This window comes from Capricornis sumatraensis, chromosome 2 (genome assembly GCF_032405125.1).
Source record: "Capricornis sumatraensis isolate serow.1 chromosome 2, serow.2, whole genome shotgun sequence".
NCBI classification, from domain to species: Eukaryota; Metazoa; Chordata; class Mammalia; order Artiodactyla; family Bovidae; genus Capricornis; species Capricornis sumatraensis.
Genome location: NC_091070.1, coordinates 89,689,628 through 89,761,289, shown reverse-complemented (window position 1 = coordinate 89,761,289; position 71,662 = coordinate 89,689,628). Strand labels below are relative to the sequence as shown.

The window sequence follows — 71,662 nt, the reverse complement described above, 5'->3', positions numbered from 1 at the left end:
CGGAATATTTATTAAAGAAAAATAAAGACATAAAGGAAAAGTCAACAAACATCTACTCAGCAATGAGCAAATCTCAGAATCTTAACATTCCACAATGTCCCACAGTCCCTGATTAAGACAGAAAAATAATTCCCCAGTGTCAATTACAAGTGTTGATGGAGGATATTTTTATCCAGGGCTTTCCTTAGACTTTACAGCCCCCCCAAACCCTCTGGTTTTCTGATTTCTATGTTGGCCAACCTATCTAGCTGTACCTGCACACACACAGAGTTACCCAGGAAACAAACAGAAGTTAGATTACAGCGTTTCATATATAACAATAGCACAGCCTCTCCCCTTGATTTTGATTTGTTTTTGCCCAAGGTAAGAAAGGCAGCAAAAGCATTACTTCCATTTGAAGTCAGAGTAATTATAATAAAATTTCCTGTAAGTCCTGCTGTCCTTCCCTTCTTTTTACAAGAGGGTTGGGTACTGTCTCTAAGAGAATATGCTCCACTTGCTTAAAGATTGTCAAGGCAACCTGCTGCTTTCCCATTTCCTCCCATTTAGGCTATTGTTAATAATAGATTAACAAACTCAATTCAAAATGGAAATACCTGAACTTTATCCCTGCAAAAATGAAAGTAATAGTGAAACAACTTTGTGCCAGGCACTAGGTTACGTGTGTTTATTTAGTCTCTCACCTAAAAGTGCTGCTGGCATCTACGCTCACGGTACCACGGGCGCCATTAACACCTCCTTCTTACGAATGACACTTCCATCTAAGGGCCTTCCTGAGGGCACACAGTATGGAGTCAGGATCAAAGCCAATATGGCCACGGATCCTGGTACATTCCCAACCAGGATACTATCCCCTGCTAATTTTCACCAGCCCTTCTCAGAAATGTTTCCAATTCACACATCCTGGGAGTCAGCTTCAGATCCCTGAAGTCAGAGCCTCAACCTTGGAATAAACCACCACTGCTTTTATAAAGTCACAACATGTTGGACACCTTCCTGGAGCTGGTTCTCATACAACTCACAAGGTAAGTGTCATGCCCACTTCCCAGCAAGGAAACAGAGATGCTACCCTCACCCACAGCAAAAGCTTATGGAACTTCCCCAAGGCCACACCTAGGAAGTGATGAGCAGGGTTTCAAACTCAGGCATGGGTCCATGTGCCACCGCTCCAGATCAGACATAGCTATCCTTCACAGCCAGTACGGTCTTAAAAAATGGTAGAGAAAGAAAAAGCAAATACTGGGAAACTGAGGTTTGGGTTTTACATAATACATTAGAAGGAAATAAATTAACAACAAGAAATTCATTAGCCTATCCAGGAAGCAGGGGTTTCTGCACAGATTCTCTGAGGAAATGTGGCAGAGCAGAAGGGCGCTGGGCCTGAGTCATAGACCGGAGTTTGAGTCCAAGCCCCGTCATTCCCTTGGGTAGGTTGTTCAACCTCCCTGACCTTAGGCCTAGTCTATATAGTGGGAATTATAACCATTTTATCTATTTCACTTCAGTATCGTGAAGATTGAAAGTCACTCAGTCACATCTGACTCTTTGCAGCCCCACAGACTGTAACCTGCCAGGCTTCTCTTTCCATAGGATTTGCCAGGCAAGAATACTGGAGTGGGTGGCCATTCCCTTCTCCAGGGAAGCCTCCCATCCCAGGGATCAAACCTGGGTCTCCTGTCTTGAAGGCAGATTCTTTCCCGCCTGAGCCACCAGTTGTGAAGCTTAAACGAGATCAAATATAAGACAGGGCTCTGTATCCAAATGAGATCAAGTTGATTACTATTATTATTATGTGGATTAGTAAGACTCTTCCACAGAAAAGAGAAAAAGATGGTGTGTGTGTACTTATGCATAATATAGGAATATATATATGCATGAATATGCATATAAGTACATACGTGCAAGTAAGATGTGTTGTGCAAATGAAGATGAAAAAATTAGTTGTAATGTCACAGAAAAAATCCCTGTTCAAGTGTGCTAGGGAAAGCCTGCAGGCCTTGATTTTGAGTTGCCTGTGCTGTGCTGTGCTCAGTCGCTCAGTCAATGTCTGACTCTTTAAAACCCCAGGGACTGTAGCCTGCCAGAAAATCCATGGGATTCTCCAGGCAAGAATACTGGAGCAGGTTGCCATTTCCTCCTTCAGGGGACCTTCCCCACCCAGGAATTGAACCTGTGTCTCCTACATTGGCAGGCATTTCTTTACCACTGAGCCACCAGGGAAGCCCCTATCAAATCTGCAGATAGTGTTGAAAGATTGCTGCTGTGACCAAGATAAGAGGGACAGTAGTCCTCAAAGGACTAACACCAAGGTCCTTGCTCCCACAGGTGACTTCAGGGGGCTGCACTGTAACAGCGAGTTCCACCCAGAGGGCACTGGAAAAGGAGCTCTTTCATTCTCAGGAGAGAGAGAGAGTGTGTGTGTGGGGGGGGGGCGTGTATAATAAGAAAAATGAAGATATCAAATGGAGCATGAGACTCTTTGACAGGTCCTTTAAAAGGAACCAGCACTCAACACCTCTAGACACAACGAGCTTGTTCCTGAGAGGCCCCAGGCTGCCCCCTCACCTTTCCTGCCCCCTTCACTCTCCTTCCTCCCCCAAGTTCTCTGCTACCTTTGTTCACTTCTGGGTTTTCTGCTGAAGCTTGTCCTTTATTGGATTTATCATGTCTACTTTCCTTCCCCCCGGTCGGTTTTTAAACACAGCAGCCAAAATCATCAACATCAATAGCAGTTACATCCATACTCAAGATTACTTTTGTGAAAGGCCTTGCCAGAACCCCAGAAAGCAATCTCTTTCTGAGGATTATGCAAGTCAGAATCTCATTTTTAACTGACATGTGTGATGAAATACATATCATCTACCCATGAAATTTAATGCTCAAGTGGCATAATAAAATGTGTTTGCAGTGCAGACTTCTCTGGATCCATAAAAGGAAGCAAATTTTCATTAGGTTTTTAAGTCAGTGACCAAGTCCCTTAGGAAATGTCAAAACTCCCCTTAGCTTGTCAACCCTACAGAAACAGGTGGTGAGTCAGATCGGCCTGTGGGTCACGGTTCGCCGATCCCTGGTCTAGAACTTTTTATACGTTGAGTATTCAGTTCAGTTCAGGTCAGTTCAGTCGCTCAGTCGTGTCCAACTCTTTGCGACCCCATGAATCGCAGCACGCCAGGCCTCCCTGTCCATCACCAACTCCCGGAGTTCACTCAGACTCGTGTCCATCAAGTTGGTGATGCCATCCAGCCATCTCATCCTGGGTCGTCCCCTTCTCCTCCTGCCCCCAATCCCCCCCAGCATCAGAGTCTTTTCCAATGAGTCAACTCTTTGCATGAGGTGGCCACAGTACTGGAGTTTCGGCTTTAGCATCATTCCTTCCAAAGAAATCCCAGGGTTGATCTCCTTCAGAATGGACTGGTTGGATCTCCTTGCAGTCCAAGGGGCTCTCAAGAGTCTTCTCCAACAGCACAGTTCAAACGCATCAATTCTTCGGCGCTCAGCCTTCTTCACAGTCCAACTCTCACATCCATACATGACCACTGAAATAACCATAGCCTGGACTAGACGGACCTTAGTCAGCAAAGTAATGTCTCTGCTTTTGATATGCTATCTAGGTTGGTCATAACTTTTCTTCTTCACACTAAACCCATTGAGACTGAAGTCCTTTGTCTCTTTCTGCCTATCCTCTTTTCCCTAAGCTCATTATTTTCCCCACCCCCTCCCTCCTATTCTGGTTTACCAGTTTATCATTTCTCTTCTAGCTTCACCAATGTGAACTATGACCCTCAAAAGAGAATAAGGGTCATTTGCCACTTGTAGGTGTACCCAGCCTTGCAGGGGGCACTGATAGAGTGGGGCCTGTGGTGCCCATGTTGGCCTGATCAGTAACCCACCACCCCGCGCTCTTCCTTCCTGGTCGAGCCCACTCCCACAGTGGAGGCTGAAGATACCTGTTGTCCCTTTCCTATCCTTCCTGGCATACAAGACACAGGTATGTCTGTGGCCCACTCCTGAACAATAAGACTTGAGGAGAAAGAGGCCTGTGTGGGTGCTTCGGGGAAGGGCTTTCCTCACTGGAAAGAGCAAGGGCAGAGACTGAGAGAGATACAAGAACAGAAGCCTTCCTCTCGCCTTGCTTCCTGCTTTTGGATGATGCCACGTAAAGACATGACATTGGGAGCTGCAGTAACCAGGAGGGAAGTTCAAGAGCTGATGCAGAGGCATGAGTGTTAATTCACAGAACCACCCCTACAGGTCCCCCTCTCTGGACTTCACGGTATAGGAGGTTATGAACCCCTGTGTTAACACAGACAACCTTCATTCTTGCGAAGCTGCTGTTGTAACACAGAAAATGAAAAACTGTTCTAAGAAAACAGGAAATGCCAAATTTAATAGACCACCACATGATACTAGTTATACTCTTAATGCCTCCTGATTAAGAAAAACCACATAACAAGCCCCTCCGTGGCAGCTCTGTCCCATCTACGTCAAAACGTGTTCCTATTTCTCCTAATAATCACTGCTTTATCTCCACCTTCCATGTCACAGGCAGGCTTCTTGGAAGTTATCTTACTTTTATCATTACCCTTATTCCCTACTTCCTTTTCAGTTATCCTCACTCCTCAAATGGTAGAACACTGTTTTTCTTTCACCCACACTATTCCATCAAATGCTTTCAACAAGAGTTGTCAATGACTTCCATGTTGATAAGCCCAAGCACAGTTTTCAGTTCTTATCTTGCTTGGCCTCTCCAAGGTATTTATACTATTCACCATGCCTCCCTGACACCACGTTTCCCCAATTCCTTCTACATCTTCCTGTCTTTTTCACTGCCTTCTCCTTCTCTACTGGTTCTGAATATTAATGTTCCTCAATGTTCTTTCCTCATCTTATACAAGCTTCTTCATCTTAGGTAATCATCTACAGCTTTGATTGCTGCCTAGAAATTGATGCCCATACCTGTCAACCTTTCCCCTAAGTTACAGACCCATGAAACTAAGTGTCTGATGGATACTGAATGTCTTAAAGGTGCCTTAACCTCAACATGGCCAAGCCAAACCATCATCACCCCTCCTGCCTCAGTGAATGGCACTACAGTCTGCCAAGTGGCCCAGGTCAGAGCCTCAAACATCATTTTGATATCTCTCTCCGTGGTCTCGCATATAACATGCATCCCCTCTGCTTGCAATATTCTTCCCTTATTTTGTGACATGGGAATGCCTCTTCATCCTTCAAAAAGGATGACTTTTCATCCCAATGAAAAGTCAGCCCCTCTAGGAAATCTTTTCTAGCTCTAACTGTAAGTTGCTTTCTGCTCAGCCTTTCCTTATTTCTTAGGTTACATGTCTGTTATAGCCTTCATTGTATTATTTATATCAACTGTATATCTGGGCAGACAATGAGCTGGAGAACAAAAACTGTATTTCATTTATATTTGTATAGCTGTTGTCTAACACATTGCTGGGCACATTCAAGAAGACGATCAAGAAATAGTTGTTGAGTGAGATAATGAATATGTATAATTATTTCTTGGGTAACTATATTAATGAGAAAAAACTCTAAGATTCCATGATTGATAGGCAAATATTCTAACATTGGATAGCAACACCCACATAATTTAAGAATTTAGAGTTGGAAAAGATATATACGTATATATATATGGTCCAGCTCCTTTCTGAACCTGTTAGGGTGCATTTGTAACTAGCAGTGCCAGTCTTCCTGTTGACAGTTTATCACTAAAATCCTTCAGGTGTTAGTTCCTTCAGTAAGGTTAAACACGCCCCCAGGAATTCGAGTAATACTATTCACTTGCTTACAAACCTTTTTGCCCACATTGATGAATTTCAATCCAAATCAAATCCTCCCTAATTCCAAACACATTCAAATGGACAGAATTCTAGCATATTTTGTGAGGTTGCTTAACGTCCTATTGTTTCATCGCATTTCGTGTCTTATTTTCTCAGCAAATACATTTAGTCTTCCGGCACTAAGTTGGGACCTCCCTGGCACAATAATCATTTTTATCACTAGATTTGGCCGGAACCACCATTTTGACGGATTAACGTATTGTTTAATGAAGCAGAGCAGTTACTTTAACAAATGCTAATTGTCAAAACTCTGGACTTCAAGTTGGGTAAACATAGTTATTAGTAATAAATGTCCTCAGAGTTGCATTTCTGGTTATTTTTCTAACGAAAATTTCCACAGTATTTAGTACAGGATGTTAAAGAAGCGTAATGATGATTTTAATAGTCTACTTAGACCTTTATAGAGATTGAAAATAAACTGTTTTCTTTCTTCACTAACAGACCCTAATTGCTAAGATAACATATCTTTTTTGAGTTCTACAAAGTTTTTTACTTGAAATTGTATACCAATCAAAAGGCCCTTGCTTCATTTACTGGCCCCTTACTCATGTTAACTAGTTTCTAGAGAAGCTATTTTCCTGTTACTTAATCAAGAACCTTCCTTTGTTATTAATATTAAACTAAATAAGAGCCCAAAGTCTACATTTTCCAGAACTGCAGCATAAATGTCATCACACGTTAGAGTATAAACCATACTCCCTTCAGACCATCTTTTTTTTTCAGATTTATTTATCTATTTTTGGCTGTGCTGGGTGTTCGATGCTGTGCGCAGGCTTCTCACTGCGGCGGCCTCTCTTTGGAGCCTGGGCTCTAGAGCACTGGCTAATTAGTGGTGCCACAAGGGCTTAGTTGCTCTGCAACATGCTGAATCTTCCTGGACCAGGGACTGAACTCCTATCCTCTGCATCGGCACGCAGATTCTTAACCACTGGACCACCAGTAAAGACCTCAAACCATCTTTAAAGGTTAAAAATTATCTTCCATTTCTATTCCCTTCAAGAATTCAAGTGGTAAACTTGACATTATTAGTCATAACTTTATTCAACTATCAGTGAACAAATATGTTATAAAGCTTCCATTTAGCTGTGTCAAATAACAATGTGTAATATGAGTAACTTCTCCTCCTGAAGAACAGGAGCAGAAGCAAGATGGGTATCCCCATGCCCAGCTGTGCGAAGCTTTGAAAAGGTTCATGACTCATGTATGGATGCTTTCTGGGGAGAGCAGGGTGGCCCCCCAAGCTGTCTGCAGATGGCTTGTGAGAGCGGGGAAAGGAGGCTGGCTTTGGATTTGCATTACGGTCAAGGGGTGGGCCAGGACGGGGTTTCCATGCATAATCTAGGGCTTGCACAGCACCCAGGCTTTCTCATCAATTTGCTCAGAGACGGAACCAAAAGGAAGGAGAATGCTGAAGTTTGAAATCTGTCAGCAAACATCAAAAATGGAGCAGTAGCTCTATGTTATTAGAGTCATAATATGTCATAGAGTTCTGTCTAACTCTATGATACAATAGTTAGAAATGCAAGGAAGCCTAGTCTATCAGTTGCTACAATAAGATTGTAATGTTATAATAATGTTACATAATAAACAACCTCCAAATCTTATTAGCTATTCTGTTTGAAATCCTAAAAGATGAGGCTGTTACAGTGCTGCACTTGGTATGTCAGCAAATTTGGAAAACTCAGGAGTGGCCACAGGACTGGAAAATGTCAGTTTTTATTCTAATCCCAAAGAAGGGTAATGCCAAAGAATGTTCAAACTACTGTACAATTGTGCTCATTTCACATGCTAGCAAGGTTATACTCAAAATCCTTCAGACTAGGCTTCAGCAGTATGTGAACTGAGTACTTCCAGATGTACAAGCTAGGTTTAGAAAAGGCAGAGGAACCAGCGACAAATTGCAAACATTTGTTGGGTCATAGAGAAAGCAAGGAAATTCCAGAAAAACATTACTTCTGATTCAATGACTATTCTAAAGCCTTGACGGTGTGGATCACAGCAAACTGGAAATTCTGAAAGAGATGAGTATATCAGAACTTCTTACCTGTCTCATGAGAAACCTGTATGCAGGTCAAGAAGCAACAGTTAGAATTGGACATGAAACAACAGACTGGTTCAAAACTGGGAAAGGAGTAAGACAAGGCTGTAAATTGTCATTCTGTTTATTTTACGTGTAAGTAGAATATATCATGTGAAATGCCAGGCTGGATGGATCACAGGCTGGAATCAAGATTGCCCAGAGAAAAATCAACAATCTCAGATATGCAGATGATTCCACCCTTATGGCAGAAAGTGAAGAGGAACTAAAGAGCCTCTTGATAAGGGTTAATGAGGAGAGTGAAAAAGCGGGCTTAAAACTCAACATTCATAAAAGTAAGATCATGGCATCCTGTCCCATCACTTAATGGCAAATAGAAGGGGAAAAAAATAAAAACAGTGACAGATTTTATTTTCTTGGGCTCCAAAATCATTGCAGACGATGACTGTGGTCATGAAATTAAAAGACGTTTGCTCCTTGGAAGGAAAGCTATGACAAACCTAGGTGGTGTATTAAGAAGCAGAGACATCACTCTGCCGACCAAGGTCTTTATAGTCAAAGCTATGGTTTTTCCAGTAGTCATGTGTGGATGTGAGAGTTGGACTATAAAGAAAACTGAGCACTGAAGAATTGATGCTTTTGAACTGTGGTGTTGGAGAAGACTCTTCAGAGTCCCTTGGACAGAAAGATCAAACCAGTCAGTCCTACTATGAATATTCATTAGAAGGACTAATGCTGAAGCTCCAATACTTTGGCCACCTGATTTGAAGAGCTAACTCATTGCAAAAGACCCTAATTCTGGGAAAGACTGAAGGCAAAAGGAGAAGGGGGCAATAGAGGATGAGATGGTTGGATAGCATTACCAACTCAATGAACATGAGTTTGAGAAAACTCCGGGAGATACCGAAGGACAGGGAAGCCTAGCAACAGTCCAAGGGGTTGCAGAGAGTCGGACACAACTTAGAAACTGAACAACAACAAAATCTTAATGGCATGCCAAAAAAAAAAAAAAAGTTGTTCTCAAGGCTGGAATCAACAAGACAGATCTGCTGATCTTGCCAGAACGTACTCATCTGGGTAAGTCAGCTGTAAGTGGAGCTCAGCTGGCTTTGTCTAGGATGACTTGTAACTCAGCTCTGCTCCATGTCTCAACCTCCAACAAGCTAGTGCGGCCACACTATCAAGGCAAAGGCAGAAGTAGAAATAGTCAGTCAGTCCAGTTACAAGCATGTTTTAAACTTCTGTTTGTAGGAGTTTTGCTACATTTGTATTGACCAAAAGAGCTACATATCTAAGCCCAGAGCTACAGCAAGAAAACAAAAGCTGTAGGGAGAAAAAGAGTGAAGCATTGGGGCCATTTTTGCAATCTACAGTACAAATAGATTACTAACATATCATAACCTTTTACCCTACTTTACAGTACTAAGAGAAAGAAAGTCAGTTCAATGAGCTACTCACTATCAAGTGCCAGAACTGTTCTTGAAATTGGGACTATAAAAAATTAAATGAGATACTACTAAAGAGTTTACAGCTTGTTACTTGGAGGTAATTCAATAAATTAGCACATTATCAAGATAAATCAAAATTCAGTGTGGTAAGTACAACAACAGATAGTTTAATAAAGTGGCACAGAAAAGACACCAATCAAGTCTTTTCCCTCCTCTACCATATATTTCACAGCCAATTTAATAGATTTTTATGGAAATTAAATTTCCTCCTGATTTCGACGACATAAAGAAAAAGCTGACTGTGATTCCCCAAAGAATAGCCTCATAAAATTGCAGTATCTTTAAAAACAAAACTAAATTGTAAGTTCTATCAGGCTAGCAGAAAGTCATTTGATTCTTTTGTTGCTCAATTACACTTAGTAGTCATCCAGTTTCAACCAAAATTTATTGTGTGCCTACCTGTGCAAGCTATTTTTTCTGGGAATCTGCTGGGATCTGGGGAGGCCTGGGAAAGAGGACTAAACAAAGATGATTTAAAAATATGGTGAAGTGAAGTGAAGTCGCTTAGTCGTGTCCGACTCTTTGCGACCCCATGGACTACATGTAGCCTACCAGGCTCCTCTGTCCATGGGATTTTCCAGGCAATAGTACTGGAGTGGATTGCCATTTCCTTCTCCAGGGGATCTTCCCGACCCAGGGATTGAACCCGGGTCTCCCGCATTGTAGACAGACGCTTAACCATCTAAGCCACCAGGGAAAAATATGGTATCTGCCTTCAAATAACTTCCAGCTTAGTCCTACTTACTCTGAAGTCAATTGTATAAAACATATACAAGCAAAGCTGTTGGGCTTAAAGTAAAAGTTGGGAGTCTGGAGCCCCCTCTGTCCCAGGCCACTGCTGAGGACACTGTCTGGAGACTTGAAGACTCTGCACGCATGCTCAGTCGTGTCTGATTCTTTGTGACCCCATGGACTGTAGCCCGCCAGGCTCCTCTGTCCATGAGATTTCCCAGGCAAGAATACTGGAGTGGGTTGCCACTTCCTTCTCCAGGGGATCTTCCTGACCCAGGGATCGATGCCATCCCCTGCATTGGCAGATGAATTCTTCACCACTAGGGCTACCTGGGAAGCCCAAGTCTAATCCATCTCACTAGTGTATAGTGAGAAGGCAATGGCAACCCACTCCAGTACTCTTGCCTGGAAAATCCCATGGCGGAGGAGCCTGGTAGGCTCTAGTCCATGGGGTGGCTAAGAGTAGGACACGACTGAGGATTTCACTTTCACTTTTCACTTTCATGCACTGGAGAAGGAAATGGCAACCCACTCCAGTATTCTTGCCTGGAGAATCTCAGGGACAGGAAGCCTGGTGGGCAGCTGTCTATGGGGCTGCACAGAGTCGGACATGACTGAAGTGACTTAGCAGTAACAGTGTATAGTCACACTGCTGGAAACATGTGCCTTTGTCTCTTCAGTGCTCTCTCATATGTAGACATATGGTGACCCACTCCATACAGAAACTTTAGTGTAACATGGCATTAAATGAAGCCCGAACCAGAATATGGCAGACCTCGAATATATATAATACAAAGGAACTCTGAATATGGCTCACAAACTTGCAGGTCATTGCCTGTAAGTGGAATCATAACGGGTTATTCTAGCACAGTTTGCGAATAAGATGAGTTAATCTTCCAGCTTGTGGCAGTTTGTGGCTTATTCTTAAACTTTGAAATGGAATTCTTTCAGACTTAAAGGGATATAAATACATTGCTGGATTTTCTCCATTTGTCAAGATTGTTTATGAGGGGAAAGTTTACCATTGTTCTGACATATTTTTTCCTCTAGTTAATCCACATTATTTTTAGGGGGCTTTGCTAGAAGGAAGACTAATTCCTCATGTTCCTTCCCTCTCTTTTAGGTCCTACTCCCATAGCTTTAAACTGTCACTTGGAATCTTTTGGGAGGGTGAAACAGAAGTGGGCAGACAAGTGTTTGGAAAATAAATTCTCCATAAAACTCTACCATCCTATAAACGGTTCTGTCTGGATGGATTCCTTGAGATGTGTTTTATTTCCATTAAAAACTCAAAAACTTTGAAACATTCGCTGTTCACATCCCAAAGCCTGATGGGGAAAATATTCACCATCTGAAGTATTCAAGACAAGCTTGAAGAAATAAAAGAAACGAATTGTTCACCGGACCACCTTGGGAGGCAGAAGTTCCCGCAGAGCCCAAGACGGGTGTTAAAAGCTTGTCCAAACAATGTTCCGTTCGGAAAAGGAGCGGTGGGGGACGGACGGTGCCCAAAGCGAGCGGGTCAGTGTCGTTTTCGGCTTCCTTTGCCCCTCTCTTCTCCCTGTCTTGCGTGTCCTCACTTTCTTCCCAGCCGCATCCCCGCTCTTGCCATCCTCCTAACTTCCTCGTCCGTCCGGGGTCGGCGACCACGCCCACCTCCCCAGACCCGAGTCGGGCGGAGGGGGGGCCCCTCGCGTCCCCAGTCCCCAGGCTCACGCCTTTCCCTCCGCCGCTCCGGCCACCCCCACACTTCCCGGCCAAAGGGGATCCTGGCCAAGGGGGCCGCCCCGGCCTCGGCCCTTCCCCGCCCCGGCCGGCCGGACCATAAAGCGCCCAGCCCTGCCTCCAGCGCACCCAGCTCCGCGGCGCCAGGACCCGAGCGCCGCCCCCGACGGCTGCCCGGACGCCGCGGCGCTCGCCTCACCTGCGCCGCCCGCGGGAAGCCCGACCGGGGGCCGCGCGCCGCCCGCACGCCCAGGCGGGGCCCCCGCTGCCGAGACTCCCGCGCGCCCGCGGGGAGCGCGCAGAGCCAACATGCTGGCCCCGCGCGGAGCCGCCTTCCTCCTGCTGCACCTGGCCCTGCAGCCCTGGCTGGGGGCTGGCGCCCAGGCCACCCCGCAGGGTAAGTGGGTGCGAGCCGGGCTCCGGGCCACCGAGCCCGCCGTCCCGCAGCTCCGCTCGGGCGAACGGAGGGACCCGCCCCGCGCGCTGCTCCGCCCTGGGCTCCTGGGTCCCTCTGGGCACCTCACTGCGCCTCTGGGGCCCGAGGGAAAGCGTATTGTGCTTGGAAGCGGTCATTAGAGATTAGAATTTTTGGGGACTCGATTTACCGGCGGTGAGATCAATTCCCTATACAATAGTTTGGGGGTGTAAAATTTATGTTCAATCTAGGCAAAGAGGTGGGGTTCACTACTAAGCTTGTAGCGCGGCCCTAGACCTCGAACACGTCCTGTCTGGAGTACGGTGAAATCTGGATTTTGTGCCCTGCGGCTCTGTGGGCCGCCCTCCCCTCGGCGATGACATCCTAAATCCTTCGATGTTAGCCTAGTCTGAGGCCACATACCCAAGGAAGGCGCAGTATTACTCTGTTGCCTTGCCTCTGACCTTTTTCTGCTCCAGCTCTGCTGGAGCTTTGGGAGCCGGCTTGATCTCTGCCCTGGTGGCTCAGAGATTAAAGCGTCTACCTGCAATGCGGGAGACCTGGGTTCGATCCCTGGGTCTAGAAGACCCCCCCCCCGCCCCCCCGGAGAAGGAACTGGCAACCCACTCCAGTATTCTTGCCTGGAGAATCCCATGGACGGAGGAGCCTGGTGGGCTACAGTCCACGGGGTCGCAAAGAGTCGGACACGACTGAGCGACCTCACTTCACTTCACTTGATTCTGGAGGTAAATTGAACAGGAAAGCTAAGAAATGGGTCTTTTCTCTACAGAGGTTAAAAATTCGATAAATAATTTGAAAAGCACTTGGATAATTAGTCTTCAAACTCCTTTGTGAAAAGAACCGTTGTGCAGAAAGCACTTAAGCTTGAACAGAATTTTGGGAAGACCGAAAGGAAGAAGTTATTTAACCAAGAAAAGATCTTGGGGCTCTAATTGGCTAGCCAGCGATCGCCTTCATCTGTTTGAAATTGATGCCTGGGGTTAATTTCCTTCGAGCTAAGGAAATAAACCTTGAAGTAAAAATTGCTTTTTCTAGAAAGCCAGAGTCAAGATTGCTTATCCTGGTCCCTTCCCCTCCCACTTCAGTAATTACCCGTTTAAACTTTGCATTTCACCAAACAACTCATTCTGATTCTAGACCAGGCTACCAGAATTTTATTGTCAGGGGGTACTGGACTGCTTTTAGTTTGAGTTGAAATGTTTAAAACGCTGCAGTTTATTCATTGCAACCTTGCTTCTGGGAAGGTAAGAAAGGAAACTTTTTAAAAAAATTAATGTATAATTGGCATATAATGTTATATTAGTTTCAGGTGTACAACATAACGATTTGATAATTGTATACGTTGCAAAACGTTCACCACAAGTCTATTTAGTATCTGTCGCCACACATGGCTGCAATTTTTTTCCCTTGTGATGAGGACTTTAAGATCTACTCTCTTAGCAACTCTCAAATATGCAATATAGCACTATTAACTGTAGTCACCAGGCTCTATGTTATATCCCCACAGCTTATTTTATAACTAGAAGTTTGTACCTTTTGGCCTTCTTCATCTATTTCACCCCCATAACCACCGCTCCCACTTCTGGCAACCATTAGTCTGTTCTCTGTATTCTATGAGATTCTTGTTTTTAAGATTTTGCATATGAGATCATATGTAATTTTTTCCCCATTACACTTAGCATAATGCCCATGAAGTCCATCCATGTTGTTATAAATGGCAAGATTTCATTCCTTTTTAATGACTGGATAATATTCTATCATATATGTGTGTCTACACCTTTATATATGTCATTTTCTTTATCCATTCATCCACTGATAGACACTGGTTGTTTTCATATCTTGACTATTATAAATAGTGCTGTGATGAATAACTCCACGTATCTTTTAGAGTTAATGGTTTTGTTTTCTTTGGATAAATACCCAGCGGTGAAATTGCTGGATCATATGGTAGTTCTATTTTTAATTTTTTGAGAACCCTTCATACTGTTTTCCATAGTGACTGCACCACCTTGCATTCCCACCAGTGATGTACAGGGTTCCCTTTCCCCCACATTCTCACCAACACTTGCTGTTTCTTGTCTTTTTAATAATAGCCATTCTAACAGCTGTAAGGTAACATGTCATTGTGGTTTTGATTTGCATTTCTCTGGTTACTAGTGATGTTGGGCATCTGTTCATGTGTATGCTGGCTGGCTGTCTTCTTTGGGGAAAAGTTTATTTGGATTTTCTGCCCACTTGTAAACATGTTTGGTTGTAGTTCTTGGTTGTTTTGTGTGTCTCTTCTGTTGAGTTGTATGAATTCATTATATGATTTGGATATTAACCCCTTACAACAGAGATGTGATGTGCGGATATTTTCTCCCACTCCATAGGGTGCCTTTTCATTTCACTGTTTTCCTTTGCTGTGTAGAAGCCTTTTAGTTTGACGTAGGCTCCCTTGTTTACTTTTCTTTGTTGCCTTTGCTTTTGGTGTCAGAAGGAAGCTTTTTAACACAGTTCAGAAACTTTCTTATTGCAGACATTATTTAACAGGTTTGAATTCATGGGTCTAATATTTTGCATTACTCGAATTTTTGACATTTGAACACGCAACTTCATGATGTGCAGGTATGGATTTTGCTTTTCCTGAGACATAGCTGCTTGTTTTGTGGAGACTTGAAATCAGGCTATACCTACATGATCTGGTTAATGTAATTGCTGTAGATGATCTGATTAAGTCAAATTTCTGATAGATGCCTTTATTGAATTGATTAGTCTTAACAATTATCAGCTCTGCTGAAAAATTTGCTCTCTCCTTTTTCCTCTGAGCTGCCTTGCTATTTTTATTAGTAAGTATTTGATTTTCATGATTTGGTGGTTGGGCTCATTGGTAGCAATAATTTCACCTGTGCACCACTAGAAGATTGTGCTTAGACCTTGGCACTATTACTGAAGTATAAGAACATTAATAGAAACTTGTAGTGTCTCATTTCCTTTTCAGAATGCTCTCCAAGCTCATTACTAACTAATCCCAACTCTGCCTCTTGAGAGAGAAGTCAGTAGATTAGAAGAACCATACAGGTTGAAATGTGGTTAGTTTAGTTTGAGGTGAATTGTGAAGTAATCATGGTCAAAGCAAGAATCAGGAATACCAAGAGTTTAGTTCTGCACGCTGTTCCCATCCTTGAAACACACATCTCTTTCCTGAAGATGTCTTGTCCTACAGGGAACTTTTAAATATGTTGTCTTATTTCCCTTCTCTTTTACTGGTGAAAATATAAAGTTTTCCAGTTCTCTGTAAATTTAAAAACTCTCCACCCTTTCTTGAAGTACCCTGGGCAGCAATCCTCACGTTTGGGGAATGTGGGACACAGGAAAGAACATAATAGATAATCTGCTTTCCAACATTGCTAGTGTTAATTTCATTATTGTGAAAGGTTCTCCGTATACATGAAAGAAAGAATACAGATCCAATCTGAAGACAGATCGTCTTATAAAAAGAGTAGACATTCCTAAGTAACTAGGCTTTTTACCTGTTTCTTTTATAGCTATTTTTTCTTACAAAAGCAATACAACTTCATTGTAAAAAAAAAAGAACAAACAGAAAATTGGGTAAACAAAAGAAAAGGAAGTTTAAAATGTAAATATAATCATGCAAATGAGAGATAGGTACTATTCATATTAGCATCTTGTCATATTGGTTTTCAATTCTTTTTGTAGTTCAGTTCAGTTTAGTTGCTCTTTGTGACCCCATGGACTGCAGCAGGCCAGGCCTCCCTGTCCATCACCAAATCCCACAGTTTACTCAACTCATGTCCATCGAGTCAGTGATGCCTCCAACCATGCCATCCTCTGTCATCCCCTTCTCCTTCCACCTTCAATCTTTCCTGGCATCAGGGTCTTTTCAAATGAGTCAGTTCTTCGCATCAGGTGGCCAAAGTATTGGAGTTTCAGCTTCAGCATCAGTCCTTCCAATGAATATTCTGGAATGATTTCCTTTAGGATGGACTGGTTTGATCTCCTTGCCGCCCAAGGGACTCTCAAGAGCCTTATCAATTCTTCGGCCCTCAGCTGTCTTAAAAGTCCAACTCTCACATCCATACATGACTACTGGAAAAACCATAGCTTTGACTAGACAGACCTTTGTTGGCAAAGTAATGTTTCTCCTTTTTAATCTGCTGTCTAGGCTAGTCATAACTTTTCTTCCAAGGAGCAAGCATCTTTTAATTTCATGGATGCAGTCACCATCTGCAGTGATTTTGGAGCCCAAGAAAAGAAAGTATGACACTGTTTCCATTGTTTCCTCATCTATTTGCCATGAAATGATGGGACCAGATGCCATGATCTTAGTTTTCTGAATGTTGAATTTTAAGCCGACTTTCTCACTCTCCTCTTTCACTTTCATCAAGAAGCTTTTTAGTTCTTCTTCGCTTTCTGCCATAAGAGTGGTGTCATCTGCATATCTGAGGTTATTGATATTTCTCCCGGCAATCTTGATTACAGCTTGTGTTTCATCCAGCCCAACATTTTCTCGTGATGTACTCTGCATATAAGTTAAATAAGCAGAGTGACAATATACAGCCTTGACGTACTCCTTTCCCAATTTTGAACCAGTCTGTTGTTCCATGTACAGTTCTAACTGTTGCTTCCTGAACTGCATACAGATTTCTCAGGAGGCAGGTAAGGTGGTCTGGTATTCCCATCTCTCTCAGAATTTTCCACAGTTTGTTGTGATCCACACAGTCAAAGGCTTTGGCATAGTCAATAAAGCAGAAGTAGATGCTTTTCTGGAACTCTCTTGCTTTTTCCATGATCCAGCAGATGTTGGCAATTTGATCTCTGGTTCCTCTGCCTTTTCTAAATCCAGCTAAAACATCTGGAAGGTCACAGTTCATGTACTGTTGAAGCCTGACTTGGAGAATTTTGAGCATTACTTTGCTAGCTTGTGAGATGAGTACAATTGTGTGGTAGTTTGAGCATTCTTTGGCATTGCCTTTCTTTGGGGTTGGAATGAAAACTGATCTTTTCCAGTCCTGTGGTCACTGCTGAGTTTTCCAAATTTGCTGGCATGTTGAGTATAGCACTTTCACAGCATCATCTTTTAGGATTTGAAATAGCTCTCCTGGAATTCCATCACCTCCACTAGCTTTGTTTGTAGCAATGCTTCCTAAGGCCCACTTGACTTCACATTCCAGGATGTCTGGCTCTAGGTGAGCGATCACACTGTCATGATTATCTGGGTCGTGAAGATCTTTTTTTGTACAGTTCTTCTGTGTATTCTTGTCACCTCTTCTTAATACCTTCTGCTTCTGTCAGGTCCATACCATTTCTGTCCTTTATTGTGCCCATCTTTGCATGAAGTGTTCCCTTGGTGTCTCTAATTTTCTTGAAGTGATCTCTAGTTTTCCCCATTCTATTATTTTCCTCTATTTCTTTGCATTGATCACTGAGGAAGGCTTTCTTATCTCTCCTTGCTATTCTTTGGAACTCTGCATTCAGGTGGGTATATCTTTCCTTTTCTCCTTTGCCTTTTACTTCTCTTCTTTTCACAAGTATTTGTAAGACCTCCTCAGACAACCATTTTGCCTTTTTGCATTTCTTTTTCTTCGGGTGGTCTTGATCCCTGTCTCCTGTGCAATGTCACGAACCTCCGACCATAGTTCATCAGGCACTCTGTCTATCAGATCTAATCCCTCTATTTCTCACTTCCACTGTATAATTGTAAGGGATTTGATTTAGGTCATACCTGAATGGTCTAGTGGTTTTCCCTACTTTCTTCAATTTCAGTCTGAATTTGGCAATAAGGAGTTCATGATCTGAGCCACAGTCAGCTCCCAGTCTTGTTTTTGCTGACTGTATAGAGCTTCTCCATCTTTGCCTGCAAAAAATATGATCAATCTGATTTCAGTGTTGACCATCTGGTGATTTCCATGTGTAGAGTCTTCTCTTGTGTTGTTGGAAGAGAGTGTTTGCTATAATCAGTGTGTTCTCTTGGCAAAACTCTTATTAACCTTTGTCCTGCTTCATTCTGTACTCCAAAGCCAAATTTGCCTGTTATTCCAGGTATTTCTTGACTTACTACTTTTGCATTCCAGTCCCTGTAATGTAAAGGACATCTTTTTGGGGTATTAGTTCTAGAAGGTCTTGTAGGTCTTCATAGAACTGTTCAATTTTAGCTTCTTCAGCATTACTGGTCAGGGCATAGACTTGGATTACTGTGATAATCTTTCTCCCCATAATATATCATGAGCATCTTTCCATATATAAGTATTCAGCTGCATTACCCTTTTTGATAGTATTACTGTTTTTGGATGGACCAAAATTTCCTGGGTAGCTCAGCTGGTAAAGAATCCACCTGCAATGCAGGAGACCCCAGTTCAATTCCTGGGTTGGGGAGATCGCCTGGAAAAGGGATAGGCTACCCACTCCAGTATTCTTGGGCTTCCCTGGTGGCTCAGATGGTAAAGAATCCGCCTGCAATTAAGAAACCGCAGGAGACCTAGGTTCTATCCCTGGGTTGGGAAGATCCCCTGGAGGAGGGCATGACAACCCACTCCAGTATTTTAGCCTGGAGAGTCCTCATGGACAGAGGAGTCTGTCTGGCTACAGTCCATAGGGTCACAAAGAGTTGGATGAGACTAAGCGCAGCATAAAATATATTTAGCTGGGGCTCTAGCATAGGACACTTGATTATGTCCAGTGTTCTGAAATTGTAAATAATTTATTGAACATTTGCAGTGCCACAGGATGGTTTGGGATGGCTGAACCCCTGTAGTCTCTGTCAAACCCTGCCATCTCTGGTAAAGAGAGGTGAAATGCTATGCCAGCAAAGATCCAGGTTTCCCACCTCTTCCAATTAGATTTTCACATAACGCCTTCCTATATAGAAGCTTTAGAATTAATACTGGTGGTGAATCTCCTTGTACCTAAATACATTACTGTGTTATCCATTATTTTCTTAAGATAAATTTCTTTAGTAGAGTCACTAAATCAAAGAGCATGTGTGTCTTGGGGTCTTTGATACTGTTTTTTAAACTGGCTTCAAAGTGTTTATTTTAGTGTAAATCTTGACCCACCGGTATAAGAGTACCCAGTTCCCCGAATTCTCACCAACAGTTGGGTGTTGTTGTATTTATTGTTTTTTCAATTTGATGAGGGAAATAATACCTTAATGTGTTTTTTTAATGTTTATTTATTTAAGAGTCTGACACAACTGAGCGACTTCACTTTCACTTTTCACTTTCATGCATTGGAGAAGGAAATGGCAACCCGCTCCATTGTTCTTGCCTGGAGAATCCTAGGGATGGGGGAGCCTGGTGGGTTGCCGTCTATGGGGTTTCACAGAGTTGGACATGACTGAAGCGACTTAGCAGCAGCAGCAGCAGCACAGACTTGGGAGACAAGGTCTATCCCCTAATCTGGGCCTTGTTCACCTGTCTTGCTTCCTGGCTAGAACGAAAGCAGTGAATACATTTAGCCCAAGCTGCTGTCACTCAGAGAAGGCAATGGCACCCCACTCCGGTACTCTTGCCTGGAGAATCCCATGGATGGAGGAGCCTGGTAGGCCACAGTCCATGGGGTCGCTAAGAGTTGGACATGACTGAGCGACTTCACTTTCACTTTTCACTTTCATGCATTGGAGAAGGAAATGGCAGCCCACTCCAGTGTTCTTGCCTGGAGAATCCCAGGGACGGGGGAGCCTGGTGGGCTGCTGTCTATGGGGTCGCACAGAATCGGACACGACTGACGCGAATTAGCAGCAGCAGCAGTGTTGCGTCTTCACTGCTGTGCAAGGGCTTTCTCTGGTTGCAGTGAGCAGGGGCTCACTTCCTTGCTCTGTGCAGGCTTCTCATTGTGGTGGCTTCTCTTTTGAGGAGCACAGGCTCTTGGCACATAGGCTTCAGTAGTTGCGGTGTGTGGGCTCATGAGTTGTGCCTTGCGAGCTCTAGAGCACTGGCTCAGTAGTTGTGGCACACACACGCACACACTTAGTTGCCTTGCAGCATGTGGGATCTTCTCAGAGCAGGGATCAGACCAGTGTCCCCTGCATCGGCAGGTATATTCTTAACTGGATCACCAGGGAAGCCCTACCTTGATGTTTCAGTTAGCAATTCCTTCATCATTAGTTAAGCACGTGAACACATTATTTGTGTACTTATTTTCCCTTGTAATACTTTTTCTGTTAATTGTTTTTTCATGTTATGTGCCCATTTTTTTTCTATTAGGATGCTTATTTCATTGATTTGTAAGAACTCTATAAATTATGGATACTATGACCATCTTTAGTAACCAGCTTATTATATCCAGAAAATAGCTCTGGAGCCTGAAGTTCTTGCAGGCTGTGGAATTGTTCAAACGATTTTGCATAAACCAAAAGAAACACTAGGTAACAGTCTAGTGAAAGTTACCCAAATTTGGCCTTTGCCCTTGAAATTAACTGGACACACTTTTTTTGTAGCTTTCATAAAGTTTAAAAGTGCAGCTGGCTTGTATCAAAAGCAACTTGCACAATATAAATTTAGATTCTAGATTTTGTAGACCAACTCTGTCAGGTTATACAGTCAAGAAATAGAAAGCTCGTTGTACTGTTTTGTTTCCATTTTGTTTCCACATTGTCAAACTCACAACTTCTTAGCAGAGACATATTGGAGAACTGAAAATGCACGAAGGCACACTTAGGTCCCACAAAGGCAGCAAATTGTTTTGTTGACACGGCATCTGCCACCACATCCATGCTTTCTATGGCATTCCCGTGTCATTTATTACTGACCAGGAAGAGACAGCTGGATTTGATCCAGGAGGCACATGAGGGATCCCAAGGCAGAAATTCACTACTAGAGGACATAGGAAACACAGTGACTTGGATGCTGTTACCTGTATGCATGCGTGCATGCTAAGGTTGCTTCAGTCATATCCAATTCTCTGTGACCCCATGGACTATAGCCTGCCAGCCTCCTCTGTCCATGGGATTCTCCAGGCAAGAATACTGGAGTGGGCTGTCATGCCCTCCTCCAGGGGATCTTCCTGATCCAAGGATCAAACCCACATTGTTTCTTATGTCTCCTGCATTGGCAGGTGGGTTCTTTACCACTAGCCCCACCTGGGAAGCTCATGTTCTCTCCCGATCCCCCACATGCTAAACATTTAGTGCTTTTTCTGGTGGGCATTTGCAGAGTCACTTCTTCAGGCAAAATGGGTTTGCAAATTTTGTCTTCTCTTGGGGTCTATAACTTGGTGATGAATATTGTACTATATTTCTTCTAGTTCAAATATCCAGTCACCGTAGAGTGATAAGAGACAACTGGCAAGTTTGACAGAGTGGAAAAATGATTATAATATCAGGTTACTTCATAGCTTATTGTGAAAATTGTCCCCCCTCAAAAACAAAACAACAAAAACCACATTTGTCTGTAAGTTAAACCTTTCACTGATTGTCCTTGTCTTCCCATTCTCCCCAGTCTTTGACCTTCTCCCATCTGCCAGCCAGAGGCTGAACCCAAGTGTTCTGCAGCCAATCCTGACAGACCCCACTTTGAACGAGCTCTACGTGATCTCCACCTTCAAGCTGCAGTCGAAAAGCTCAGCCACCATCTTCGGCCTTTACTCTTCAGCTGACCACAGCAAATATTTTGAATTTACTGTCATGGGACGTTTAAATAAAGGTAAGCAAGTTTGTAGAAATCATTTTCTTAAAAATCCTCTCTGCCTCTTCCAGGATTCGGTGGACAGGGGGCGGGAGAGGGGGTTGTCTTCTTTCCTTCAGGTGGTTCTATCCACCATTCATTTCAGCTTTCAATACCAAATTCTTTGACTTGTACATTTACCTGTATAGGGAGGGTGAGTTGATATCGGGAGAAAGAAGGAAGACTTGCTTGTGGCCAAAATGCACTTTGACATTGCCACATCCTCATGTTATTCTGGATCCAGTTCCTGAAGGGACAGGACCCAGCACAATTAAGCCACTGTATTAGTTCGATCTGCTGTAACACATACCATAAACTCCGTAAAATCTGTGGCTTAAGCAATAGACTTTAATTTCCCATAGTACCAGAGACTGGTAAGTCCAAGGTCAAGCTGCCAGCAGATTGGGTGCCTGCTGATAGCCTGAGTGCTGACTTGTAAATGGCCACCTTCTCACTGTGGCCTCATATGGCCTTTCTTTGGTGTGTACTGGTAGAGAGAGAAAGAGAAAACTCTGTCTTCCTTTTCTTATAAGGACACTGATGCCATCAGGAGGGCCCTGCCCTCATGACCTCACCTAAACCGAATTCCCACCCAGAGGTCCACTTCCCATACCATCACTCTGAGGACCGGGGCTTCAGCACATGAATTTGAGGGGAACACAAGCACTCAGCCTGTAATAGCCACCCACCCCATTCTTTGTGCTCCTGTAGAGGCGTGTGGCTGGAGGAGCATGGTGGGCTGCAGTCCATGAGGTTGCTAAGAGTCGGACATGACTGAGCGACTTCACTTTCACTTTTCACTTTCATGCATTGGAGAAGGAAATGGCAGCCCACTCCAGTGTTCCTGCCTGGAGAGTCCCAGGGACGGGGGAGCCTGGTGGGCTGCTGTCTGTGGGGTCGCACAGAGTCGGACACGACTGAAGCGACTTAGCAGCAGCAGCAGCAGAGGCGTGTGGCAGACTTAACTCCTAGCTCTGCATGCAGCGCCTGGACTTGATGGAGACAGTATCTCACAGGTGGAACTAAATGAACAGCTCTCTTTTCTACCTGTTTTGTGCCAGTTTACACAGATCTGTCATTTGGTTGTTCCCCCTGCTGTCAAATGTTTCACTGTCAAAGTGAGTTACTACGGTATGCTAAGAAATGACTCCCAAAGAAAAAGGTCACTGTTTTTTCATCTCCTCCTCTTCCACCCGTGCCCTGGGGACAGCACCTGTTCCTGCTTATTGAGGAATGTGACAGATACGTGTCTGTGCTGCCTGATGTTTTTAATAAAAAAAGGAGGAGGATTGATCCTTCCTGCAGAGATTGTTTTATTTATTTCAATTTGCTTTACGGAGGAGATCCTTCGAGCACTTCAGACTCTCTCAGACTCTAATTGTGATTGAACACTTAAAGCTGCAGGTGTTAGGAACTGAAAGAAACCCCTAATTCTTAGCGTTCCTAGGACAATAGAGTTAAAAGCAAAAAGGAGTGGGGTTTTAGTGGCTTCCTTTATGTCAGTTTCCAATATCCTCCTTCCCTCCTCCCACTCCACCCCACTGTCCAGTCTGCTTTCTCTGTTCCTCATGGCCTCTCAGGGGCTGAGGTGCGGTTTCAGGTCATGGAAGGAGCTGGGGACCTGGTTCATGATTTAGCCGGTGGTTCATTCCTGCTCCCTCTGCCCCACCTGAAGCCATGCTGGGAGGTCATTTCCCCCATCTCTCTCCCTGGTTCTGAAAACCCCATTTTGCCTCAGAGCTACTGAAGGAACAGCTCGTCTTCTCTGCTCAGTTTATGGTATATAAAAACCACCCTGCTCTTTAGAGGAGGAGCTTCTCTTTTAAGAAGCTACCTAAGCTATTGTAAATGCTCTGGAAGGTTTTTCTTTTAGCTCACTCAGCTTGGCGGCTAAAAGGCCCTCGGTAGAGTGAAGAGCTCTGCCTCTAGGTTTTCACTCTCGCTGAATCTCACTCTACTTCTAAATCTGCCATAGTGGAAAAACAGGAAGGAACTCCCCCCTCCGCCTGCACTGATTTCTTTCCATTTGCTCTGTAGAGGCTGGGGGAATGCTTGGGCAGGTAGATGTTTTTCCTTTGAAGAGTCATCAGTGAGTCAACCAGAGGAGCCTTGAAGGCTGTAGTCCATGGGGTCGCTAAACACGACTGAGCAACTTCCCTTTCACTTTTCACTTTCATGCATTGGAGAAGGAAATGGCAACCCACTCCAGTGTTCTTGCCTGGAGAATCCCAGGGACGGTAGAGGCTGGTGGGCTGCCATCTATGGGGTCACACAGAGTTGGACACGACTGAAGCGACTTAGCAGCAGCAGCAGCAGCAGTGAGTCAACTGTTAACACCAGCTGATTTCTATGTTAAAGGAGAAAAAAAGAGGAAATGATTGTGAATACCTCTCCGCCTGCCAGCCTACTAGAAAAGATAAATAGCTCTTAGAAAAAAAAATTTGTTTTTAAAGGAGTCCTATGACAATTCTCAGAAAACGAAGAGGAATTTATATCAGAATTAGAGTTGTGAGAGTTGAAGAATTTGACATTCAAGTTTCCCTGGAGCAGTAGGAAAAAATGCAGAGATTTGCCATCACTGAAAGGTCTCGGCCGGAGCAGCAGCGTGTTCTGACTGGAATAAGAAAGATAAGTCAGTGGGTCCATCAGGTCCAAGAAAAAGATGTGGTGTGTGGTTGTAACTCTCTGTGGAGGTGTTCAGAGGTGGTGTTGGGTTGCATCCTGGACACCTGTACGTCTTGTTGTCTAACCTCAAGAGTAAACAAAGAGCCCACACATCGTTGGTTTACTGGAAAGGGGCTCTTACAAGTCTGCAGCAAAAGGTCCTGGAGAGACATCCCACTGTATGGCAGACAGCAGGCAGGACATGGCAGCAATCTTGGCCATTCAGGGGGATAGGGAGGCTACCATTTGTAGGGGGAACTGACATCAGGTTGACTGTCAGTTACCAGGGAAACCAGCAGCTGGGACACATCTCTCACAGCCCCCTCAGATTAATGACCTCAGATTAATTAAACGCAGATGTGTGTTACTGAGTCCAAGTTCACTCTGCTCACCACATGACAGGCCGGTGAATCGTGAGACAGGTGTCGAGGCAAGGAACATGACTTTATTCAGAAAGCTGGCAGACCGAGAGGATGGCAGAGGAGTGTCTCCAAAAAATCATCTTTTCAGGGTCTGGATGCCAGTTTGTTTTACGGAACAGAGTGGGAGAGGAGGTGAGGAAGTAAAGCAAAAAGGCCACTTCTTTTGCAGAACAGGAGAGCATGTGTTAACTTCTTCTTTTCTGCAGCCATGCACAGGTGGGCAGAGTCAGATTGTCTCCCTGTGAGCTGAACACAGCCACTTTAACTTTCGGGCAGAGGGACCGTGTTCCCTGAGGCAGGCCGTTATCTATGATTATAATAACAAAAGCAACAGAAAGCAAAGGTTAAAGTCAAAGAAACAGATCCAACAGGAGTCAGAATTGACTCTTCCCTGTTACAGTAATAAATTAGTAAACCAGCTGGTGGAGTTGTCCCGGCCTAAGGATTAGAACAGTCACTAGCTGGGGCAAGGGGTAAGCACAGTCATGTGAGTAGGGAGTGAGTGAAGCAGGGACCAGGCGAGCAAGAGATCACAAAGGGCAGGAGGACATCTCTGGTGGCCTGACCCTTCGGGTGGCCGTGCACCCCTGCTGTGATCTGTGGAGGGTGGGGAAGAATCACCGTCCCGGAAGGTGAACCCCAGTCATCATTCAGCTGACTCGGCTCAGCTGATCTTCATGGAGAGTAGTGAAACAGAAGAAGTCAAGATATATCTCTTGTGACGAAAAACATTGGAATAGGAAATAAGACACAAAGTTATGGTTTGGGAGAGGGCGACTGCACAGATGGTATCAAAGAGCAAGGTTTGGTCATCTGGGCCCTAGATGAGCTCCTATGAGAAACTCAAGCGTTTCCTATGAGAGCTGCAAAGAAGGGAGTTTGCCACTGGGCTCTCTGTTTCTCCGTGACTCTGTTTCTTAGGCTGCAAAAATCACTGCAGATGGTGACTGCAGCCATGAAATTAAAAGATGCTTGCTGCTTGGAAGAAAAAGCATGACAAACTTAGACAGCAGATGAAGAAGCAGAGACATCACATTGCTGACAAAGGTCCATCTAGTCAAAGCTATGATTTCTCCAGTAGTCATGTATGGATGTGAGAGTTGGACCATAAAGAAAGCTGAGCACCAAAGAACTGATGTTTTTGAACTGTGGTGTTGAAGAAGACTCTTGAGAGTCCCTTGGACGGCAAGGAGATCAAACCAGTCTGATTTCTAAAGGAAATTTCATTGGAAGGACTGATGCTGAAGCTGAAACTCCAATATTTTGGCCACCTGATGCAAAGAACTGAGTCACTGGATAAGACCCCGATGCTGGGAAAGATTGAAGGCAGGAGGAGAAGGGGACCACAGAGGATGAGATGGTTGGATGGCATCACCGATTCAATGGACATGAGTTTGAGTAAGCTTCGGGAGTTGGTGATAGACAGGGAAGCCTGGCATGCTACAGTTCAAGGGGTCACAAAGAGTCGGACCCACCTAAGCAACTGAACTGCACTCTCTGTTTCTCACTCTCCAAGTCATCTTATCATAGCTGCCTCATTACTGTTCACAAGGCATAACTTGGGTCTAGTTATATCTGACCCTGGAGACCTAGAGTGACTTCCCATCCCAAACTGAGTAAGATACACACATCCGTGCTGGGCATTCAGGGCTTTCTGCTGCCTGACTCCCAACCAGCCTTTCCAGTTTATCCATCCTTCCAGTCATCCATGCAGCCCATGCTTCCATGGGATGGATTTAACTACGGTTCCCTGGACCCACGCACGCTCTCTCTCCTTTTCTGTCCTTTTGCTCTTGCCCTCTGTTGCCCCCATTGCCTGCCCTGCACCATCTCCAGATACTGAAATTTTCCACATGCAAGGCGCATCTCAAATTCCTCCCAACATCTTTCCTTATAACTTCGCACCTCCACGACTCTTAATTTGCATTGGATTTGAATGACTTATATGCCTTTTCTCCAGCTGGTTATCAGCCCCCTTAAGGCAGGGACTGAACGTCCCTTAACTCCCATTTGTCTGCTGCAGCACATAGTACAGTGCCCTGTACACGGAAGTGTCTCATGAAGAGACTGAGTGGAATAAATGGAGCCTGAGAAGAGTAGCTTTGCTAAGAAAACCATTCCTGGTTGTGGAAAATTCTAGAAGCAGTCTTCATGCTCTGTCACTTAGTAGGTCTGGCTCAGAATCACTTTTGAGTGAATGAGTGTTGAAGACCGTTTGGATGAAGATTGAAAAGAAATGCAGCTAGTGTTTCTGATAGAAATGATCTATCAGATTATTAGTAACACAGGTGATATAATCTTGATAGAAACGAGCATTCTGTAGAAACCACTGGGGGTAGGTAGAGAATATGATTGATTTTCTTGAATCTGGCATGGAGACAACTTTGCAGGTAGTATCCTGAGTTTGAGTCACAGTTAAAAGTCTTAACAACTGTGTCACCATGAAAACATCTCTGAATCGCTCTTAACCTCAATTTACTATCTTTAAAGTGAGAGTGATAATAGCTACCTTTCAGGGTGATTGGAGAAACTGACTTATATAAAGTATAATAACTTTTTTAGGCTGTGAAGCTCAATAAAAATTTCAGATTCTTATATTAGCTAGATAGACAGACAGAGACATCTCTCTACTATTTAAGAAACTGTCTTCCAAAACTGATGAGTTGGTGAACTCTTGGCTTTCCTTAGCGAAAGCCTCACCTCTCAGAAAAAGCATGAAGACTGCTTCTTCAGCCTAAATTTGACAGCTACAGAAAAACAGTTGGTGCTGTGGAAACGAAGGAAACTCCAAGAACTAGTGGTGATGACTGGACAGAGCCAGCCAAGCTCCTCAGCCTGCGATAGGAAAAGTCAGATAGTTCAGAGTGGTTGTTCTGAAGCTTGCAGGCTAATGAGAGATACAATTTGAAAGAGGTGAAAGAGTTAAAAAAGTTAGAATTCTGGAATTCCTTGTCAGTCCAGTGGTTAGGAGTCTGAGCATTCCCTACCAAGGGCCCAGGTTTAGTCCCTGGCCAGGGAACTAAGATCTTGGAAACCACGTTGTACAGCCAAAAAAACAGTTAGACTTCTGAACCAAATACTGAAGGGGAAAAATGAGGCACTTATAATACTATTTATTTATGGAGCCATCACAGCAAAGCAAGGCTGTACTGAAGGCCCAGTGCTCATTTTCCCTGTTAACTTTCACTACATTCTTACTAGGCACCATTGAATGAGCTTAGTTTTAAAGTGGTCATATGCAGAAAGTGCAAAGAATTTTCATGAACTTTCAGACAAACTCCCAGAGGGTTGTATTATTAGTCATACCTTTGGGGATTTCCTGGAAAAGAAAGCTAGGGTTATTTGAAGGCAGATAGATTTACTAAAACTAAGTCCTAAACTTTTAAGTCAATTTTATGAAGTCACTTACTTTACCTTTCTGAATAATGTAAAAAAGAGAATGAGCTAGATAAATAGTACTACTGGGGGTTGATAAGTTGCCTTGTAGCAAAGTATGTAGTGTTTTCTGACAAGGATTTGTCTTCGGCATTGAACTTTTCAGTGAATCGTTGACTTGGGTGAAAACACAGACAATATTTTGTAATGTTTGCAGCTGGCACAGAACTGGAAAAGACCGTTGAACATATAGGATGCCATCATCAAGATTTCCAAGGTCTTACCAAGCTGACGCAACAAGCCACAGTCAGAGGAAATTTAACAATAAGAAATGTAAATCCTTTCTCTGGTAGTGAAAAGGAAATTGCAGATACACAGGCTGAGGGAGACCCCAAAACTAAGATCATGGTATCTAGTCCCATACTTCATGGCAAATAGATGGGGAACCAATGGAAACAGTGAGAGACTTTTATTTTCTTGGGCTCCAAAATCACTGCAGTTGGTGAATACAGCCATGAAATTAAAAAATGCTTGCTCCTTGGAAGAAAGACTATGACAAACCTAGACAGCATATTAAGAAGCAGAGACATCACATTGCTGACAAAGGTCCATCTAGTCAAAGCTATGATTTCTCTAGTAGTCATGTATGGATGGAGAGTTGGACAGGAAATCAGTCCTGAATAGTCATTGGAAGGACTGATGCTGAAGCTGAAACCCTAATACTTTGGCTACCTGATGCAAAGAGCCAACTCATTGGAAAAAACCCTGATGCTAGGAGATTGAAGGCAGGAGGAGAAGACAGAGACAGAGGATGAGATGGTTGGATGGCTTTTTTGAACAAACTCCGGGAGATACTGAAGGACACAGAAGCCTGGCATGCTGCAGTCCATGGGGTCGCAAAGAGTGAGACGTGACTGAGAGACTCAACAACAACAACACCCTAAGCATTCTAATCAACAGTGTTAAGAACCACCCAGTGTTGAGCTCAGTGCCTGGCACTTACTAGTTGCTCAAAAATGTTTGCTGAGTGAACGAACAGATAGGGTGATGCAACTTTTTAAAAAGTTTCTTAAATTTTCAGTTTAGTCAGTTCAGTTCAGTCACTCAGTCATATCCAACTCTTTGCAACCCCATGGACTATAGCACACCAGGCCTCCCTGTCTGTCACCAACTTCTGGAGCTTGCTCAAACTCATGTTCATCATGTTGGTGATGCCATCCAACCATCTCATCCTCTGTCATCCCCTTCTCCTCCTGCCTTCAATCTTTCTCAGCATCAGGATCTTTTGCAATTGGTGAGTTATTTGCATCCAGAGAAGGCAGTGGCACCCCACTCCAGTACTCTTGCCTGGAAAATCCCATGGACGGAGGAGCCTGGTAGGCTGCAGTCCATGGGGTCGCTAAGAGTCGGACACAACTGAGCGACTTCACTTTCACTCTTTACTTTCATGCATTGGAGAAGGAAATGGCAACCCACTCCAGTGTGCTTGCCTGGAGAATCCCAGGGACGGGGGAGCCTGATGGGCTGCCGTCTATGGGGTCGCACAGAGTCGGACACGACTGAAGCGACTTAGCAGCAGCAGCAGCAGCAGCAGTTCTTTGCATCAGGTGGCCAAATTATTGGAGTTTCAGCTTCAGCATCAGGCCTTCCAATGAATATTCAGGACTGATTTCCTTTAGGATGGACTGGTTTGATCTCCCTGCCTTCCAAGGGACTCTCAAGAGTCTTCTCCAACACCACAATTTAAAAATATCAATTTTTCAGCAGTCAGCTTTCTTTATACTCCAACTCTCACATCCATACATGACTACTGGAAAAACCATGGCTTTGACTAGACGGACCTTCGTTGGCAAAGTAATGTCTGTCCTTTTTAATATGCCATCTAGGTTTGTCATAGCTTTTCTTCCGAGGAGCAGGCGTCTTTTAATTTCATGGCTGCAGTCACCATCTGCAGTGATTTAGGAGCCTAAGAAAACAAAGTCTCTCACTGTTTCCATTGTTTCCCCATCCATTTGCCATGAAGTGATAGGACCAGGTGACATGATCTTAGTTTTCTGAATGTTGAGCGTTAAGCCAGCTTTTTCACTCTCCTCTTTCACTTTCATCAAGAGGCTCTTTAGTTCTTCTTCACTTTCTGCTGTACGGGTGGTGTCATCTGCATATCTGAGGTTATTGATATTTCTCCCAGCAATCTTGATTCCAGCTTGTGCTTCATCCAGCCTGGCATTTGGCATGATATACTCTGCATACAAGTTAAATAAGCAGGGTGACAATATACAACCTTGATGTACTCCTTTCCCAATTTGGAATAAGTCTGTTGTTCCATGTACAGTTCTAACTGTTGCTTCTTGACCTGCATACAGATTTCTCAGGAGGCAGATAAGGTGGTCTGGTATTCCCATCTCTCTCAGAATTTTCCACAGTTTATTGTGATCCACACAGTCAAAGGCTTTGGCATAGTAAATAAAGCAGAAGTTGATGTTTTTCTGGAACTCTTTTGCTTTTTCAATGATCCAATGGATGTTGGCAATTTGTTTGTTTGTTTGTTTGTTTTTTGAGAATAATATATTTATTTATTTGGCAATTTGTTTCACATATGATATTATACGTGTTTCAATGCCATTCTCCCAAATTATTCCACCCTCACCCTCTCCCACAGAGTCCAAAAGACTGTTCTATACATCTGTGTCTCTATTGCTCTCGCATACAGGGTTATCATTACCATCTTTCTAAATTCCATATATATGCATTAGTATGGTGTTTTTCTTTCTGACTTACTTTCTGGCTTACTTCACTCTGTATAATAGAGTGGTTCCTCTGCCTTTTCTAAATCCAGCTAAAACATCTGGAAGTTCACGGTTCACATACTGTTGAAGCCTGGCTTGGAGAATTTTGAGCATTACTTTGCTAGTGTGTGAGATGAGTGCAATTGTGCAGTAGTTTGAACTTTCTTTGGCATTGCCTTTCTTTGGGATTGGAATGAAAATTGACCTTTTCCAGTCCTGTGGCCACTGCTGAGTTTTCCAAATTTGCTGGCATGTTGAGTGCAGCACTTTCACAGCATCATCTTTTAGAATTTGAATTAGCTCAACTGGAATTGCATCACCTCCACCAGCTTTGTTCGTAGTGATGCTTCCTAAAGCCCACTTGACTTTGCATTCCAGGATGTCTGGCTCTAGGTGAGTGATCACACCATCGTGGTTATCTGGGTCATGAAGATATTTTTTGTATAGATCTTCTGTGTATTCTTGCCACCTCTTTTTAATATCTTCTGCTTCTATTTGGTCCATACAATTTCTGTCCTTTATTGTGGCTATCTTTACATGAAGTGTTCCCTTGGTAAAACTAATTTTCTTGAAGAGATCTCTGGTTTTTCCCATTCTATTGTTTTCCTCTATTAACTGTACATTAATATGTACATGTGACCAGATTTGTGGAAACTAGTAGTCCCCCTGGATTCTTAATTATCCAGCCACATCTAGCATACTCTGTCTGGTTGTGAGCACATTTCATAGGGACATTGTCAAGTCAGAGAGTACTTTGAAGAGAGTCACTAAACTGGCACCTTTCTGAGCTCTGATTTTTTTGTTTTTTTGTTTTTTAATACCACATCACAAGTCAAAAAGTTAAAGGAACTGGAGAAATCAAGGAGCCAAACAGAAGACATGAGAGAGATGAAAGTTGCTTTAAAAATATTTGAAGAATATCACTTCAATTGAGGATATGATTAAATCTGTCTATAGTTCTGAAGAGTAAAATTAGGACACACTGGTGGAAGGCAGAGGAAACAGATATTGGCTCTGAATTAGGAAAATCTTGGGGAGTACTCCAAAAGTGAAATGGGTTTTTCTGCAAAGTAATGAGTTCTTTGTTACTGGAAATGTGCTGGTAGAGGCTACATTTTTTATTGAAGGGATTTGTGGAGTGAGATATTAAGCTGGATGACTTATAATGCTAATATTCTGTGGCTCTGCTAAGGCTAGAGAGAGTTCCATGGGCATCAAAATTGCTTTGTAATTTTCTCCTCTAAGGTGACCTTGGGATTCTGTGCACACTCACAACTGTCTCCTCTAAGGTGACCTTGGGAGTCTGTGCACACTTACAGCTTTCTCCCCTACCAGGTAGTTGTGTAGTGATGCCTCATAACTTATCCAAGCATAGAGCCCTCTGCGGAAGTTCATTGTACTTGCTGTGCTCCCTTTCACTGGATGGTTTCTTTGCTCCGTGTGTATTCTGTAAACTTTACATTGGTTGAAACTGCTATGAAAAAAATTTCCAAACACACATACTGCATTGATCACACCTGGGAGTCACCCACAGTACTTTCAGGAAAAGCAATTTGATGGTTTTCCTTTTATATGTATTTCCAAAGCACTAAAGTTACAAAGATCCAGTGTATAGGGCATAAAACAAATGAGTCAAGGCAAACAAGAACATCCATCACAAGAGACATTAATGGCAAGAAGGCTCTTTTAATATACAGTTATTTAAGAAGAAGAGGAAAGGTTGACAGCAGCGGCTTTCATCATATCTTTAAAAGTGCCAAAGAGCAAAGCCATTTGCCAAGCAAAGCAGAAGGCCCCAGACTACCTTGCCGAGTTTGCTGCCTGGGCAGGCCACGTCACTCTGAACTCCTTAGCCCAAGCAGACAAAATATGATCATTTCCAGTTCTTTAAAGCTGGCATCCTGCTTCATAGGCTTGACATTCAACACATCATAATATTTTTGACTACCATGTCCACCCACTTTCCAAAAAGCACCTTTTAAAAATTCTGTCTCAAGTTGATAGCAATATTTCAAATCTTCATTGCTTGCACTTGCTGCTTCATCTCCTACCAGTCATTGCGATGGCATTTAATCAGGCTAGGTTACGTGGTTCCTCTATCAGGCTAGTACCCAGACATGGAAATGTAGCCATAAAATCAGGCTCCAGATTCTCAAGTACACACAGACTCTAAGTTTAGAAGGGAAGGATTTAAATAAGTAAACCAATAGAAACTGCTCTTTTTTTTTTAAAGACTGTGGGTTTTAAAAAGTCAGAGTAAACACAAGAATACTCTATTTTATCTATTTTTCATTCAACAAACAGTTGTATTTGGTGTTCTCAGATGCTGTGGTGTATGGGAAAATTAGTAAGAAATAGACTCCTTGTCCCAAGATCTTATGCTCTAGTAGAGAAGATAAGAAATAAACAAATATACTAGTACCTACATGTGTCTAGCAGCTTATAGTTTTGCATTTGCTTATTTGACCACCACTGAACAGAAAGTGAAGTAGGAAGGACAATTTTATTAACTCCTTTTAATAGTTTAAAAGGAGTTAATAATAGTTAATAATAGTTTAAAAACTGGGCTCTTCAGGCCCAGGGTAACACAGGCATTAAAGTATCTGAATTTTGGCTGGAAAAGTACACCTAGCAAAGCACTGAGCAAGTGCTAAGGGAATATGTTGCTGCTGCTGCTAAGTCGCTTTAGTCGGTCCGACTCTGTGTAACCCCATAGACGGCAGCCCACCAGGCTCCCCTGTCCCTGGGATTCTCCAGGCAAGAACACTGGAGTGGGTTGCCATTTCCTTCTCCAATGCATGAAAGTGAAAAGTGAAAGTGAAGTCACTCAGTCGTGTCCGACTCTCAGGGACCCCATGGACTGCAGCCTACCAGGCTCCTCTGTCTGTGGGATTTTCCAGGCAAGAGTACTGGAGTGAGGTGCATTGCCTTCTCCAATGGGAATATGAATGAGGCAGATAACTTCCAGTCATGAGGAAGATGGAATCCTAGAGGGAGCCAGGTGCATTTGAGCTGGATCTTGGCTTTTGATTTGTAGCAGTGATGGAGCAGCAAGGAGAGGGATGGAGAAGAGAACACTCAGCACAGAAAGAAAAGGATGAGAGAGGCTGGAGAAAGCTAGAGAGGCGTGAAAACCAGTTGTTAAAACAGATTGTCTAGCTTGGCAGTGATCAGCAGGATGGAAGGTGGCTAGAAGGTTAGGTCAGTCCTGGGATAAGTTACACATTAATTGGGAACCACTAGGGAGCTAGTGAAGGATTCCATTGGCTCGCTTGTGTGTTGCACTGAGAAGGCAATAGTTTGATCAGAACAGTCGTGTAGGCATCTCAAGCTGTCCGTCCAGAAAACCTGCACAGGAAAAGACCCTGAGCAGGAAGATGAGTCAGGAATCTGGCAGAGAAACCCAGAGATGGAACAGCGTAGAGACAGAAATGTGTTTGAAGACCTGAAGCCTTTCGTTCTAATCAGATGGGTTCTTGGTGCTCATCCTGAGAGAGAAGCAGGTTGAAATCACCAGGCTAACTTGTTTCCGTGAGAAACAAGCAGAACAGAATGTGCCTTAGCTGAAGCAGCAGAGCTGTCCCCAGTGACGGCTGTTTTCCTGAGTGCAGTGCTCCCTGGGGTGCTGAGGGGCAGGGGTGGGATGGAGCCTAAAGAAGACTGCTCCTTCCAGCTCCCGGGCCTGACTTTTCATTCCTTCTGGAGGTGAAGTGATGTCCTGCTGGGTGACTAGTATTCTCCCCTCTGTTCTGCTCCCCTGTGTGTGTATGTGTGGCGAGGAGGGGGCTAAGATTGGGTGAGCTGAGCACTGGTAAGGGGGACAGACAGAGAAGATGGGAACTGGGTCTGTTCTCTCCCTTCTGAAGGTGCTGCTTCTGAAGAAGCTCAGGGAGTGTCCCAGGCCGCGGGCTCCTGGCTTGTTGAGTCTGCCTCTAGGCTCAGTATGACTGGTGGGGAAATGTGTTTTCTGAGCAGGTGCCTGCCGACCCTCTGGGTAATGTTACTGCTCTGAAGCTAAAATAAGTATAGAAGCACTGAAGTAAGGAACTTGCAATAAAAAAGAAAAATGAAAGCCATAAGCAAAACGAGAATTATTGGATCAAGTGTGAACAGTAGTAAATGTCAAAGCCTTTGATAACTTTTCTGCTAACAGACCTTGCAAAGATGGAAGTTTCCATAATTCTTTTCCTTTTTTTTCCTCCCCTGTTGCTCTTGTCGCAAGACCTGGGAGCAGGAGGAACCTATTTCAGTGTTGCTGTGCAATGCAAAGCAAGGCAGGAGTGCGGAACGCCCTTAAATGACAGCGTGATCACGATAGCAGGTTCGGCTGTCTGCAGTAGATGCTAAATTGCCACTCGCTCAACTTTTCAATTTATATGTGAAAAGCTTTCAATGCTGTCATCTAATTATTCATTGAAACTTCATATTCACAACATTTAATGAGCACCTGTTAGGTGGAAATTACTCCATTAGGTAGTATTTATAAAACTAAACTTAACGATTCAGTTATGAAAATAAATCATGTCCCACATGGCCTGGAAGGCCTGCTAAGAGCAGGCAAGAGGTCCACTAAAATATGTCCCCTTTGAATTCCACCAGAAATCTCAGCTGGGGGAGAAAAACCACGAGTATTTGTTTTAAGCTACTCTGTGTATCCTCTTAAACTGTTAATATGAGGAACAGAGGTTGTGGCCGAAAGGAAAATCAGGAGATCCTGAGTGTGTGTATGTGTCTGTGACTGGGTTGAGGTCTGGTGGTCTGAGTAGTGTTTTCATTGGCCTGTAAAAATGCTGGGGATTTACGAAACTATTTCAAAAGTAAAGGAATGGAGGTTTTAAAATATTGAATTAGTGCATATGTTTGGGCTCAATTTCCCCCCTCTTTTGTGTATTTTATGCCTCAAATTTCAAGCCATGCCATTACTATTATAAATTCTCAACAATATTTTTTAAAAGGGGGTAAAAATACTGTTGTATCCCGTATTTAAAATACCTCAAAAATGTCTGCTGCTGCTGCTGCTAAGTCACATCAGTTGTGTCCGACTCTGTGCGACCCTGTAGATGGAAGCCCACCAGGCTCCTCTGTCCCTGGCATTCTCCAGGCAAGAATACTGGAGTGGGTTGCCATTTCTTTCTCCAATGCACGAAAGGAAAAGGGAAAGTGAAGTTGCTCAGCTGTGTCTGACTCTTAGTGACCCCCATGGACTGCAGCCCACCAGGCTCCTCTGTCCATGGGATTCTCCAGGCAAGAGTACTGGAGTGGGTTGCCATTTCCTTCTCCAGTGCATGCCTGCTAAGTTGCTTCAGTCGTGTCCAACTCTGTGTGACCCCATAGACGGCAGCCCACCAGGCTCCTCTGTCCCTGGGATTCTCCAGGCAAGAATGTCTACCCACGTCTATTTTCTTTCTCCTCATTCCACATTTAAGTCTTACCAATACTGTGCTTCAGGAAGCATAGTGTTGTCCTATAGTCATAGAAAGGCCTTCTAGGCAGTCTGTCCTGCCAGGTCTCACCAGTCCTTCTCTCTCAGTAAGCAAGTGGTGGTGGTCCCATGGGCACGAGGAAAGATCTCCTGACTCCTCCTGGTTTCTCTCTATACCACGGACCCAGATGACAACTGCTCCCCCTCCAGCCATGGTCAAATGGAAAAGCAAATCTAATCAGATTCTAGAAGGGTGGGGAAATCGACCTAGAAAGTCGAATGGATTTGGAGGAAGTCTTCAAAAACACCCTTAAATTTCATAGTGGTGATTATTTTCTCTGGCAATACTGCAGCATAAACAGGTATTCCTGTCTGGGCAGCACCAAGTTGGCATTTATACTTCACAGAAGAGGCACCCGAAGAGAGATGGTCCCAGCTGCTTGCTGTGAATCATACACATTGATTGTAGCACACTCTGGGTTTACATGTGGAATTCTTTTTTTTAACTTTTTTGAATTATATAAGTAATGCATAAGTTTCTTGCATAGAAAGATCAGACAATGAAAATGAAGAAAAAAGAAACACATATCACCAAGCACCAGAAATGACCATACAAATATTTTCTTCTAATTTTCTCTGTGTGTATACTATATGTACATACATACATAGTTTTTTTTTTTTTGAGCAAACCTCTACTGACCCATAACTTTTTTTCACTCCACATAATACTGAGAATATCTTTTTATGTAAGGCAGTGGCTCTCCCATGGAGTCTTTTTTTTGCATCCATGGATACCTTTGGTTTTCTAACTGAGCATTGTTAAAATTTGAAAATAGGTTTTACTGAGGGATAATACAACAGATTACACCTGATTCAACATCTGCTTACAAAACCCCATCCAAGCCTAGCATTCTTGAGCCATGGAATAAACCACACCCAGCTTTAAATTCTAGTCCCGTCACTTACTATATCCTTGAGCAAGTTACTTCGCTTATCTGACCTTCACTTTCCTCCCCTCTAGTCAATTCCAGTTTCATAGGGTTGCAATGAATAGAATATAAGCATTTAAAACAACGAAGGGCAGCACCCGGCCCCATAGTAGTGCTCAGGAAACATTGGTGAATTAATGAATTCATGCCCTGAGGAGCTTACTTGGATGTGAGTTGACTTTCAATGTGTCCTGCTTGTTCAGTGTACTCATCATGAACTGAAATTGTATTGTTTGTTTTCACACTTACTACTTACCGTCTCTTTTCATGAGCACAAAACATCCCAGCAACAGTGGGTGGCCAGTGCACACAAAACGTTGCACATTTATGGGTCTGACTCGCTTGCGTCTTTCCGATGACCTGGCCTTGTCACTGTCACCTGGAGGCTGTTTGGCACCGAGTCAGCCCTCTTGTCATTCACTGGTCTGTGCTTGGTTCCAGCCGTCCTCCGTTACCTGAAGAACGACGGGAGGATTCATCTGGTGGTTTTCAACAATCTGCAGCTGGCTGACGGCAGGAGGCACAGGCTGCTGCTGAGACTGACCAACCTCCACCGGGGGGCTGGCTCCGTGGAGCTGTTCCTGGACTGCACCCGCGTGGACTCCATCCACAACCTCCCCAGAGCCTTTTCCGGCCTCGCCCAGAGTCCTGAGGCTGTGGAACTGAGGACTTTCCAGAGGAAGGCACACGTAAGAACCCACAGACCATTTTCCAAAGTGGGAAGATGGTTTCTGAGAATGCAGACGAGTGGGCTGAGGTCAAGAATGGGTCTAATTCTGACTGCATATTAGAATCACTTACTGCACTTAAAAACCAACTGCTAGATGGCCCACACTCCAGACAAATCAGAGTCTGTGGAGGTGGTGCCTCGGCATCAGTTGTTTTAAAAATACTGATTCTAATGTGAAGTCAAAATTGAGAGCTACTCCTTTAGATGAGTGGAGATTTTGGGCATATAATTATAAAGTAGAAAAGAATAGCAAAACTTTTAAACTATCTTAGGGCAGTAATATGATCTATTTTTAATCTTTCATAAAATTATAATTTTTTAATAGAAGTGAAAAAGAATGATTGGAACTTGCCAAGCACCAGGAACAACATTCTTCCATAGGTCTTACTAGAGCATCTCTAACAAAAAGAACCTTATTGCCAACTTACTTCCATGAGGCCTTACCTATCACATCACTTCTGTCTTCTGTTTCATGCCATGTTGATGGTATTTTTTACAGTATGTCATTGCACCTACTGTAGAAATTGCCACCTATATTTCTTCTATAATTTTGTTAAAAAACAAAATATAATTTTGTTATTTATAGGAAATACTCCATTTCCTATAAATAGTTAGTATTCTTTGCCTTTTCTAATTATTACTATAACTGGTCATAGTTCCTGAATTTCATCTGATATGGAAGTCCATACTGAAATCAATAACCATGTTCACCCACTGTGGCCCATATTGTTGTTGTCTTATTTATCACAATCACAATTTTCCATTTCTGTTTCATTACTTCATTATATGTGCTTTAACTAGTTTATATATGCTTGTATAGTGTTGGCCAAAAAGTTGATTTGCGTTTTTCTGCACAATGTTATGGGAAAAATCTGAACGAGCTTTTTGGCCAACCCAGTACCAAGGTGTTCTGAGCCCTTTGTACAAAGAAGCAGGTTATAAACAGCAATTTCGGTTATAACTAGGAATGCTGAGAAACTTTAGATACTGATATAAAAACTGTGAATCAGATACTAGAATTTGTGCTTAAAATATGGAGAGCATTTTCAAGCAGAAATTTCAAGACTAAAATCTAGGTTTGGAGAGAGAGAAAAGATATATATATATATATATATATATATATATATATATAGTATAGATTTATAGAAAGAGAAAAAAATTAATGGAAAGATATGCTAAATTTTATTTCTGAATCCCCAAAGTAGCCCAGATAGAATGACAGTCAGAAATTATGTCTCTATTTCAGAAATTACTATCCACCACCAAATAAGTCAATTTCTAAAAGCCAAGGTCATCAGAAATAGATGGAATTTTTTGGATTTTTTTTTTTCCCCCAAAATTCTACTTCCTTAGATTGTCAGCAAGGACCACAATGCTCTGTCTTCATATTCATCTTCTCATTTACTCAGTCAGTCAATATGCACATTCTAGGCATTAGGTATCTCATAGCTGGCAAAATAGTCATGGCCTCCATAGAGCTTATGGTCTGGTTCCAACACAATATCTGTTACATAAAACGTGTTGCACACATCTTAACTAAATTGAAAAGCAGAGTGCCTCTGAAAATCCTCAGCACACTCATGTCTAAAATAAGGATGAAGACCTTACATCAGCAGTTAACATAAACGTTTTCTATCATCTGTGTATAAAATAATGGGTACAAGTAAAAGCTACAAAATTACGGGGTGAGAATAGGAACTTGATGACTAACAATGAATGACTGTTGTCATCCAGTAATGTGAAAATACATGAAAATGTACAACAATATACATCATAGAATATACTGTGTATTCTTTCTCATAATCCAAGGAAACCAGAGACTTTGCTAAAACCTGGAGCCAAGACATCCTAAAAATAATAGGGTTTAAAATTGGGATCAATGTCTTATTCATTGCAGTCTAAACTCCATAAACAGACAATTCTTAAGAGGCTCCTACCACAAAAGAACTTGTTTACCGTGAAAGAAAAGGGCCTTTTCTTTTCTCCAGGTCGCCTTGATGAACTCTCATCAAGACCACACTGGATGCCAGCACTCTCCTAAGCTGCTGGCTGCTTCCATATTTGCTTCAGTCAGAAGGGCAGGGCTCGCAAGCTTCAGGAAAAAATGCAAACCCACAAAATTATGTAAGATGTCAGAGTCCAAGTATTCAGGCCTACTGTGTTATGAAAATTGTGTGAGTCTGCATGCCCACTGGCTTTTGAATGGCACCACCAATGTGTGGTATGAATCCAATTTCTTCCAGGACTCTTTGGAAGAGCTGAAACTGGTGGTGAGAGGCTCGCTGATCCAGGTGGCCAGCCTGCAAGACTGCTTCCTGCAGCAGAGCGAGCCACTGGCCACCACAAACACAGGTGTGTGTTCTCAGGCCATTTGCTCACCTCCATCAATAAACCCCCAGGCCCGTGATGGGCTGGGTCCTATCCCCGAAGGGTGGGCTGTCAGCAGGGCAGTCCTATAGGATGTGTCTACAGAAATCAGGCTTTTGTGCCAAAGTCCAGGGCAAGAGGTATCTTCATCACACTTGTGTTTGTATAACTCATAGGAATTTGGACTAACTAGAGCCGTGGCATCATTATCATTATTTTTTAGGCGAATTAGATGAATTTTACCCCATGTTAGATTCTCATACCCTGAGTTTTTCATCATGATAATTCTCTGGGAAATCATTTGTTTTTGAGTCACTGTAGAAATAGCTGTCACTTTCTGATGCTCCTTTCCTTCCGCTGTTCCTACAGGAGACTTTAATCGGCAGTTCTTGGGGCAGATGTCACAACTAAACCAACTACTGGGAGAGGTGAAGGATCTTCTGAGACAGCAGGTAACAAGCTGGATGGACCATCAGAAAAGCCCTATAACAGAGATGCTATCTGTTGGAGCTGATAGCGCTGCAGGCCTGCAGAGTCAGGGAAGGGCCTAGAGCCAGACCTCAGGTGGCCCCATGCAGCCTGCCGCCCTGGGGCTCTGCGGGAAGGGCTCTGAAACTAGGGGGCCATCGGATGATAAACATAGCTGGGCTCCAGGCAGAATGGGGCTCCAGGCAGAATGGGGCTCCAGGCCGAATGGGAGCCACCCAGGGCCGTGTTAACATTCCTTTAGGTTCTGTTTCATATTTTGCCACTCATGGATTCTTTCATTCCTGGATTATACATCAGGTACTCCTTTTCCATCTTTTTTTTTTTTTTCCCTTCCCATTTCTAAAGGTCAAGGAAACAACATTTTTGCGAAACACCATAGCCGAATGCCAAGCTTGCGGTAAGTGCTTTTCTAGTAACTGGCACGCTTCTGAGTTGGACCAGCAAGTGCGGACTGCCAAGGGCCTGGGTTGGGGAGGCTCCGCTGGCTGCGGTCTGTGGAGGTTTGGCACCGAGGTGGAGGGAAGGGAAAAGAAACTCACCGGGAAGCTGAACCACATCCTGTATCAGCTCTATTTTCTTGGTGGTTTGGAAACCTGTGGATGATGGTTTTTGTCTAGGTCCTCTCAGCTTTCAGTCTCCCACCCCCAACACCCTGATGCCCGTGGCACCCGCCGCATCCCCGACACCCCCAGTGCGCCGCTGTGATTCCAACCCGTGTTTCCGCGGCGTGCGATGCACCGACACCAGAGACGGCTTTCAGTGCGGACCCTGCCCCGAGGGCTACACAGGAAATGGGATCGCCTGTTCCGACGTCGATGAGGTGAACAGTCAGCCAGACAGAGGGGCCTCCCTCGGTATCGCATACAGCCTACGGCTTATGGGAAGAGAGGCCAGGTGGATAACCGAGGGCTGACTTGGGTTGACCTCCAGGCCACATAAAATCAACTCCCTCGGGAATCTTCAGAGACCTATGGGTGGTGGGGAGGCGGAGGCGCGACCTACGGTTGTGGCCGCCTTCACTGTACCTCCTGTCTGGGCTTCCCACCGCGGCGGTCCCTGTTGCTGCAATGCTGAGATTTCAGCCTTCGACTCTACCGCTGATTCTCATAAGCAGTCTCTGGGACTACTGTGATTTTATTGTACACGTATGAATGTGGAAAGGGAACGATCTGCGTCAGGGTATATTTTAGGGGTTGCAACTGATTGCTTCAGGCTTCCAGGAGTGAGAGGAATCTCAAACCAACAAGACCTTTTGAGGAGGCCCCATAATCTGTGAGTAACCAAATGTGCCCAGAGACCGAGCCAGAAAGACATGTAGGGCAAATACAGGCTGTTTGGCCAACTGGCAAAGCCTCTGACAGAGATTGTTTCAAGACCATAGTTATCCAATCACTGGTCCAGCCTCGAGGAAGGCAGTGTTCATAGTGGGTGGCAAGGCTGCCCCCAGCATCTGCCTTTGTCTTTCCATCAGATAGTAAAGAATCTACCGGCAGTGCAGCCGACCGGGATTCAATCCCCCGGTCAGGAAGATCCCCTGGGCAAGGGAATGGCCACCCACTCCTGTATTCTTGCCTGGAGAACCCCATGGACAGAGGAGCCTGGCAGATTATAGTCCATGGGGTCGCAAAGAGTCAGTCACAACTGAGCAACTAACACTTTCACACTTTCAGGCCAGAGGAAGGCTGGAAGGAGCTTAGCTTACGTACATGCATCCTACAGACTTGTGGTAGCCGATTACCGCGCCAGGTAGTAAGCAATCAAGACGATCTCTAGTCATCCCTCCTTTGGGAGAGCATCTGCACATGTTTCACAGAACTGCATGTGGTTCTTATCTGTGAACTGGAATTTTCCTTCTTTTGAAAGGGCAGGAAGTGGTCATGTTTTTTACATTAGTTGAAGTGACTTTAGAAAAAAGAGAAGAATGAATCTCCTAGATTGTGAGAGCCGTGCAGCAGCCATGGGCTCAGTGGGGTCCAAAGTCAGGAACAGCCCCTGATGAACCATGTCTTACTGAAGATCAAGCTGCCCTGGCTTGATCTTCTCAAGGTCTTTTTCTTTGAGTAGCTGCTTTAATAATGCCTTTGGACGCAGTGTCCACCTGACAAGTGGTCCAGGAGCATTGTTCTCTCCCAGACATTTTTAAATTCCAAGTTACAATATCAGGCAGTTTGCCCTGGAAGGTGGACTGGTTAACATTAGGGCCCTTTCCACTCGGCTGTGCTTCATTCTATATTATAGTGAAGCTCACAACAAGGCAACCTCCAGGCCGTGTGGGTCAGAGATTCTATGAGTCACTGTGAAATTAGAAGCCTTTATTGCCTTTGATCATTTCAGACCCCCCAAAATGGATAGTTAAGTGATTCCATAAGTTTGTGCAAAGAGATGAACGGATATTTGAGCGTGTGTTCTCCCTGTGGCCACAGACTGAATTTTTGTTTCTCTCTAGTGCAAGTACCACCCCTGCTATCCTGGCGTGCGCTGTGTAAACCTGGCTCCTGGCTTCAGATGTGATGCCTGCCCGGTGGGCTTCACGGGGCCCATGCTGCAGGGCGTTGGGATCAATTTCGCCAAGACAAACAAGCAGGTGGGCTGAAGTGGTGGTCTTTTGATCTTTAATCGCCAACAGGAAACCTGTGGTTGGTTCCCATCTCTTTCCATTCCACAAGGGTGTGTGGAATGTCCTCAGGCACTATGGGCACGTTAGCAGGTTTTTCCAACTCATTTCTGAATATACGTGTCCATCAAGGCTGGTGAGGAGCAAGCTAGTCAACTGGGATCATCGAGTATCTTTAGAAAAGCAGTGAGGGCAATGAGACCGGATGTGTGGCTGGATCTGGGCTTATTTTCTTGGTAGCCATTTGAACGATTAGTGACACAATAACTTAAGAACTGGGGAAACAAATAAAAGCTTTGAAAAATTAGGTCATGTCTATAGAGTCATTGTTGCTGATCAGAAGCTATTTTAGAGACGAGAGGATTTCAAGAGTAGAAGTAATCCCCTGGGGGAAACCCCCTTTCTTCTTATATCGGCTATAAATTGCCGTAAAGCTCTTGAGCAATTTGTGACAGTCTCCATTTATTTCTCGATGTTCTACTATATCCTGGTCATTATTTAACTGACTGACTGTGAAATTCTTTCTGATGGATTCAGCCCTTAAAAATGGTTGGTCTATAAATATATTTTACTACCTTAGGGAAATTATTCGCTTTGAAGAGGACAGAGGTTCATTATTTCCTAGCTGCCTATCAAAGAATTCTAGAGGGCATCATTTTTTAGGCTGGAAAAAGGAGCCAAGCTAGACACAGAGGGATGGCAAGAAGTCATTAGAGTAATGACCTAAAGCTTTACTTCCTCTTCTGTAAAGACAGAATCGTCAAGACTAAGCCAAGGGAAACAGACAAGAAGAAATAGAAGGTGCCTTATGTAAGCTAGGAAGGAGCCCTTCCAGAGGATTTCCAGTATGGTAGAAGGAACTCAAGTCGAAGGGAGCCAACTCGCTAACATTTAACAACAAATTTTAATGCATGACCAATATCAAAAGAAATACAAGGAAATGTGCAGGTTCTAGAAACAAAGTGGGAACTCGGAATCAGAGCTGTAGATGGAAGCTGACGCCACAGCAGCTCATGGGAGATGGAAGATGGGTATAGGCCCTCCAAGTGGGAAACTGGGGTTCATGCACTATGTGGGTATAGCAGATACTTCTGGAAAGACCTAATACCCTAATACCCATGAAGAAAGCCAGAAGCCTCAGAGAGCTACCCTCCTCATTACAAGGAGATGAAAAAACTTCCCTAGCCATCCCCCTGCAAATCAACAGGAAGCTTGAAGTCAGTTTTGGGACATGGTTGACAGCAAATCATGGTTCCCCACAGCAAATCAAAGCTCCGAGCTTGTACAACATAAAGTTGTGAGCTCCAAATCTGTGTTAGACATAGCATGCAGAAACAAGCCCCAAAATTGACATAAAAACTATAGCCTTAGAGAAGTAAAATCCCCAGGGCCCTGGCTGATATCATTTTGTGAAGAGACTCCAAAACTCAGGGCCCATGGGACACCCTCAAGCAAAAGCAAGGCCACTAAGGATATACTCATAAACAAAAATGTAATTTATATAAAGAAGCTACCCTGAGGAGATAAGACAAATATAAAGTGAGTTCAGAAGGAGAAAAGGAAAAAATAGATGCCATAGTTAAGGGATAGGGCAATGTTGGAAAAAAATATATAATCAGGTTTGAAAAAATAACCAAGTAAAATTTATTCAGTGAAAAACATAATAACTGACATCAAAAATAAAATAGATGAGCAAAACAGCTAGCAGGGCACTTATTGTCTAGAAGGTATGTCTAAGGAAATCATCTGGAATATAGCACAGAGAAAGAAAAATATGGAAAACAGGGATGAGAGGTTAAGGGTCAAAAGAGATTAAGAAAGTCTAATATTTCTTTAAGTGTAGTTACAAAGAGGGAATAGAAGGAACAGGAGCAGAGGGGAACTAAGGATTTTTCAGAACTGAGTAAAGGTAGGAATCCTTGGGTAGAAGAAGTACAAGAGTCCCAGGCAGAATAAAGCAGAACCTTCCTGAAGTTGTGGAGTAGACTAATCATGTTAAGATTCTGAACAACTTTAAATACCAAGGAGTCAACTATCACTTGGAATTAGGTTGAACCCAGACCAGTGCAGACACAGGGCGATGGCCAAAACGGTGCTCTGATGACCAGCCACTGTGAAAGTCCATGTTGTTGCTTCAACCAAAGATGTCAAAACAAAGCAAAATGTATTTGCCTGTCTACTTAAACAGTGCGCCTCTTTCAACTCTTCCACGCTAGGTCTGCGCTGATGTGGATGAGTGTCGAAACGGGGCGTGTGTTCTCAATTCTATCTGTATTAACACTTTGGTAAGTATGTTTCATGGCTCTTGTTATTGATGCCCAGTTATTAAAACAAGTGTGTGTCTGTAAATCATAACCCCAAGGCAGTAGAGAACATATGGGCGTAATAGATTTGATTTGCAAATGAGGATAAAAGTTTGTGCTGAGGGGCTTCCCTGGTAGTCCGGTGGTTAAGGCTTGACACTTTCAGTGCAGGGGTTACGGGTTCAGTCCATGGTTGAGGAACTAAGATCCCACATGCTGTGCAGCATAGCCACAAAATAAAAAGTTTTGTGCTGAAAGAGTTTTTACTGTAAGAGTAATGGATAAGTAATTTTTTATATAAGAATAACTTTATGATGGAATTCCCTGACAGTCCAGTGGTTAGGACTCTGTGCTTTCAATGTTGAGGACGCAGGTTCAGTCCCTGGTCCAGGAACTAAGATCTCACAAGCAAGAGTAGCGTGTCCAAAATAATCATTTTCAGAATGCCAAACTTGTTCTTTACCATCTCTCAAAGTTGCAGTGTTGGGCTTTCGGATGAATGTTCATTTAATAAAATATTATCATTCTTATATTTTTTAAATAGGAAGAGCTTCTTAGTTTTGTATTAATAGTTCAGTATTCCAGAATAGGCATTTTACTGGTGACAATTCCCAAATGGTATTCATTGTTTTTACAGAACTTCTCAAAAGTCATTTGTATTAAATTCAACTGTTTAACACTTAGGGGTCTAAATTTTAACTCTTTGGAAAAGGGTTTTATTTCTGGAAGTTCTGTTGACTTTTTCAGGATGGTAGATGTATCAGAATAGACTGTCAGGAAAGAACTAGTGGCTCCAGCTACCGCTGCCTCTCGCTTCCCTGGTGGTTCAGCAGTAAAAAAAATCCACCTGCCAATGAAGGAGATATGGGTTCAATCCATGGGACAGAAGATCCCCTGGAGGAGGAAATAGCAACCCACTCCACATACTCTTGCCTCAGAAATCCCGTGGACCGAGGAGCCCGGTGGGCTACAGTCCGTGGGGTCGCAGAGAGTCGGACAGGACTGTGCAACTAAACAACATCACTGCTTCTCACTTACTGTATGTTCCTGGGAAAGGTTTTTAATCTCTAGGTTCCTAGTTTCCTTATATGTCAAAGCATTTTATAAATATTGCCATTTACTTTAATCCTTACAACAATCTGTCAGTAGGCACTATCATTATTCCCATTTCACAGCTGAAGGAGCTGAGGCCCAGTAAAGTTAAATAATTAGGCGAAGACCACACATCTCGTAAGATGTCCAGTTTGCCTGCAGAACCGTTTTTATTCCTGACACTGCCTGCTAATATACTGGGACTTACTGCTTCTTAGCTTTTTACCAGGAGAAAGCTAGTCTGCAGAGATAGATCTGGGAGACGCTGACATGAAGATAACTAAAGCCACCCTGGGAGGAGAAAAGTAGGCAGTGGGATTGTCTAGAAAGTAGAACTCTAGAGAACCTCAAAAATGAACAAGCAGGCGAAGGAAGGCGAGCAGAGGAGCAAAGAAAAGCAGAGAACTGACCAAAGGCTGTGGTCCAGTGAGGCTAACAGACCAAGAAATATCACTGCAGGGAATTTCCTGGCAGTCCAGTGGTTAGGTCTCTTCCAGGGCCTGGGTTCAATCCCTGGTTAGGGAACTAAGGTCCCACAAGCCCTGCGGTGCAGCAAAAAAAAAAAAAAAAGGACCTTCCCTGGTGGTCCAGTGGCTAAGACTCCCTGTTCCCAATGCAGAGGGCCTGGGTGCTATATCTGGTGAGAGAGCTAGCTCCCACATGGTGCAGCTGAAGATCATGTATGCCACAGCCAAGTCCCCACACAGCCAAATAAATAAATATTTTTAAAAAATCACTGGAGAGCATCTTTTGTGCTTAGTGATTAAGGAGTTGTGAGTGACTAATATCATTGAATTGTATACTTTACATGGGTGTCTTTCATGGTATGTAAATTCTATCTCAGTAAAACTGTCTTTAAAAAAAAAAAAGTCAGGCTTGCCTTGGAAGTGCTATCCCAATGGACCTGACAGCTCGTTTGCCAGGCTTCTTCCACACCAGCCCGCCTCATCAAAAATCCTCAGTGCTAGGCTACCAACAGTTCTCTGTCCATCACTTGATTAAAAAATAATAATAATTAAAAAAAATTTTTTTTTCTAACTTGCCTTTTAACCAAACCATACCCTTTGTCCCCAGAGTAAATTCTCTCTCTCCACCTCCCAGGGCTTCATTCAGGTTTTCACCCCTTTCCTCCTTGTCCTCCACAGTGGAGCTGGCAAGACCAAGCAGCTCCCCAGCCAGCCTTCTGCCTTTGGTTCTGTTCTCTCATGTCTCTGTGGCCGGCTGTGGCTTCCAGTCTGCTGGGGTCTCCCTCAATATTCACACAATGTTATAAGACACACACATTACAGAGGCAGGCATGGGGCTTACTTCATCCTGGCATCAAGTCCATGGACAAATAGACACCATCATAGGCCCTTTGTTCCCAGGTCTGAACATTGTCTCGCTCTGCTCCTTGCAGGGATCTTATCGCTGTGGGCCTTGCAAACCAGGGTACATCGGTGATCAGATGAGGGGATGCAAAATGGAAAGAAACTGCAGAGATCCAGAACTGAACCCTTGCAGTGTGAACGCCCAGTGCATCGAAGAGAGGCAGGGGGATGTGACGTGTGTGGTAAGTAATCTGCTGCTTGCTTCAGAGTAAAAGTACTCAAAAACGAAAGCAATTCCATCAAAATAAATGAAGGATGTGGCTGTAACAGAGGCAGCTGAAGTTTGTGGGGAGCGATCTGAAGTCACCTAACCATCAGCCACCTTTGCTCTCTCTTGACCATGGGTCAACACCATCTTCCTGGGCAGGTTGGTGGTGGAGCCCCAGCTCCCATACACCCTCTGTGGGAGGCCCAGCAGGTGAGCCCCAGGACCGGGGGGAGATGGCTTCCCTCGACTAGTCGCTCGATAAGCTGCTGGTTTACATGAGCACACTGCCCTTCCTCATTGTCCTCGCCCCAAGGACATCCAGTTTCCAAGTCTGGCCTGACACTCTGGGAGATGAACTGCCCTGAGTAAACCCTCCACCTTCCACAGCACCAGCTGTTCTCTGTGCCCGCCTCCGCCAGGCTCAAGAGGAGCTCCTGAGCACTCTCCTTCCCATGCAGCTCCCGGCCGGGGAACCGCCTGGGGAGGGGAGGCCAGGGAAGAGGGCAGGGCACTTCAGCCTCGCGAGGGTCTCCCACCACTCAGGTGTGGAGTGGGCCCTTGGTGAGGAATGGAGCTTGTTACTGCCATCCGCCCCCAAACCCCCAGCCCCGGAGTCCTGGGGACTGGGGGGCTTCTAGACATGGCTAAATAATCCGTCTTCAGCTGTTCACATCCTGCTTCCTCCCTGGGGAGGCAGGCCCCTTAGAGTCTGGTGCAGCGGTCAGCCTAAGCAGCAGGATGGATTCTGGGAGGCTTCTCCCTTCTTCATACCTCGGACTTCTTTACCTTTTTATTCTCAAAATTTCCTACTATGAGCGTATGGCTTTCAAATAGGAAGAATGAGGAGAATCAAAACCAAGTTAAAGAAATAACTGTAATACCATCCCCTCTCTCCAGTGGTACAAGTAATTTGTACAAGGTACTGACAAGGGAACGAGCTGGGTTGAAGGGGGAGAAAAAAACCAACAATTTCTTTAATTCCTATCAATGGGGCTTGTTTATTCCCATTGAGAGGCAAGCATATATCTATGTTTAAATCCTCATCTTTTGTGAACAAATTAACGACTCCCCTGGGATGGTGGGTGATGGGGCCCTTAATGTGTTTTTGAATTCGTAATAAGGCACAGCGACAGATGGTGAAGGATTAATACACTTGGAGTGACTACTAAAATAATTTAATCTGTCAGAAAATGGCTCATTAAAAACGTATTTGTTCCTAGAGGAAATTTTTTTCTTCATTAAAATGAGTCAAGGACGATACCCCCATGGGTGTGCTTTCCAGGCCTTCTAAAGGCCCTACTGAAACAACTGAGCGGAAATAAGGGTAGTTATGGGAGGGGTGTCTTTGGAACCCTGCCTTCCGTGTCTCTGGTTGCAGAAGAGGGGTGTACGTGATTGAGAACAGACAGGCTGCAGCCTAGGAAGTCTTAAATTACCTTATTTTGATTAATGAGGGCAGGAAATGTAACGTTAACTCGTGTCAAGTTTCTTTTCCCTTGGCCCTGACGCTGTTCCCCAGACTCTTACCCCTCCTCCCTCCCCCCACCTCACTGGCTTCTTGTTACTTTCCAGGCCACTTTGTCCCTTGTTCCTTCTGTTCTGCCTGTTCCTTAAGGTACCTATCCTGCTCCTGGGCTGAGCTTCAGGGACCAGCTCATACCCCGGACACCCTTATGGAAGGATTGCCTTTCTCTTAGGTTTATCATTCATTCTTTAACCGGGCCCACTAGGATATGGATATGAGGGGGAGAACTCATGTTACCCAAATACATATGGCAGAAGACATTGAACTGGGACAGTCTTGAGTTCAAGTCCCAGCCCTGAGACCTTGGGCAAGGGACTTCGCTGCTCTAAGTTGACTCTTTTGTAAAATTGGGTAATGATGACCTTGTACCATCACTGTAAGGACTGGAGAAAATGCCTATAGAGTCTGGTCTGGAATAACTGTTACTTTAATGCCTATTCTAGCAATAAAGGCTTGCCCTCAGCAGCTGGTGGTGGCAGGCAACTTGGGTAGACTTTTTCAGAAGAATAGAGAATGCACAGACCCAACAACGCACCTGTGGGAACCTTCTCCTGTTCAGTTCAGTTCAGTTCAGTCACTCAGTCGTGTCCAACTCTTTACGACCCCATGAATTGCAGCACGCCAGGCCTCCCTGTCCATCACCAACTCCCGGAGTTCACTCAGACTCACGTCCATCGAGTCCGTGATGCCATCCAGCCAGCTTATCCTCTGTCGTCCCCTTCTCCTCCTGCCCCCAATCCCTCCCAGCATCAGAGTCTTTTCCAATGAGTCAACTCTTTGCATGAGGTGGCCAAAGTACTGGAGCTTCAGCTTTAGCATCATTCCTTCCAAAGAAATCCCAGGGCTGATCTTCAGAATGGACTGGTTGGATCTCCTTGCAGTCCAGGGGACTCTCAAGAGTCTTCTCCTGTTACGGGATATGAATAGAGGTTAAGCACCTTGGAAGGTTCCCTGTGTGGTGGAAATTGATCTAGAAGACCATTAGATACAGAGATATGGCGCCAAGATGATAAGCAAAGTGCCTCAACAGCCTCTCTCCCCATGTGCGCATTTATTTCCACTGGAGAATGTTTTGACAAAAATCCCAAATTACAAATATTAATATAAATAAATACACTTGAACCAGGAATTTCACACTAAGAATCCAGAGGTCAGATGTACTAGAATTTGTCAAATGTGCAGAAGGACAAATGTACTAGAATTCTTTGTGGCAGCATTGTTTGCAATAGAGAAAGGTTTTAACAACTTGACACCCACCAGTAGGGGACTAGTTGAATTAATTAAGGCACATGTATTCCAACTGATGTATAATACATCTGTGCCCATTAAAAAGAATGACACAAATCTACATGCAGTGATATGGAAAGAGTCCCGAGATGTAATGTTAATTTTTAAAACTCAAGGTACAAAGTAGTATACATGTGTGCTACCAGTTGTGCTAAAGGATCAAAAAAAAGGAAAAGAATATGTGTTTGCTGGTCTCTGCCCAGCATGTCTCTGAAAGTATTCAAAAGAGTGGATTGCCTGGATTCCTGAGCCCAGGAGCAGGAAGGAGCTTTCACTCTGCCTTTTGAATTTTGAACCATTAGACTACAATATTCAAAACACAGCTTAATAGTTTTACAATCCTACCAACAAAGCCTCCTGGCTCCGGGCCCTCCCTCTGGGCCTGTGTACAGGAGCAGAGGCCCCTGTAAGCCCCATCCTCCCACCAGGCTCAGTGCCTGGGCTTTGGACAGGCTTTCTCTTCACAGTGTGGGGTCGGCTGGGCTGGTGACGGCTACATCTGTGGAAAGGATGTGGACATTGACAGTTACCCTGATGAGGAACTGCCATGCTCGGCCAGAAACTGCAAAAAGGTGAGGGGGACGCGCAGGAGAAAACACGCGCAAACACACACGCGCAAGCACATATGCACACTCGCTCTGTGGCTTTCCAGAGCCACATCTTATATGGGGGAGAGGTTCTGTGGGTTCCATTCAGAACTGTATCTTTAAAGTAGCCGCATCTCAAATGTAGCAAAACAACCATTGACAATAAAGTCAGATAGGTGCAGTGTGTTGAGGTCAGATATAGTTTTTGATTTAGATGGAGATGGGGTGGGGAAATGGGGAGAAGTTGGTAAAAGGGTACAAACCATCCATTATGAGGTGAATAATACAGTTAACACTGTATTGTATGCTTGAAATTTGCTAAGGGTAGAACTTACATGTTCTCAGCAAAATAAAGATGGGGATAAATATGTAAGGTGATAGATATGTTAATGAAATCAGTGGAGGCATCACTTCACAGTATACACATGTATCAAATTATCACATTATACATTTTAAATGTCTTGCAATTTTGTCCGTTAAAATACCTCAGTAAAGCTGAAAAAAAGACAAACGTAGATGTCCCCCCGAGCTGTGTTTCTCCAACTTAGGACAACTGCAAGTATGTACCAAATTCTGGCCAAGAAGATGCAGACAGGGATGGCATTGGAGATGCCTGTGATGAGGATGCTGATGGAGACGGGATCCTGAATGAGCAGGTAGGCACCTGCTTTGCTAGGAGGGCCTGGAAATGGCCACGTGCCAGAGATGGTGGAGGAAAGTCCATGAAGTTCACTGTTTATATGAATCATTGCAAATGTCCGTTTCCACGCCTGTGTTTCCACAGCACTGTAACTTTTTATTCTAAAATTCTGAAGTGTTTAACATACAAAAGGAGCTCTGAGGAGCTTTGACCCCTGGAGGTCTGACATCCCATGCCAGCGGCGGGGGGAGGTGGGGTGGCAGGAGGTTGACTGGCATCCACCACAGGACCAGGCACACAGCGAGTCTCAGTAAATGTTGGTCTGGGGATCCTTTAGGATAACTGTGTCCTGACCCACAACGTGGACCAGAGGAACAGTGACAAAGACATCTTCGGGGATGCCTGTGATAACTGCCGGAACGTGCTGAATAATGACCAGAAAGACACTGATGGGGACGGGAGAGGAGACGCCTGTGATGATGACATGGATGGGGACGGTGGGTTTGCCTCGCGTTGTCTTTTCCTTGGGACCTATCTGTGCTTTTCTCCTTGTTCTCTCTTAGGAGCAGGAATAGAATTGCTGATTCTGAAGGCCTTCCTGCTCTGGGGGGTTCTACATGGCCTGAGCCTGGGGGACCCCAGGTCCACTTACTTTTGTCTACTTGTTTCTCCCATGTTTAATAACCTTCATGCTCCAGGAACTTGACATCACTGCCAGAAGCTGTAGGAATCCCTTCAAGCAGTGTCTTGTCAAGGCTGGGTCTTTGGAGGACATCTGTCTTCTCAGACTGCAGCTTCTTCCCTCCCACCGTCCTTCTCAAGCGTAAGAGCCCTAGAAGTGGAAGATTGAGGGAGAGGGGCAGAGCAGGGTCAGGCGCTGCAGCCCCAGCTCAGGCTCCTCATGCAGAGAATCAGGTCTTTTCCCACCGAGAGGGAAGGGCCATCAGGCAGATGGCCGCATCAGCCAGCTCCAGGGTCCACTGAAGGGCCTCATACTTTGGTCTGTGTGAGTAGCACCCTGGAGAACCATTCTAGAGCTCTGCAGGCCATAAGGAAGGACATTTGTTTCTGTATAGCTCCCATAAAACATAGATGACTGTCATCAAAGTATAGGCTGGATCTGATCATTTCTGAAAAACATATCACATTACAGGACCTTGAAGGAATATCCTTTTAGAAATACACCATACCCACCAACACCCTACTCCAGAAAATCCACACCTCTCTAAAATGCAACCTTACCTTCTATAAGCCGGACAGCTGGTAAATCAGCTCAGCAAAATGAACAGAAAAGGCCCTGAGTTGTAGCATTTGCATTTCCACCATCCCTGGTTCCAAGGTACCAAGAGGAGATGACACAATTGAACAGGAAGCTGGGGAGAAATGGTGTGAAGGGCCTGGCTTCAGCCCACCACCACCCAAGCCCTGGGGCCCTGGTAGTAACAGACCCATGAGCTCCTCCCTCCCCAGGGTTGGCCCTCTTGATGCCTCATCTGGACACAGTGATAGCCCTCAACAGCTTGGACAGATTCTAACTTGCTGGATAAATGCCTCAAGTCACTGTTCGTTTTTGAGCCTCCCAGAATTCATCCTTTGATGTTACCTCAAGATAACTGCACCCCTGGAGAAGGGAATGGCTACCCACTCCAGTGTTCTTGCCTGGAAAATCCCATGGACAGAGGAGCCTGGCGGGGCTACAGTCCAGGGGTCACAGAGAGTGGGACATGACTGAGCATGCACACACAGCAGATAGCTGCTGGAAGGGCTGGTGCTCCCCAAGGATGGCCTCGGCAGATGCCACTCCCTGCGTGCTGGCCTGATCGCTATAGCTCCTGAAAGTCTGTGCTCCAGACCTTTCTGTGACGTTCGCCTGACTCAGGGAAGCATTCCTCTCTTGCAGGAATAAAAAACATCCTGGACAACTGCCAGAAAGTTCCCAATAGTGACCAAGAAGACAGAGACGGTGATGGTGTAGGGGATGCCTGTGACAGCTGTCCTGAGGTCAGCAACCCGAACCAGGTTAGTAGGACCCAGAGGAAGCCGAACCCCAGGCTGAGTGCCCCGTGCAAAGATGCACATTAAGACCAGCGTCTGGAAGAACCCAGCAGAGCCCACCAGCCCCGTTCGCTGCTGCCGCCTTCTTCCTAACAGCAGAGGTGATAATGTTGTATACGTAGGACTGGAGGTGATGGGAAGGACGCTGCAGGACATCTGGGGCCCTCTGACTCACCTCACAGGCTGTAGAGTCCCTCTGAGGTCAGTCATAGGAATCTAAGGATGCCCAGAACAAGGTGTTTTTTTTTTTTTTTTCCTGCTGAAAGGAAAATGTAATGGAAATTAACCATGGGGAGCCTCATGTCCCTTTCATCCCCAAACCCCTGTGTATGGACATTTCAGATAAGGTTTGATCAGTGATGTGCAGTTTCTCTTCTCTTTCCTCCTTCCTGTCTGGATCCTTGAGTGTGATGTGTCACGTATTTTGAAAGCCCTGGGAAGGGGTCCTCATTGTTGCCCTCTGACTCACTCCCATTCTGGCTCCACTCCAAAATGCAGAAGCAAAGCAGAACCTGCCTGCCTCATCCCCATGTCTATGGTTGGCCCCCTTCCGACCTGAGCCGGAGGGCCGCGTCTGCACCTGCCCCCACACTGCCCTGGCGCCCTTCTCCAGTCAGCCCATCTGGTGTGTAGGCAGCCCGTCCTTGGAGCTTGATATTTTGGAAGACTTTTTTGAAAATTCAGCATTGTGCCTACACCAATATGGTGTTGTCCTTTTGCAGTTTGCACCACCCCAATTTCAAAGAAATAATTCCTGAGATCCAGTGATGATGGGCCAGGTCTGCCTTCTCCGGAATGTTCTGTGCAGGCCTAGGGATAAATAACACATTCTGTTCCCTTTGCAGTCTGACGTGGATAATGATCTGGTTGGGGACTCCTGTGACACCAATCAGGACAGGTATGGCACGTCTCCCAACTGCATAGGACCAGATGAAAAGTCCAGAGGGAGTTTTCTCTCTCAGAGCTTTCTGCTGCTACTGTGCTTTGGGGGCTCTCTGGGTAGATTGAGTTGCTAGAGGAACAGTAGCTCTCTCTCTGGTCAGGGTCGCCGCACCTCTGTGGATGGAGGAGTTGACTGTATCAGGAGGGGTCACGAGGCAATCAAGCAACTGAGGCTCCATCACAGGAGAGGCTGTGTGGCGTTCCTTGTTAGAGATGGGCTCTGGAGTGACACACCTGGATGTAAATCCCAGTTCTCCACTCACACATCGGCTAACCGTACACATCAGCTGCCCATCTCTCTGTGCCTCCATTTCCTCATCTGTAAAATGGGGCTAAAAATGGAATGTAGCTCTTAGGACGATTGTGGAGGTTGAGCTAATTTTATGGAAAGTACATATCACAGTTTCTGTTACATGGATATTAGCTCTTTTGCTCTTATATATTCTTTCAGCTCAGGGAAGCTTCACCATCAGCCCCCAAATAGAGAGCTGCCAGTTTGCTGAGAGATCTTTGTGATTTCATTGTCTCTGGAATTTTTTCATTCAGTTTTCTTTTCTTGGGTGGAATCGTTCTATGCAAATGAATGCTGTCAGCCCTGCTAGTCCCACACGGATGGAGGCCTATGTTAGGACAAAGAGCTGGATCAGATGCTATAACAACATCAAAAACGTAGACATGGGCAGCTCTGCTAGAGGCACCTGCAGTCCGAGAGTCTGGACCCTGTCATCTCTGTAGGGAATCACAGGGGCAGCAGGACAGGGATGAGAGAGGGAAAGGGGTCTGAAAGGCAAAAGGAACAAGGTAGCTTCCCTCCTCAACCTCTCCTCAGAGGCTGCCCTACAGCCAGCAGCTCTGAAGCCCAGCCTTGCTCAAGGATAGATCCTGTCAAGCCCCATCTCCATCCACGTGCTCCATGTCCTTGCTGCAGAGTACATGCTGGCTAAGTGAACTTCAACATACTTCTCAGTCGGAGTCTCATTTCTTCATCTGCAAAGTAGAGATAATTGCATGCATCTTAAAAGTGATGGTGCAAATGAAAGATAATGTGGGTAAAGCTCCTGGCACAGTACTGGCCCCTGGGTGACCTGCAGAAAATGGTAAGTGAGGTATTATTGTTCCCTCAGCATGAGGAGAGGCAAGTCCGTGACAAGCTGACACAGGATATCTCTGTTGTTGAGTGGCAGGTGGGACTGGTACCCTGACAACTTCCCTCGGTGATGAGCATCACGAATGTTCCCTGTTGCAGGTCATCCTGCACTCCGATTGCCATCTGAGCTCTTTCTAAAATATCCTGTCCCACCAGCCTCGAGAAGTTGCCTAAAATAAATGACTCATTTGCTACATTTTAATTCCCACAGACTTGAGGACAGAAACTGCTTGGTTTTGCATAAAAACGTTCAGGGCTATATGGCATGGCTGCTGATGGCAATAGCTCAGGCTTATGTTTTGGAAAACAGCCCTGCCACAGGCCCAGGAACCCCGCTGTTGGAGCCAACCTCACTTTCCCTGGGTCCCATCTGGGAAGCATGGCCTGAAGGGCATGCACTGGTCCCTGGCCTCCTTTTCCCATCCCATCGTGGGGGTAGTTGCTGGCCCAGGATGGGCCATGGGTAGAACTGGTGAAAGGAATATCTGCTCTAATCCCGAGTAGCCATAGGAGGCCACTGTCCACTCAGGGAAGCCTGGGGACAGGGCACACTCTTCCCCTGGTGGCCGTCAGGCCTGGAAAGAAATTGAGACTCAGAGACTGAGAAGTATGTGGAAGTCCGCTTCTTGTGTGTTCACAGCTGATGCTTCTCGGGTCTACTGGCCAGGCATGGTGAAAAGCATTAGGAAAGGAAACACCATAGGGCCTCCCAAGGGCCAGGCCCCTGGAAGTGATTTTTCATGTATAAAAATGTAATGTGCACTATTCTAATCAGCCTTCAGTCTCAAGCCTGCGAGGTGGGCTGTTACTGTCTGCATGGTACGGAGGGGGATGCTGAGCCACGGAGCGCCACGTGTTGTGTTGGGGCCACATGCACGGCCGAGCCAGGGCTCTCAGCCAGCACTTTGGCGCCCCTGCCCCTCCCTCTGTTCTGCTCCCAGAGTCTCTGCGGGGATCGTAGTCATGCCAGGGACTGAAAGGGGCATCTGGTCACAGAATCACAGAAATTGACCCTTATTTTGAATAGAAAAGATCTACTTGTTTCAATAGGTTGGGGAAGTAGGAATTGGTCTCTGAGGCCCATAAGGCAGCCTTATCTAAGGACCTGTGAAAGTCGCTCAGTCATGTCTGACTCTGCGACCCCAAGGACTACAGCCTGCCAGGCTCCTCTGTCCATGGAATTCTCCAGGCAAGAACACTGGAGTGGGTTGCCATGCCCTCTGGGGGATCTTCCCAACCCAGGGAGCGAACCTGGGTTTCTTGCATTGCAGGCAGATTCTTTACTGTCTGAGCCACCAGGGAAGCTTAATAAAAGACCAAGCCTGGTTAAGACCCGAAACCCAAACTCCCCCTCCTAAGAACTGGCCTCCTCATGTCCCCTGCTGAGCTGTGAAATAGCCCCTCCTTCTCTTTTCCCACAGCGACGGAGATGGGCACCAGGACAGCACAGACAACTGCCCCACCGTCATCAACAGTGCCCAGCTGGACACTGACAAGGATGGGATTGGTGATGAGTGTGACGATGACGACGACAACGACGGCATCCCAGACTTGGTACCCCCTGGCCCGGACAACTGCCGGCTGGTCCCCAACCCCGCCCAGGAGGACAGCAACAGTAAGCGGGCTCAGCCCAGGGCTGCCCTCAGCCAGGCTCACGGCGGCCCACCTCTGTCGGGGCCCAGCTCCTCTGAGCAGCCACAGCTTGTGTGGACAGGGGGGCCCTGGGAGCCACGTGTCTCGAGCTGTCAGAGGCAGGCACAGCCCTGGGCTGAGACCACACGGGGCAGGGAAGCAACCACGCGCTTGGGGCTTGCCCACCCCTTTCACCAGAGTCCCAGCGGGAGCAGGAGGGAGAGGAGGCCAGGGCAGCACAGGCGGGGGTGGGGTTCACAGGCTCCGATTCCTGAGGGAAGAGGTGTGCACAGGGCCAGAAATGAGATGGCAGAGTTGTGAGCATGGTGGTAAGCGTACCCATGCCACATACGCAAATTCAAATCTTGATGCTAATACCACCCTGGTTAGCTGGACAAAGGACAGTTCGGGCTAGATTCAGCCTAAGGGTCACTGTAAGTTATTCTGAGAGAGTGTCTGGTGGCCGTAATGTCCCTGCTTTTTATGTGTCATAGTCCAGAAAGTACTGCAGACGTTTGCTTACGTAAGGTCAGACTTAAGATCCACCCATCAGTGAGATGCGATCCTAGAGGACACCCAGGGTTTCTTGTCAGGTCAGCTTTGAACAGTTACCCTCATGCTGCTGCTGGGAAGTCCTTCTGACCCCCTGTAGTGAGGTTCACCCACCCACCACAAGGACCCCGGGGCCGGCTCAGGCACAGCTGACTCTAGGACTTCTCTCTCCACGCAGACCGAAGACCTAGCCCTGGCGCTGGGCTCTCTCTGGCTCCTGTCGCAGAGGGGGTGGCATGGGGGTGGTGGGCATTTCCCAGCTCCCCTCCTCCATTCCCTCAGGTGACGGAGTGGGAGACATCTGTGAGGCAGACTTTGACCAGGACCAGGTCATTGATCGGATAGACGTGTGCCCAGAGAACGCAGAGGTCACCCTGACTGACTTCAGAGCCTATCAGACCGTGGTCCTGGACCCTGAAGGGGATGCCCAGATCGACCCCAACTGGGTGGTCCTGAACCAGGTGAGTGTCACGGAGCTGGCGATGGCTCAGCTTTGCCTCTCAACACAGGCTTTTTTAAAAAACTAATTTTTGTTGGAGTATAATTGCTTTATAATGTTGTATCAGTTTCTGCTGTACAGCCGAGTGGATCACCCAGACGTACACATATCGCCTCCCTTTGGCCCTCCTTCCCATTTAGGTCTGAGTCGAGTTCCCTGAGTACGTTCTCACTAGGTATCTGTTTCAGACACAGTATCACTCGTGTGTAGGCGTCAATCCCAGTCTCCCAATTCCTCCCTCCAGCCCAGGCCCTTCTGAGAGAAGTGGGTTCTTTGCAGGGTGCCGACTGTGAGCCAGGCGCTGGCCCATGTCACATTTATTCCCCACAACAGTCCTGTTGATGGAGCACTTTAAGTAGCCTCATTTTACAGATGTTGAGCTCGAGTCTTACGAAGCTTGAGTGACTCCTCAGGGTAGCACGGCAGGTAAGCAGCTGAGACTGCTGGATCTGGGGCCTGGGCAGTCTCCCTAGACCCATGCTCCCAGTCTCTGCAGGAGGTGCCTCTGTGTGTTCGCCTCCTTGTGGAACTAAAGAAGGCAGGCACAGAGAGGCTTAGTAGATTTTCTAGCATCAGCCAGCAGGCCACATTCATTAAAAGCATATGTATGCATTAATATACGACATTCGTTTTTCTCTTTCTGACTTACTTCACTCTGTATAACAGGCTCTAGGTTCATCCACCTCAGTTCAGCGGACTCAAATTTGCTCCTTTTTGTGGCTAGAAAAATGGTTACTGGTGAACCTATTTGCAGGGCAGGAGTAGAGACAAAGACAGAGAACAGACTTAAGGACACAGCGAGGGAGGGAGAAGGTGGGACAAACTGGGAGAGCAGCACTGAGACATGTATATTGCCATATGCAAAACAGATGGCTAGGGGGACGATGCTGTGTAACACAGCTCAACCCCGTGTTCCAGCAGCCCAGAGGGGTGGGAGGCAGGTTCAAGAGGGAGGGGACCTAGGTATACTTACAGCTGATTCATGTTGTATGGCAGAAACCTGGAGAAGGAAATGGCAACCACTCCAGCATTCTTGCCTGGGAGATCTCAGGGACAGAGGAGGGTGGCGGGCTACAGTCCATGGGGTTGCAAAGAGTCGGCCACGACTTAGCAACTGAACAACAGCAACATGGCAGAAACCAGCACAGTATTGTAAAGCAATTATTCTCCAATTAAAAATTAAAAAAAAAATTTAAAGCATATGTTCTCTAATTAAGAGTTTACTAAATCAACTCAAGTGACAGTTTTAGCAAACCTGTTTCTACTCAGCACTGAGGTTTTGTTTTGTTGAAAAGCATATGCTTTCTTTGAGCACATAACAAGGTAGGGCAGTTCTTCAGATAATGAAATCTTTACATGGAGCTCAGACATCACTGACTCCTCACCGGTGATGCCTGAGAATCTGAGCTTCCTCGAGCTTATTCCATCCCCTCTGAGGTTAATCTTAACTCCTGCATTTCTCTCTGCAGGGCATGGAGATTGTGCAGACCATGAACAGCGATCCTGGCCTGGCAGTGGGTATGTCCAGGGCCTCAGTCAACCCTTGTGTGGAATTCACTCTTTCCAGCTACCCGCGTGGCTTGCCTGTTTTTCTCATCTGCTCTGATCTTTACAGGGTACACGGCTTTTAACGGCGTTGACTTTGAAGGGACCTTCCACGTCAACACCCAGACGGACGATGACTACGCCGGCTTCATCTTTGGTTACCAGGACAGCTCCAGCTTCTACGTGGTCATGTGGAAGCAGACAGAGCAGACATACTGGCAGGCCACCCCGTTCCGAGCTGTCGCGGAACCTGGCATCCAGCTCAAGGCACTCGTCTCCCTTTCTTCTGGGCCCTTCACCCTCCTCTTAAACCTGTGTCCTCCCATATGGCATTTATTCGTTAAGAAATCGATGCATTTGCGCTCAAATCTGGGAACTCTTGAATCCATCCAGGGGGCCATGCCTTCGCTTCTCTATATGAGCTGCATGCTCCCCTCTGGGTGAGAATGTCTGACCCCAGAGGTGGGGAAGATTTAGGGGTACATCTTCGGGCACACTCCCCTTGGAAACTGACTAATGTGTTTCCTCGGGGTGGCCACCTTCGTACAGGAGGGCTGGGAATCTATGTCCGTCACTCCTGCTAGGAGGAAAGGTGGAGCTCAGAGCCCTCCTTGGCCAAATGTGGGGAGCAATGGGTCTGACAGCAGGGAAAGCATGGACCAAGTTAGTGGAATGCCGGCCAGTGCTGATCACTGAAGGCTGGGGATGACCACGGCAGAAATGGCATTGAAGTGTTTACGCCTTGTGTCCAGATTCAAGGCGGCCGGGTTGCACCTGTGAATCCTGACCCCATCACTACCTCAGGGATACGGGATGCAGGAAGTGCAGTCTGTGCATCTAAGACCTTGCTCATGTCATTGTCCAGGCCGTGAAGTCCAAGACGGGTCCAGGGGAGCATCTCCGCAACTCGCTGTGGCACACAGGGGACACCAGTGACCAGGTCAGGCTGCTGTGGAAGGACTCCAGGAACGTGGGCTGGAAGGACAAGGTGTCCTACCGCTGGTTCCTGCAGCACCGGCCCCAGGTGGGCTACATCAGGTAGGCGCCGCGGCCCCTCCTCCCACATCTCCGAGCCTTCGCTTCCCTGAGCAGACAGCTCCTGAGGGCGAGTGAGGACCTCAGGCTCCCAGGAGAGAGGCAGGAGGAGGATACCCCGCTCAGACTGACCACCTGGACGGTAGGGCCACACTGGGGGTAGAAGGACCTTCTGTGGGGGAGGCCTGGGCACCAGAACAGTCTGCCCCTCTGACCTGTGTGAGGCGAGACTGACTCTCTCATCCGCCCTCCTGTGTGGTCCCTCTGGACCCTGTATCATCACTCACCTCAACATTTCATGCTGCAGTGAGTCCCTCCTGGTCTGATAGACTCCATGAGAGCAGCACCAGTGTCCCATTTTATCTTGGTCTCCCCTGCACCTGACAGAGCAATGGCACATGCTACCCTCGGCATGAACTGACCCTCTTGTGAGCCCATGTTCTGCCTTATGTCCCTGTGAAAGTGTTAGTTGCTCAGTCAAGTCCGACTCTTTGCAACCCCATGGACTGTAGCCCACTGGACTCCTCTGTCCATGGGATTCTCCAGGCAAGAATATTGGAGTGGGTTGCCATGCCCTCCCCCAGTGAATCTTCCCCACCCAGGGATCGAACGTGGGTCTCCCACATTGCAGGCGAATTCTTTACTGTCTGAGTCACAAGGGAAGCCCTTGGAACTGCCCTGTAGGACTGTTTAAAAAAACAAACACCTATTTCTCAGAAGCTAGAATGTCTTAGAACCACATCTTTGACATGTCGTCAATGTACTTTGGAGAAGGAAATGGCAACCCACTCCGGTATTCTTGCCTGGAGAATCCCAGGGACAGAGGAGCCTGGTGGGCTGCCATCTATGGGGTCGCACAGAGTCGGACACGACTGAAGCGACTTAGCAGCAGCAGCAGCAGCAGCAGCAGCAATGTACTTACTTTCTCATTCCTCAGACTTACAGATCCACACCAGTTTATGCAGCACTTCTTTAGGAAGGGGTGCTGATTGCATTTTCCTGACCGGGGCAGGAAAGCTGCCAAGTGGGAAAACGGAAATCATGGAAGCTAGTTCATACCTTGTCTTTCTTTGAGACTTTACACCAAATGTGATGTCTGTCTAGAGGGAGGTTGTCATATTCTCAGCCCTATTGAGCTGCATGCCCCTTTTTTTATAACAAATATTTTGAAATGCCACCTCTTGCATCCCAAATGAAGTCATAGAAAATATTACCTGCATGATGTTAAGGATCAATCTGATCCCTAATGGAGAAATAAGATTTATAACAAAATCGTGTAAGTGCTTGGGCACAACCGCAGCAGAACACACAGTGAGGTTGCTGCTGGCCCGTGTACCTAGAATCACGGCAGAGGTGATGTCCTGCTACAGCTCGTGTGTTGTGGCCACAATGTGGTATTGCCAGCAGTGTTGTGAATTTCTAGAATAATGAACAGCTACACAGAAGGACAAATATCGTATGATACCTCTTATGTGTGGAATCTAATAAAAGGGTACAAGTGAACTTTTTTTTACAAAACAGAAGCAGTAGATGAAGAAAACAACGTTATGGTTACCGGGGCGGGGGGGGGGAGGATAGATTGGGGGGTCAGAACTGACAATATGCACACTACTATTTATAAAACAGATAATAAAGACCTACCGTGTAGCACAGGGAACTCTGCTCAGTACTCTGTAATGTCCTTTATGGGAAAAGAATCTAAACAGAGTGGATATATGCATAACTGACCTACTTTGCTGTGCAGCAGAAAGTAAGACAACATTGTAAATCAACCATATACTCCAATAAGATGAATAGTGAACAGCTTAATTTTAAAACAAGACAATGAAGTACAGTTGACTTGAACAATTCGGGGGGTGGTTCCCAGACCTGCAATGGACAAAAATCCACAGATGCTCAAGTCCCATGGTCGGCCTTCTGTATCCGTGGTTCATATCTGCAGATTCAACTACCCGCAGATCATGTAGCGAAATGGTATTTATGGGGGGAAATAATCCACATATTAGTGGGCCCATGCAAACCTACGTTGTTTGACAGTCAGATGTACTCAACAGTTTATCAGTTTACCCTGGAAAAAAATCAGTTGATATGAGTGCAAAAATACTTGATATTCACAACTGAGTTGGGTTTTAAGCCCAGATAACTAGAAACAGGCCAAGGGTCTGTTCCTACCCAAGGGTCTGGAGGAGCACCCCCAAGGTGTCTGGATGCAGGACAGGTTTCCACTGTTCTCTCCAGAACCTTGTAAGCCACCCAACATCCCTGCCTTCTGCCACTAAATGCCATGGTGACAGCCCAAAGTGCCCCCCCCCCCACATTTCTAAAATCCTGCTTAGGGAATGCTGTCCCTCCCGAGGAAAATCACTGCTCCTGGATCCCACCAGTTGAATGATATCAGTCAGACCTAGGGAAGGGCAGTGGTTTTTAAGCGTGATGTCTGGATAGGGTAACTCACTGCACAGTGAAGTCACAAAGCCTCTTGGTCCTGGGTCGTATTGTGCTTTCTGACTCATCAGTGAGGACCTGTTGAGTTGGATTCGGTGCCCAACCTCATCTAGGCCTTTCGAGGGACAGAAGAAGGGCAGATGTGGACAGGTCGTCCCTGACCTCATGGCTCTCCCAGTCTAGCAGGGAAAGGGAAAAAGAGCAGCCAGATGCACAGTCCAGGTGGAAGATGAGGAAAGTGGAAGATGAAACAGAGCAAAGACGTGGGTGGCCAAGAAGTGGGACCCCCTGCCTCCTGATGGGTGGCTCCCCCTGACCTTGGTTTGAAACCCACTCTGGCTGTGTCCACAGGGTGCGATTTTATGAAGGCTCTGAGTTGGTGGCTGATTCTGGGGTCACCATAGACACCACCATGCGTGGAGGCCGGCTCGGCGTGTTCTGCTTCTCTCAGGAAAACATCATTTGGTCCAACCTCAAATATCGCTGCAATGGTAATGTACATTCTTGTTACTGAATAGTATTACTACAAAAAAAAAAAAAGTCAAACAATGCCACCTTATTGTATAGCACACATCTCTCCCAGAAGCCGAAAGTCATGCCACATATCCCTGAAATCTGAGGGTCCCTGTGTGATCCAAGCAAAAGGCAGATCTCACGTTTCCTATTTGATAGATGAGGAGATGGAACGCTAGAGAATTAAACTATTAAACTGCTTGGCTTGGGACATAGGGTTCTGTGAGAGATGGAGGCAGATTTAATTGAGAGGCAGCCTTCATTTTCATATAGCTCAAGCACAATCATAAACTCAGAACCCATTCTGCCTGCTCATTTTCTTTTGGCCTGTGAATGACGCTCCTGGGCTTTAAGCCAACAGTTCGCAAAGCTGCCTGAGGTAGAAAATGGCTGCGGGGTTGGGGGGTAGGGGGGAGTGCTTCTTTGGGGGCTTGTTGGGCGGGCTGACAGCGACCCCTACAGGAGGCCTCCCAGCTAGAGATGCACTAGGGCTGGAGGGAGCCTTCCTAATGCCCCGTGCCTGTCCTCCTTTGCAGACACCATCCCAGAGGACTTCCAAGAATTTCAGACCCAGAATTTTGATCGCCTGGATAAATAAACAGAGGACGCAATCCATAACTGCTTTTCCAAACACTAAAGTCATATGTTTTTTAACTTCCTACAACTTTCTTTGTATACAGTGTGGCTTTCTTTTTGCCCACCCAGATATACCAAACTTCTTATATGAATGTGGCAATAAAGAAGAGATGATTTCTAAAAACCATGTTACCCAGACATCATTCCATGTGGCTCAGGCTTTTACAGGGACTCTGCTGTTCTCTGTGGAAAATCCACAGACAATCGCCAGGGGATCTTTCTTTCTCAGTTGTGAGGTTGACCGTGTACATCAGTCAGAAGGCTCAGGCCAAAGGTCTCACCTTCTGTTTCTTTCACAGAGAAGCCTGACAGTTCCATGCTCACCTCAGCAGCCTCCTTATTTGGGGTAAGGAACCTCAGAAACACTGCTCAGGGACACTTTTCCTATGAAGACTTTTCCTGACTGATCCTGGGGCAAGTTTGTCCAGTTCTTTCTTAAACCCTCTCCACCCAACACGCCTTCCACCCAGACCTCTACCAGCACTTTCAACAATTGTGCTTTTTATATATTTGGCTCCCCCTAGTGGAATGTCAGCTAATTGAGAATTAAAGGACCACGTCTTAGCACAATCCTTATACTCTGAATACCTGGTATGGAGATTTCCAGTCCATTTTTTGCTAGATGGCTGACTCTTAAGTGATAAGGACAATAATGTATATGGATATGAGCCCTCCTACAACTCAGAAAGCTGCTCACAACATACACTATCTATGGTGGTATCAGCAGCCTCACTGTATGTTCAGGACAGAAACTTGCCTGATTTTTGCATTAGTTCTTCTCCATTGCATTTGTAAGGCAAATGATCCAGGCAAATTTTTAAAATAAATTCCCTTAGATTTCTGTTTCAAGGAATATTGCTGGGCAGCAATATATTCTCCTATTCCAGAATTCCTGGAAATACCTTAAATCATAAGTAAAGGATAAACACTGTCACCATCATTTTATTATGATTTCGGTAGAAACTACAGTGGCATATGTATGACCGATACAAGACGTGGAGGATTTCGGTCCACCTCACATGTAAAGCCTACAGGGGTAGGTTGCTTCAAAAGTCAGGACGAGGGTCTTCGATCAGGGTCTTCCACCAACCCCCGGCTCGCTGACACTGTCTAATCGCGCAGGCAGACCCTGCTACAGGAGCCGCCTCCCAGGGTCTCGGGGCCGCGCTGCTATTGTGACGCATCTACAGACCGATCCCAATTCCAAAGAGCCCGGGAAGGAGAAGCAAATCTGTATGGTTGGAGAATGTCATCTCTCAACCCTCCCCTCTTTTCCTTGCTTTTTGTGTCTCACTGAAAGATTATTTCCTGAGCCCTTAAGGCCTTCAGGAGCCCTCTGGCCCTCCTGGTCCTCCACCCACTCTATGGTATAGAGTATACCCTTATAGGTATAAAAGCTATTTTATGCCATAACATTTTAGTGCCCTTTCTCTGGAGGCCTTGGCGCTTTACCAGGCGATATGTGATAAGGCCAAAGATTCTCGGGGGATTTCACACTAATCACTGAATTGCATGCCAAACCCTCTACCTTGAAATATTAATACACTCATTTGTAAGAGGGAAATATGTTAGCTGATCAGATATGGATGTCACTTTGAGCTGAAGTCTTATGGGATCTTGATCTGACTTTCAGTGACGCTGATGTACTTATCCGGTCTGTCCTGCGCTCCTGTAATACCCCTATACTCCCCCCTAAGGCAGGCAGGACGGGGAGGCAGCCCCCCTGCTGGGCATTCCTCCCTAAAAGCGGTAGTCCACAGGAATATCTCTAGATAATCAACACTTTTGTGCCGATGAACATGGCAGTACCGTGGGCTCACAGGACATTTAAAACATAATTCCATACCTCAGAAGCCTATTACATGGTGTATGTAACTTTTGTCTTCCCGCCAATTAGAGGGCAAAGTAGAACAGGTAGCCCCAGTGGTGTGTTTAAACCAGAGCATGCCAGTTCTCGAGAGCTAGTCTTGGGAATGTTGTGAGCCAGCTGTTAAATCTGTTGAAAATCTGAAATTAGCCATCATAGTATTTACACCACAGAAATTGGCAAATGCTACAAAGTAGACCTCCAGATTGCTGACTGCCAAGCATTTATCAACACATGACTGGGTACTCTTACTTACTCCTGGTCATTCTTCCCTCATTGGAAGCTGGTGTAGAAAGCTTGAAATGTTCAGAAAACTTCTTGTTTAAGAAGTAGAGAAGTGCTCCTAAAAGAAACCTTAGGAAAGAAGCTCTTTGATCTTGGCAACGACTCTTTTTGGGGTATGATACTGAAAGCGCAAACAACAAAAGCAAAAATCAACACATGGGACTGTATCAAATTCAAAAGTTCTGCACCAGAAAAGAAACAATTAACAAAATGAAAAAGACAACCTTTGGGAGAATGGGGGAAATTTTTGTAAACTGTATATTGGATAAGGGATTAATATCCAAAAATACATATATTGAAAAACCATACAACTCAATAACCATGAAAACAATCACATTTTTAAATGAGCTTAGAACTAAATTGACGGTTTTCCAAAAAGACATTGAAATGGCCAGCAGATACATGAAAAGATGTTCAACATCAGCAAGCATGAGAGAAATGCAAATCAAAACCACAGTGAGATTCATCCCATCTATTAGACTGGCTATCATCAAAAAGACAAGAGATGCTGGCCATGTGGTGAAAAGAGAACTCCCATATACTGTTTGAATGTAAATTGGTCCAGCCACTATGGAAAACAGTATGGAGTTTCCTCAAAAAATTAATAATAGATCTACCATAAGAGTCACCAATTCCAGTTCTCAGTATATATCAAGAGGAAGGAAAATGTCAAAGCAATATATGCACTCCCATGTTTACTGCAGCGTTATTCACAATAGCCAAGATATGGAAAGAACTTAAATGTCCAGTGGATGAATGGATAAAAAAAGATGTGGTATATAGACAATGGAATATTATTCGGGCACAAGAAAGGATCTCCTGCCATTAGTAACAACATGGATGGACTTTGAACATTATGCAAAATCAGACACGGAAAGACAAATACTGTGATATCACTTAGATGTCAATCTAAAAAAGTTAAACTTTTGAAAAACAGAGTAAAATGGTAGTTACCAGTGGATGGGGAGTGAGGGGATAAGACTGCTATTGTTTAAGGATACAAATTTGCAGTGAGAAGTAAATAAGTCATAGAGATCCAATGCATGGTATGGTAAATATACATGAAAATATTGTACTCCAATCATCAAACCAACTGAGACTAAAACTTAATTATCCCAACCGCTAAAAAGAAATGATAATTACATAATATGATAGAGGAGTCCAATTCCACTGTAACAGCAATTACAACATACAAATGTATCAAATTAACACATTGTGCACCTTAAATTCACATGTTACATGTCAAACAGATTCAATTTAAAACAGCAAAGAAGTACAAAAGTTGTGAAAATCAGGAAGCCCTTGAGAAAGGCTAGTCAAATGCCAGATACAAACCATAGGAACAGACTAGCGGGTGCCTCTTCCACAAGTTGCAACCTGGGACTTTTGAATGTTTATACTCAACTTTAGGCTTCCCTGATAGTTCAGTTGGTAGTGGAGTGACTCAAATTCCTATTAGAGCTCCATTTAGTAAGGTCCTCCTCTGAATTTCATTAACAACCCTAGGAGTCTGAGCAGCTATCACTCACTCACTCACCAATGAGGATAAATTCATTCCACTGCTTGTCCACCCCCTGACTTCTAACTGAGATCAAAGGTCCTGCGACATGGGAGGTATGCCTGGGAAAGAGAAGAGGTGAGCCACGGTGGGAGAAAGGCTGTGCACAGGCAGACTCCCACCGGAGTGGGGAGACTTCCTGGGGCAGAGGAAGGACACGGAGAGCATTGGGAGACAGCCCCAGGTTTGGGGGCAGGGGCAGAGAGGGAGGGGAGCACGTTCCTTCTCCACCCAAGAAAGAACAGAAGCTCCTCCCTCTCCCCCCCCATGTTATTACTCCTGTATCTTAGAATTAATTAAAGATGCAAATTGCAAAATCTTAAACTTCTAGGTTCAGCTTAAAAATCTTACTACTTGGGGACAGAGAGAGGAGAGATAAATTAGGAGACTGAATTAACATACACTACTATGTATAAAATGGATGACCAACAAGGACCTACTGTATAGCACAGTCAGTCCTATTCTGTAATAACCTAGAAGAGAAAAGAATCTGAAAAGGAATACACGTGTAACTGAGTCACTGGGCTGTACACCTGAAACTAACACCACATTGTAAATCAGCTATACTTTGGTTTAAAAAAATTTTTACCACTCTTCTGTACTCTATAAATATTCAAATCTACTTAGTCCTCCATAGCAAGTCCTCTTAGTCCTCATAGTCACCTTTAAGCTTGATTGTTTAGTTCTATCTGCAAACTTAATTAAATTTCCTTAAGCATTTAAAATTGCATTTATAAATTTTATATTATTCATTAATCTATAATACTACACTTCTAATATACTATAAATCTACAATGCTTACAATTTTAATTATAAATTTTTCTGTCATTTGTCTGACAAAACCTACCTAATTAACTCATAAATATTACATGAATATTGTGTACCATAAGTTCTCTTAACACCTGACTATTTATATATTCAACCAAATTCTTCTATACTTTTTGGCTTAAAATTACAAGGCTAAAATCAAATACTCAATTATACATTCTTCATTGTAGTCACAAGTTCAATTTATTAGATTTTGTAATATACCAAATTATCTTAAATATTTCAAGTACTTTAAATACCACATCAGTTCAGTTCAGTTGCTCAGTCATGTCCAACTCTTTGTGACCCCATGAACTGCAGCATACCAGGCCTCCCTGTCCATCACCAACTTCCAGAGTCTACCCAAACTCCTGTCCATTGAGTCGGTAATGCCATCCAACCATCTCATCCTCTGTTGTCCCCTTCTCCTCCTGCCCTCAATCTTTCCCAGCATCAGGGTCTTTTCAAATGAGTCAGCCCTTTGCATCAGGTGGCCAAAGTATTGGAGTTTCAGCTTCAACATCAGTCCTTCCAATGAACACCCTGATCTCCCTTAGGACTATTCTCCCTTAGGATGGACTGGCTGGATCTTCTTGTAGTCCAAGGGACTCTCAAGAGTCTTCTCCAACACCACAGTTCAAAACCATCAATTTTTCTGTGCTCGGCTTTCTTTATAGTCCAACTCTTACATCCATACATGACTACTGGAAAAACCATAGCCTTGATGGACCTCTGTTGGCAAAGTAATGTCTCTGATTTTGAATATGCTATCTAGGTTGGTCATAACTTTCCTTCCAAGGAGTAAGTGTCTTTTAATTTCATGGCTGCGGTCACCATCTGCAGTGATTTTGGAGCCCCCCAAAAAAAGCCAGCCACTGTTTCCACTGTTTCCCCATCTATTTGCCATGAAGTGATGGGACCAGATGCCATGATCTTCGTTTTCTGAATGTTGAACTTTAAGCCAACTTTTTCACTCTCCTCTTTCACTTTCATCAAGAGGCTCTTTAGTTCTTCACTTTCTGCTATAAGGGTGGTGTCATCTGCATATCTGAGGTTATTGATATTTTTCCTGGCAATCTTGATTCCACATAGTCAAAGATAATTCCAAAACACCACACAAAAATATTAAGACGATGGGTTAAGCAATTCTGTATTTAATTTTAAGATTTCTCAGGAATAAAAGACCCTTACACACTGTTGGGGTCCTTTAATGGACCAGAACCTGGTGGTCCGGAGTCAACGATAAAGTGAAAGAAGGAAAGAGGCTAATATTTCCTGGGTTACACAGCTGGCCTTCGCGCTCCAGGGA

General features: G+C 45.0%; 1 protein-coding gene across 2 annotated transcripts; it reads left to right on the top strand.

Annotated features, from left to right (window-relative positions):
- The first annotated feature begins 12,176 nt into the window (after positions 1-12,176).
- THBS4 (thrombospondin 4) lies at positions 12,177-65,850 on the top strand. 2 transcript variants are annotated; one of them, XM_068966380.1, is made up of 22 exons: positions 12,177-12,264; positions 21,741-21,944; positions 38,065-38,312; positions 40,597-40,705; positions 41,090-41,172; positions 41,555-41,606; positions 41,827-42,029; positions 43,656-43,793; positions 46,040-46,108; positions 48,618-48,770; positions 52,076-52,180; positions 52,744-52,851; positions 53,173-53,332; positions 54,736-54,854; positions 55,736-55,788; positions 58,401-58,594; positions 59,446-59,624; positions 61,132-61,180; positions 61,278-61,474; positions 62,073-62,245; positions 65,039-65,178; positions 65,737-65,850. In XM_068966380.1, the coding sequence occupies exons 1-22, from the start codon at positions 12,177-12,179 to the stop codon at positions 65,796-65,798; spliced, it is 2,886 nt and encodes a 961-aa protein (XP_068822481.1). In that variant the 3' UTR covers positions 65,799-65,850. The 2 variants fall into 2 exon arrangements, with proteins under 2 accessions (XP_068822481.1, XP_068822482.1); XM_068966381.1 differs by lacking the exons at positions 12,177-12,264; positions 21,741-21,944; positions 38,065-38,312; positions 40,597-40,705 and having other exon boundaries at positions 41,094-41,172; positions 41,555-41,609; positions 41,872-42,029.
- The last annotated feature ends 5,812 nt before the right edge of the window (positions 65,851-71,662 follow it).

What these genes read in the sequence shown, in the direction of transcription:
- THBS4 (XM_068966380.1), top strand. Translation starts at nt 12,177, where the DNA reads ATGCTGGCCCCGCGCGGAGCCGCCTTCCTCCTGCTGCACCTGGCCCTG. An exon ending in CCTGTTCCGACGTCGATGAG is followed by an intron (nt 42,030 to 43,655) that starts GTGAACAGTCAG and finishes GTTTCTCTCTAG; the next exon opens with TGCAAGTACCACCCCTGCTA. An exon ending in CGGCCAGAAACTGCAAAAAG is followed by an intron (nt 52,181 to 52,743) that starts GTGAGGGGGACG and finishes TCTCCAACTTAG; the next exon opens with GACAACTGCAAGTATGTACC.